Source organism: Pinus tabuliformis, chromosome 9 (genome assembly GCF_031772625.1).
Source record: "Pinus tabuliformis cultivar Carrire ecotype Pingquan chromosome 9, CPIR1, whole genome shotgun sequence".
NCBI classification, from domain to species: domain Eukaryota; kingdom Viridiplantae; phylum Streptophyta; class Pinopsida; order Pinales; family Pinaceae; genus Pinus; species Pinus tabuliformis.
The window spans coordinates 544,196,926-544,269,014 of record NC_142307.1 but is presented as its reverse complement, the minus strand read 5'-3'; the positions used below and the strand labels follow the sequence as shown (position 1 = coordinate 544,269,014).

General features: G+C 37.4%; 1 pseudogene; it reads left to right on the top strand.

The window, feature by feature from the left end:
* The first annotated feature begins 26,743 nt into the window (after window positions 1-26,743).
* LOC149149669 (calcium-transporting ATPase, endoplasmic reticulum-type pseudogene) lies at window positions 26,744-27,971 on the top strand (annotated as a pseudogene).
* The last annotated feature ends 44,118 nt before the right edge of the window (window positions 27,972-72,089 follow it).

The following is a 72,089-nucleotide window of genomic DNA, read 5'->3' as shown; positions in this document are numbered from 1 at the left end:
GTGTTATATTGTCATATGTGTCGAGTAGAGACAGTGTTTTTTGTAGGTCAGAAACACAACCCCCTCCCTTGATAAAGTTTCATTTGTATCATTCTATATCAACCAAATGGGGGCATAAAGGCAACTTTTTTCCAAACACCTACCAAAAGATAATTGAGAAGTTATATATTACTTCAAATGTGAGTAAATTATCTCTCGGAAAACATCTTTGAAGCACTTACAGCCAAATTGTGATCTTGATTAAAGCCTTGTGCTGTAAATTATTTATTGGCATGGACCAATTGACCTTAAGAAAGTGAACCTAGCCTAATTCAACTACACTAAAACATGGTGCAGAATTTGAATGTAAAAGGGAGAGTAAGTAATAGGCTCAAAATTATGGAATTGTACATTAGGCGTGTTTCTGGAGGCTGTGACATAATTCATATTCAAAGGAAGAAAATACTGGAAAAATAAATGCATACTTGGAAGGATTTGTTGGGATTGTGAGGCCTTGTGGTAGTACTAATAGGTAGAAACCATTGAAGAAACTATTTGATAATTAACTTTTCAAATATGATGAAGCATGATAGGATGCCTAGAAATGCACTTACGACGATCTAGAATCCCTCAATTCTACCTCATTTAAAAGGTCGCAAAAACTATCACTGTATAGAATCTGTCAAAACACGTTTTAGCATAAATTTTCAATAGCCAAAGCCCTAAAATATCTAAAAACCATAGGCTCTGTAATTTTTCATGTACAAGTTTCCCTAGGCTTGTGCCTTAGCTTTGCCTCCAAATGATAACCTTCCAAAGTTCAAATGTTTAACATACATCCATCTTGCTTCTCAATTTTTTAACATATGTTTTGCAATGGTCAGGGCTCCAAATCATCTTGTCCATTCCCTTGTGGCCAAGTGAGGTGCGAAGGCTTCCCGCAATAGCCCTAGCAGCTGCAATGTTGACCTTTTGAGCATTTAATCCCCTTATTTGAGTTTTACACTCCTCATAATTTTATGATAAATGGCCTCTCGAACTCATGAAATGCCAATTCCATGTAAATAGTAACAAAATGTAACAAAGATAATAATGCCTAAGTGTACAAGCTTGGCTACATAAAAACAATGGATTTTGAACCAGAGATCGGAGGTGCGTGTACTCCTATCTATTTTGAATATTGAATGTGGGGTCAAAATTCATTGAAGTTAAAAATGGAACATAACATCGTCAATGGACTAAACATATGTTGTTAGCATTCAATATTGGGTATACTACTATGGTAAAACCATAATTTTCAAGTCTCTAAAATCTTGTTTTTTCTCCCGCCCTATGAAAAAAAAATAGATACGGAATTATGGTTGGGAGGGATTTTGTAAATAAAATTAAAACTTAACTTTTTCAAAATGTCTAAATTTTCGTGGTGAAAAACAATATACAATATTTTAAACTTTCATGGTGAAAAACAATATACAATATTTTCTTTTCTTTTACATCATATTATAGCTGTATTTGAGAAACTAATGGGATCTTACATGTTTTTAGTTGTGTTTAAAGACATTTATGGTTGCCATTTATCATCATAATAATAATAATTTAGTTTTAAGGTTATGGTTTCTATGCAATAATATTGTTATTAAATTGTATGGAGGTAGTGTTTGAGATGTCGGAAGGAAGCAAGTGTTCTTAACTTGGTTGCATTGAAAACATTTAAGTGTTCTTGCATATTAAGTGGGTGCAAACAAAATATAGTATATAGTAAGTATATTTAATAGTTAAAATCAAGTGTTAGTTTCTTAAAAGTCATATGTAAAATTTGGAAGGAGTATGGTATGTATCCTTATTTAGGTTAAATATATTCAAATTGTTGCATGAATGGGGTTGTAAGACCCTATGTTTTCATCCTGATAAAATGGAATCTTTCCCTAGTCACTTGCATAGTTTAGGTTGTCATAAGCAAAATACATGCTTTGCCTCAAGATGTGAACATTTCATTTTAAGCAATGTGATAATGTGGTTTTAAAGAGGCATTAAAAGAGGGAATGCACACGCACATTTTGGATGCTAGCATTATGTTCTGCTTTAGGCATGAGTGCAAATCTAAGAAGACTCTAACAAGGGTTGAAGAGGTCAAATAGTTAGAGAGGCTTGGGGGTTGTAGTGTCACTTAGAGGCGTAGACAAGTAATTTAAGCACCATGACAAGTTGTGAAGCAAAATTAATACATTTTACAAGCTATATGAAGGAAACTTCGTAGTGGCACTAAGTGAACATTAATTGATTCAAGTTGATACCCTCTCATTGGCACTACCACATTGCAAGATGAAAAATAAATGTGGAATATATGTGTATAGATATGCATGAAAATTTAAGTATTTAACTAAAGGAAACGTGTCCTATACTAATTAACTAACACTTCTCATTATAGTTATTTTTCATAATGTATTTGACCCAGTTGTAATCCCACTCCCATTTTGGATAATTTGTTAGCCTTTGAATTGACTTGTCTATGTATGTGATCAAAGGATATAACCTTGAATATTCGAATTAACTCTATAACTCTAATCATCCACTAGTCCAATAAAGAAGTGTTTAAGGAAGTATAATCTTTCAGTCAATCTACACCAACATTTGAATCCCCTTTCACTTGTACGTTTATATTGCCAAAGTGACACAATTAAAACGACTAACATAAATGACTAATTTTTATTATTGGAGTACTGGTTATGTAGTTGTATTTTTGTTCCTAGACTAAATTAGTCATTAATGTTAGTCATTTTTAATTGTATTACTTATTTTTTAGTCATATATTTTAAACTGGGACTAAATTAGTCATTTACGTTACTCGTTTTTAGTTCAGTCACTTAATATTGCTCATTTTTGTAGTATTTCACTGGGGCAAGCTATGACAACTAACTATTTTAGTCACCTAGACACTAATTTCATCGTTTTCTCCTAGTGGATGTTGCAAATATGTCCTCTCATGGCACCATAAATCCTCTTTAGTGGTAATGAATGCACAATTTGTCACACAAATAAAGTTCTTCTTTGTTCACCATGTCCCAATTGGTATCATGCAATAGTGGTGTTGGCATCCTTTTTAAAGGTCGAGAACGACTACTGTGGTTTCACTGGAAATTTCATTATATGTTACCCCAACCTACTAGCTATGAGGTTAGGAGTAGGATTAGATGCATCCTATTTTTCCCTTTCTTTCACTCATTCTCACTCGTTCCCTCTATTATGTCTTCTTTTTCTTATTCTAGTCCTACATCATGTTTTCTTTATCCATTTCGTTCTCTTGTCTTCTGGTTATGTTTCCTTGTTGTGTTTTTTCTTTATTTTTGTCTTGTTTTCTTTCTTGTTCGATTTTTCCTTTTGTTTTCATCATGCGAATAAGTGTTGTGCCTAGATCTAGTTTGGCTTCTTAGTGTCTGTGTGGCTGAACCATAAAGAGTCTTGTGACACTTCAACATCTGGCTAGCCATCTATTTGTCTTCCTTGTGTTGGTCACATATTTTGGATGATGAAGTTCGGACGAAAAATATGATCCATCTTTAAGGAGAGTTTAGGTCCAACCGTGAACCCACGTCTAGTCCGGAAACCTCATACCTATCCTCAATTTTTCTACTTTGGTTTTCTCCAGCTTATCTAACTAGTAGAAACAGAGAAGGGGGAAAGTCTAAATGAGCAAACCTAAATCAAAGGTATTTATATGCTTCTCTAAAGGAACAACCTCTTCTTCTCTCAATAAGTTGGGATCCCTCTTCTGATAAAAAATAAATAAGTTCCAATACACAGTTCTCTTTAAATAAATAAATAAAGGCGAAAGAAGAGAAATGTTTCATGTGAAGAGAGGTGAAGCAAGCACTTTTTTGGGGTACTCTCCAGGTTCGCTAACATCAGAGCAATTTTTATGTTCCTACACGACTCCATCAGGGTACTATCCAAGCCTGTTGGCAACGGAGCAACACTAGAGATGAAAAATTATACTCCGGAAATATTAATCTCGCGAGCTACACTACCCTTCCCAACTCAAAATGTTGCGATTATGTTAAATATTATGTTATGTTCAACCAATAAGGTACAAAGGGGACCATGTCTAGTCATGGGGTAATTGGAAAAGGCCAAAGTGATCTACACAATGAATCAATACTCCCTGAAGAATGAAGGCCCTGCATGGAAGGAGTTAACCAAAACAAAGAAGTTGGATTCTACCAGTGTGTCACCAAGTGTTGAAGTGGCTGCAACACCCTCAAAAATTTTGGCCTACACTCAAATTTTGGAGCTTACTGTGGATCTTCTGATCCGTCATTCCTTAGTCACTTATGGGTCAACTAATGAATTCAATCACCCTTCTTAGATCTCAAGAGTCGCTCAAACTTTTATCTTTATATAGCAAGTGTCGTCTTCGGGCATGGAAATTATTACTTGTCATGAAAAGGGGATTTTTGGTTTTCTTCAAGGGAAAATATTTGTGAAAATGAGTTGTTCTCATCATATAGACATGTTTTGCACTCATTTCCAAAGTTTCACACACTATTACACAAGTGTCGTCATTATCCTCACAAAGTCTATTGTCAGAGCCACACTTGTCGTAAGTTGTCACAAAGGTTGTTGCATTAAGGGAAGTATTTTTTCATATGTTCTAGATGATCTACGTTGTGTCGCCAAGTGTCCAAGTGTGTGGTCACAGTCAAGTTCTATCACTATTCACATCGGTTCCATTGATCACACACTTAGCCAAATTTTGAAGGATTCCTAGCAACCTAACCTCATCCAGCCTTCCTAAATAGCGCACTTCACATATTCAACCTTCAAGCCTTTCCTTTGTCTGCTAGAACTGCATAATGCACATAAATCCCAGCCTCCCTTGGCCTCCAAAACTATGTAGATGATTCCTTCAATGCCCTTCCCTCAGCTAGAGCTCAATGCCTTCAGAAATTGCGCAGTTCTTCCCTTCAAGCCTCTCAGCTACCTAGTCCCCCTTGCCTCCTAAAATTTCACAGTTTGTCCTCCCAGAGACCCATCCTGCAACAACCACTTCCTACTTGAAATTTTCAATTATGTCCCTCAGTGGGCACTGCGCAATTTTTTCCCTCAGTGAGGACTATGCAAGAATTTCCTTCAATGTGGATGAAGTTGTGCATTGCGTAGTCTCAATGATTAGGCTTGACCCTTGGCTACTTGAACTTAGTAATTACATAGTCATTGGGCTTTCTCCCCTAACCTGTCACTCAGTCCCAACCCATTTCATGAATCCAAGTGCTCTATCTTAGGTTAGGGATTTTTAGACTAATTTTGTCTCGTCATGAGTGAGTTGTAGATGCATTTACTCTCTTTCACTATGGAAAGATGATGAAGAAGGAGATGAAGAAGGTGGACATTCTAGATAACACTTAAGGAGCTGAGGGGAGAAGATAATCAGCAGATAAGAAAACTAAGGAACCTTGGAGTATGATAGAAGATCAGAGATCAAGACCGCATGAAGACTCCATTTGATTCACAGCCCTTTGGAGGGTAGGCACAAAGAACATAGCACATATTTCAGGAACTTGAAATGCACCTCTTAGTGTAGTATGAAGGAAAAATTATCATTGTCATATCATTATGAATTCAATGACATATATGGTTGCAAACACTAAAAGTCATTCCATGTGTTTTCTCTAAGTGTTTTTCTCCCTTTCACACGATAGGCAAGATGTTGACTTTTTGCATGTTGGTTGTTGCACTTTATGTATAAGATCATTTTGGTTGTCTCAAGGACTCATCTTTGTGTTTATGAGTTCTCCTAACTATATAAACACCTGTCTCACTCCTTCACAAAGTTTTGAGCGTTGTCGCACAAGTATCGTCACAATCGTCATAAAGTTTATCTTAAGTGTCGCACTTATTGTAATTGGTCATGAGGCAAGGAAACATAAGCAAAAGTGTTTGCCGTGTCTCATGGGTGATCATTGTTTTTTATTCATCAAGTATTCTAAGTGTTAGGACATAGTCGAAGCTCCATCACTTCACCTGACAGTCTCACTGGTCCAACACTTAGCCTTTTTCAAAGAAGCTCTCGAGCCCTTCAACTTGGCTTCACCAAGCCTACCTGGACTGTGCATTGTTTAGTTCTAGTTAGCAGGTTATGGCCTTGACCCCTGGATCTGTGTAATGTGCAGTTCTTGTCCCCTAGGACTGTTGCATTGTACAATTCCTAAGCCCAAGACTAACCTTCCTTTCCATAATTGCATAATCTTTTTAGTCAGCCTTCCCTTCCATAACTACATATAAGATGCCTTCAGTGGTCTTCCCCTCATCCTAACCCATTGTGTCCCAGAATTGTGTAAAATTCAGTCATGCTTCCTCTCCAGAACTACACATAAATATTCCACAGTGGCCCCTCCTCCAGCTGGACTCACTCATCTCCAAAACTGCGCAAAAGATAGCCTCTCAGCCCAGCCTCAATTGCGCATTACACAGTTCTAGGCCTTAAGCCTTAGCCTTCGCTACTCAGACTGTGTAATGCATAATCACTGAGCCTCCCTTCCCAACTTGTAACTCGGTTCTAACTCAATCTCTGGACCAAAATGCACCATCTTAAGCTAGGGGGTTTTCGAGTAAAAACGTCATCTCGTCATGAGTGAGTTGCAGATACAGGAACCTGGAGGGATGATGAACATGGAGATGTAGGAACACATGCAAAGTACATTCTTGTAGTTGAGAATGCAAGCTAATCTATCAAGGCAAAGCAAAGGGACACCAACTCGCGACCACAACCCAAGACTTGGTATCGTTGAATATTCTTATCACCGAGCCATGAGGAAATGGAAGACAAGAGTATTCTCAAGTAGACATCATTCACAACAGTAGCAGTGGCTTGGCATTTCCATATAACTCGACCTATTCATATCATCAATGGATTGACATTGCCATATCACTCAACCAATTCATACCAGAAGTGCCATGTCATCTCTTTTCATGAGTTTTCACATGCCACATCATCATTGTGGACCATGTATATTATATTCAAATGTATTGTAAAGTGGAAGTCCAAAGGACACACATGAATATGGAGAATCATGTAAGTTGAAAAGTCATAGGAAGTTGAACGGTCATGAGGGTAGTCAAAGAGTCACACAGGGGAAGCATCACCCCTTGGTTATATATACCCCCTCATTGTATGAGCAAAGCACTTTTCACCTTGGCTCCTCCCGCAAGGCATTAGAGAGATCAGCGAGTTCTTTGAGGAGCAAGGAATGGATCCAATTTCCGACTATTGGGGCTAGTGATGTACATTGTAAACATGTGTCTTGGAAATTTTTCTTAATAATAGAAGCCTTTTAAGGCCAACACGTTATTCATGCATGGAATATGAATGTTTTTAAGACTATTCTATGGACGTTTGTATTTCATGTTTGCTTTCACATGTATTAAGATAGTTGAAATATTTTGGTTCTTTTAGTGCTTATATTATTGAGAATGTGTTGTAATGGTTGTTATTGATGTCCCATCCTTGTGGACTATTCTGCAGAATACTAGACACGTCTTTCCTTGTTTGTTGGTTGTAACAATTGTCACATCCATTGTGGACTATTCCACTAGATGTTAGATGAAGCCTTTTGGTTCATATGTGTCTCTTCCTGGGTGGTACTATGACCTCTCACATAGAGGCTCACTTTTCTCCCCCCTTTACAGTAGAGGAACCTTGACACAATTGCAACTTCACACTCACTAGGCGCACCTCCCTTACTTTTCGACGACACCATTGCATCACTCTCCTATGCTGATAGTTAGAGCCAAGGCATATCTTAGAGATATATGGCAACTGAGTTGACATTCCAGATGGAGCTTCTACACCAAACGGAGTGAGGTCTAATTGGGACTTCACATCGGGGAGACCCCCTTGGTTGACATCTTTGCAGCACCATCAACATAACCATAGATGGCTATCAAGCCATGTGAAATATAGAGCTACTAAGATAGGAAGGGGTCTCATTCTTCTCTTTTTCTTATATTTTCCATAGTTGATAAGAACAACGAGTGGTATTTTGCAGAAAAATAAAGGAAGTGGATGATCCTGTAACAACCACAGTAGCCCCATTATCTATGGAGACATCATAGTCAGCGTAAGTTTTAAATGTTTATAGTAAATCAACGTACGCACAAATTCTTTATAATTAGAAAATTAAATTAAATTGTAATATTTTTTGTTAATTAAAGCTTTTATTTCCTCAAAATAACTTCCTTACAAAATCAGAGTTCATGGTTTAACCTTAGCACTATTGCAGTCTGCCAGAAGGGAAACCTGTAATGTCCCTTTTTTACTCTTAGAAGAAAGGGAGGTAGAGTCTTAGTCGTTATATATCCCATAGGTGATTGAAAGGAAAAAAAAAAGGTTACCATAATAAAATAGATAATAATTAAATAAAAGAGGTAAAAAGTCACTTTTGAGGAAATTAAGTGACCTATGTTATTACCCATGATATTCAGAGGAGGAAATTATTATTAATAAGGGAATGAGATTGAAGGAAGACATTAGCAGAATTATTGAGGGAAACTTGACAAGGGGCTCTAGGAGTTGTAGACTAAAGGGGAAAACCCTAATATTCACTAGCTTTGATACTGGGAGACATACCCTAGTTGTAGATCATTGCTTTTAGAGTTGAAAGACACTTCGTAGAAAAATATTATATTGCAAGTTAATCTCATGGCCATGGAAGTTGGAATAGAAGAAAAAATTCTTATTTTCCTAAGGTCAAGTTGATTAAATTAGTCAAGATAAAATACATTAGTTTTGAAGGGGTCACAATTATTGAATCTAGAGGCCAAATTGAATTTTCAAGTTAGTTTCAAGCCTAAACATTGGATTACTCACTAACATTTTGCTTCTGAGTTCACCAAGGAACCATTTATATGACTGATATAATACTCCTGATAAGCTTGAGTTCCTTGGCATCAATGATGCCATGAATAAATACATATAATATATTGTTTAAATTTCATACAATGTCAAACACGATATTTTCCTTGCCTGTACATTTGACATTGATAACTGAATAACCTTTCTCAACACAGTTCTGCAAAGTCATAATAGGGTTGAGTTGATCACTCCTGAAAATTGAGATTATACCCTTAAGGAAGGTCAATTTGTTGGCAGTCCATAGCTAAGTTTATTAGTCACTTTGTATTCGTGGAGGTCGATATTTCTATACAACATGTTGCCTCTCTAAATTTGAATTGGGACTTGCAAGGGAGTCGATATTAAACTGAACAAAGTGATTCGAAGGATTCATTATACTTTATGAGAAATTTTAATCACAACAGAAGGGGGAGAGATCAATGATGTGGAGTGGGTTAAACCCATTAATTGACATGGACCAGACCTTCACATTGTAGGGTCGATATCACATTATCATAAAGATCAAATTTGTCGTAAAATATGGGGATGATTTTTATTCTATTGTCGAGGCCAAGCCTGAAAATCTATAAGATCAAAACTCAGGGGCATTCACCGAGTTGATTGTCACTTAACTTTGGTCCAAAATATCAATTGTGATATAGATCCATGAATTGAGGATTTAAATTTGATCCAAGGTGGAAAAGAGAAATTCCAAAGACCAAACATGTTGATATTGGTTAGGCCAAATCTCTCAGAATCTTTGTTCACTAATTCCAAGTGAAAAATACTCCTTCCTAATTCAGGGTTTACTTATTAGGTTGAAATTTCATGATCCATTGATGGACGAAATTGTTGGATGAGTTTATCTCCTGAATGTACAGTGCATACCCAAGTTGTGTTTCCTGTCCAAGCCATTTGTGGAAGAGGAAAATGGATTCAACAATATAAGCAAGAACTCTACCTGAAGTGTGTCATCAGGTTCCATCTAAAACAATTTAAATTGTAAAATTTCCTCCTGATATTTCTAGCAATAAAGTTTGGATTGTAATTTATTCTTCAGGTGTTTACATATTTCTAATGTTTTTTCCAATCATGAATGTTGTGTATGGATTTATCAATTTAGAATTCTCATTGTTTATATTTTCCTAAAGTAAAAAACCTCAATGCTTTCAAATTAATCAAGGGACATTATAGTGGTATTAGAAATGGTCTTCCTTCCAAATTGATATGGATTACAGTTTTTGTTCTCAGAAGATCAAGGAAACATAACCTTCAGGAAGAAGAAGAACAAGAAATATGAAGAAAAATACCAGATGGGGGATCATGAATATTAATCGTGTGAAAGCTTCAAAAACAACCTGAATGACCTAGCTAGAGGGAAACAAGAGGTACTCCAAGAATTAGAGCGTGGATAGCATGAAATGGACCAAATGGTAACAATGGATCAACCTTAGGTAGATTCAGCTCTAAAATAAGTTTCACATACCATGGTCAGTCTCTGTGATAATGAATCCAATCAAGGGGTAGAAGGATCACATAGAAATCACAATTTATAGGAGATGACAACTGCAATGGGGAGCTATTAACACCACTAATTTGGTTCCCCCGTCAGTAAAACGATCTTCATCAATAACACTTCTACCCAATTTTTTAGAAGAGAAAGAAGATAACCAATAAAGGTAGGGTGAATTTTTTTTGGATTACCTAAGAGAGTACCAAGTAATGGGATTAGAATTTCAGTCCCAAATTTCACTCCAAGACTATTGTGCCATAAAGCACAAAGTTGAGTTGAGGGACTCTAACAAATGGTGGATGAATGATGATATCCCAAGAAGGCTAGGAAAATAAATATAGCCACTTTCAATGAAACTTTATAAGGTTCAACTAGATTTTGGGTGCAAAATCTCAACACATACTTTCAGCTCAATCCCATGAGGGAATCAAAGGAAATCTAGTATGCCACTCTGCATCTGGAAGGTGAATCTCACAAGTGGTGGTACCATGGGTTAACCACACTTAGGCATCCCAGCATCAACTCCTATCTATAGTTTATAGAAAGACTAATCCATAGGATTTGTAAGAAGGACCTAAAGCTATAGTTTAGGGACCCTTATACACAACTAAAATAGACAAGGAATGGATAGGTTTATTTCAAAATTCCATATATTAGTCATGATGGTTACAAATATATCTCAAGAATGGTTGGTAATGTTGTTCACGGAGGGTTTAGTTGAACCATTGTGTGGTTGAGTCAAGGCCTTTAAGTCTAGCACACAACAGGATGCCATTTCTAAGATGAAAGATATGGAGGATGCAATGCCTAAAAATAAAACATCTCAAAAACCAGCACCTATTCAACAAGGTACAGATAAGCTACCTCTTCGAGAGGAGGAGATGAGAATAATAATGTTGGCCCTTGTAACTCAAGATGAGTTATGAAGGAAGAAACTATATTATAGTTTCAAGTATGTTATAGCATCATTCAACACTCCTATAGACCTGATGCTCTTTTATGTCCTTAGGCAGTCCCTTTCCCTATGCAGACTTGAATTTATACTAAAAAACAGTATCTCAAATTCCATACACAACTCTACCCATACTAAATCACACACATACGGAGGTCCCATAATACTATACCTAGGTCTACCTTTTAAAATATGGAAAAATAAAATAAAATGTTATTTTTTCGGGCGAGGTTTACAGGTTTTACTGAGGTCCCACCTAGAGGAGCTCGTGGCCTAATTTAAATAACCATTTTGAGGTGGTATATATACACCCCTTGGGTAGGCCTAATGGATACAGAAAGAAGAATATCTATATTATACTTAATTTCTCCTAGATCAATTATGATTTTCTCATGCCTCCTACACTCCCAGTCTCTAGGAAACTCTGGTTTCCTTTGCATAGATGCTCAACATCCTTATCTAGCATCTACTTGCACTTATTAGAGAGGTTGTCTTTGTGGCTCGAGCTGGATGAGTTTAGAGGAAGGTTGTTGGGCATGGAACCCCCCCACAGCATGGTTTGGGGCTCAAAGCCCAAGTTTTGAGTGATATTATTGTGAAAACTCCATGAATTGCGGGCGCGGAGTGCAAATTGTATGTTAGAGTCATAGGGTTGTCTGCCGTAAGTTTTGAATGTAGTGTTGGCCTACCCATGGTCCATGGACCATTGGATTGTATAAATATAGAGAGGCTCTAAGTTTTAAAGGAGTTAGGTAACCAATGGATGGAGTCAAAAGGATAGCAAGCATAGAGAAAGAGTCTAGTATCTTGGGTCGTAGTAATAGGAAGAGGCTCTGCAGCTGAGTGCACAGAGGCCTAGTAGAGTCCGTAGATGAGTGCGTAGACCCATGCAGCTGAATGCCCAAGACAGAGTCGAGTCTGTAACCAAGGAAGAAGAATAATAAAGAGAAGTTTATCTGAATTCTATGTATCTATTCTTATATTATTACATGTTTGATAACAATTGCAATTATATTATTTATTTACTGCGTGTTGTTTTATGAATGGTGAATATTGGTAAGTATAAATGAAAGCATATAGATAAGCTAATTTAATCAACTAATATCGAGTTACTAGTAAGGATTTGGGTAATAACACTATTTGACCCCCGAGTAGGGCTAAGCGAACACAGCATCACCAGCTGCGAAGTACTGATAAGTGCACTTAGAGATGTGCATGCAGGGTCAAATTGTGGACCACTTGGAACCCATCAGACATCCCTAGGGTGTGGAAACCTAGTTCTAGCACCCTCCCATACTACTTCGAGTGATACCTCAGTGTGCGCTCCGCAAACTGTTGCCGAAAGGGCCAGTAGTACCGGGATTTTTCTGGTCGTCTCTGAACCTGGGTCAGGCCCCAACAAGCCAACAAATGGTTCCATTATCAGGACCAAGATCTGCATAAGGGATGTCTGATGTCGTGTCATAGGAATCCAACGAAGAAATAAATTGAAGGGTGGTTAGACAAAAAGAATGACAAATTCGCGGCGCAGGAAAACAAGAATCGCGAGTACCAAAGGTACAGTGGTTGGAACGCTACTTATATACAGAAATCCACAAAATTTTCTTTGCATCCTTTCCCTCTGAGTTGTATGAGTGGATCGCGAAGCTAGAAGACAGTCAGGGAAGGTGTAGGCTCGACAAACCAATTGTGTGGACTCCAGAATTAGTGCGCAGACTAGAAGCATCGAAAGATAAGATCACGCATGTTGTGGACCATTGGCTCGATCGAATTATAGGGGGGTTTATCACCAAGTTCGCAGTAGATACAACAGTTAGCTACAGCGAGGCGAAACGATGCTTCCTCAAAGGACCGCGAGGTAAGTACATTAAATCTCTGAACACTTGGATTAAGATGTTATTGTGTGAAAAGCGGGTTATGTGAATAAATTGATGTTTGGGGCTACGCGAAGTGGGAGGATCTATAGAAACGAAGGTAGCACAAAAATAGAGAATAGCCCCTTGATTTCACCTCAGAGGGAAAGCGAGGAAGAGCTCGCAAAAGTTTCTCCAAGAAGCGCAGTCAGTTTGATAAGGCAGCGGATTCCGCACCTACCACCTCCACCTACACCACCACCATTCTCACCATCTTCAACTCCATCTCCGCCCACACCACCTCCGCCACCACCACAGTTCAATATGGTGAGCGCAATAAAATTGTTGGTATTCAGGGGAGTAGGGAACGAAGATCCGGACCAATTTTGGTTTGCAGTAAAGGCTGTATGGGAAGCACAAGGAGTCGTGATGACAATATAAAGAAGGAAACCTTGGTGAGTGTGTTGCAGGATCGTGCACTGACATGGTACATTAAGCATTCTAATGACCATCTGAATGCATGGATCGCAGATATCCAGGCCACGTTGAACAGGGAATTTAGCAAGACAAAGTCGGAGACACAATCGATTATTGGGTTTAAGGAGATTGTGATGCTTCCAAGCAAGACCCCATGGGATCTGGATCAAAGACTGAAGAGTATGATTTGTGAAGTCAACATGACCTTGACAGATGGGTAGCACTGCACATGGTTTGTAGCATCACTAACACCACATCTAAGGACGACGCTGTCACAGCAGAAGTTATCCACCCAAGCCAAAGCTTTGGAGATGGCAATGAGACTACATGAGACCCCAATACAAGATCCTGGCTTGGGAGTCCAACAAATCCATGCGCAACTGCAAAATTTGTGTCTAGAAATGCAAAGTTTGAAACAGGACAGGACAACTCGGCCAGAGGCGCACGAGGAGGTATGGTGCATAAAGTGCAAAGGCTAGGGGCATGACAAGGACCATTGTCTAGTTTTTGCGAATTACTTGGCCGAGGGAGGGCCAATGCCATTAAGACCTGAGGCACAAGCAGGACCGAGCATGGTGCCTACATTATGATGCACGATTTGTCAGATAAGAGGAAAACACACTACGTATAATTTTCATCTATTGCAGAAGTATACGCAGACGTCCCAGCGATTTTTTTTTAATTTCTATAGGTTGGTAGGCCATGATGAGCGCACCTACAAAAGCTATGAACTAATGATGGATCAAACTCCTGCCTACATAGTGCAGACCGAAACACGAGCCCTTGACCCAAATGTAGGAATGATGCACACTGGATTTCAGGGGCGCAGATGAGGTCAAGGTGGAATAGGACCAGCAAGGGGTCGCGGACAACTAATTTGTTAAATTGCGGAGAGCCAGGGCACTATGCCCGCGATTGTACGAATCCAAAAAGAACATCATGTTTATACTATACTTAGTTTGATCATGAGGCAGAGCACTGCCCTACACTAATAGCGAGGCTGCGCAAGAAAAGGGTACTCCAACCTCCCCTGACTCAGAATTTGCAAATGATGAGGTCTGAGTCATGCGAAGAGGACTCAAATGTAAACATAGTACTCAGAAGTGGTATCATGACAGGAGAGGACAAAGGTAAGTAGCCTAAAGAAAGTACATGGGTTCGTAAGGCTCCTACGAAGGAACCTGAATTCAATCTGGAGCGCGTGAAGGAGACATTAATGGGAGCTAAGAAGAGCTTTATGGAGGCCTCCACTTTAGGTAGTAAGGATCAACTAGAGCCTGAGATGGATCCTTCAATGATCACTACCTTTCTAGAGACATGTATGAAACTACTGCGTGACAACAAGGCTATGAAAAGGCTGTATGAACTTCTCACTAGGTGCGTTGGGTCAGGATAACCTCACGTAGTCCAGAAGCTTGGGAAACATACATCGCGAACGAGAAGGGAAATGAGATTCACTACGCAAATCAGGGAGTATGAAATGGATCAAGTAATCCTAGATCTAGGATCAGACGTAAATGTGCTACAAAAGTAGACTTGGGAGTGCATGGGTAGGCCCACGTTGCAATGGTCCCCTATTCAATTATGGATGGCGAACCAGCAGAACATCCTACCGATGGGAAGATTGCAGGGGATAACAGTAGACATCAAAGGTGCGAGTGCCCTTGTAGATTTCGAGGTGATAGAAATTGTCGATGACAACAACCCCTATCCCGCGCTACTGGGAATAGATTGGGCCACTGCTATGAACAGAGTAATAAATCTATGGAAATGCAAAATGATTTTTGAGAAAAAGTCACTACGCATAGTGGTACCTTTAGACCCTACAGAAGGAGCATGCTACATAGAGCCAGTGCGCGACAATGAGAGCGACGACGAGCTAGACTGTATCTACAAGATAACCCCCCAGGAACAGGATTGAGTGAATCCTATAGCGGATGGCTAGATTTTGTGGGAGCGCGAAAGCTCCTACACATCAGATTCAGATGAGGAAATAGAACGATGGCAGAATTAGTTACACGAGATAACCATGCTCCATTGCAACATGATGGTAAGATCATTGCACTGCATGACAACAAAGTCAAGAAATCTGCCTATCTATGACGGGTTGACAGAGGTGGATGAATTCATGAATAAATTTGAAAGCGCAGTGCCAGAACAACAAGGGTTCGATGCTCTAAAATGGGCACTGTGCACAACGCCCGCAAGGTGGTGGGGTACGCATCAGAGAAGTATTGAGAGCTAGCATGAATGTAGAAGGGGGATGCTTATAAGATATAGAAAACCTCAACTATGGATGAGAGCTGGTTATGAGGGATGAAACAGCTTGCACGCGCACCTTTCCAGATGGGTACAGGCGTATGGTACGCAGCCCGCACAAACACACATCGCTATCATGATAGGAAACATGTCCAACAAGCAAAAGTAGGCAAGACAAGTGCGTGAATGACGAAGCATGATAAAACCTAGTGCACCAAATCATACACGGGGAAGCCTTTGACAAGGTGTGCAAAGTGCTGAACAGGGTCCACCATGTGAGACGCACTAACTGGGACCTGTGTGTACTAGTGGTTGTATGGGCCTATAGGGCCATGTGAAAAACTCTGACTGCGCAAGTGCTTCCGAAGCTGAGTATGAAGCAGGGACTGTAGTCCTTATGGAGCATGCGAAGATGACTCCGTGCATAACGGCACCAGTAGATACGATGGTCCATGCCGACCGAAGCAAATAAATCATGTAGGTGTGTGAAACAAAACATATAAAACTTGAGGAAGAAATACGACGTGGAAAATTTAGACTTCATGAACTTGAAAAAGAGTGAGTACAGCTAAGGGAGAAAAGTGGTTTAATGGACACAGAGCTCAAGAAGCTGGAAAACGAAATAAAGGAAGCATTTCTTGTCAAGAAACCGAGGATGGCAAGGAAAGGTACATACAATAATACTGACAAATTGGAAAGCTATCATCATGAATTGGTTAGTTTTCTACCATGGCTGAGACCACGTCTTGCCAAATGTAGTGACCAGGGCAGCGCAGTGAAAATCGTAGAGTGCGCGATGCCGATCACTATAAGGGAAGGTGGGGAATGAAATGAGGCCCCGCACAGGTGGTGCACCCACCTAACTAGCCATAGGAAGGATAGTCTTAGCGCTCTAGGCAGTTGAAAGGGAGCAGGTGACTATAAAATATTATCCTTGGGGGCTATGCGATATAAGAGATGCGCACAGGAGCAGGACGTCACAGGGTTCACAATTATGTACGGAGGGCTGCACTGCCATGCAGGCCAGCTGGGAAGTGACTGTTGGTGTCACTGTTCATGACGAGATGTCTGAATTGAGGCCAAATGGAGCAAGCAGTGGGCATTTAAGGCAAAAGTTATGGGAAAGATTTGGGAAAATCTGCTGCCAAGGAAGAATTGATGGCCCGAAATGGGGCGGAACAGTTGAATTTGAATTCAAAAGGCACTATAAAACTCAAAGGGCTAGCCAACGGACAACACTTGGTCATTGGAGCATTGAGTGGTTGAGCAGAGCATAGAGTATTGAGAGTTGAGCGATAATAGAGACCTTGAGTTCGCGAGAGACAAAATATTGTGTAGAGATGATGACGGCTACTAAGGATGGGTTTGGAATTGAGGAAGGAACCGCCAGCGAGGCCGCGCAGACCCCCATGGTACAGGATGTTTCCAAAGGTGCTAAGGTTATGATTGAAATCCCCAAATCACCGCAGACGCCGAGGCTGAAGAAGGATAAGCATGCAATGGGACCAATATGCATGTCCCCGAGGAATCCACGACACAGCAAGTTATCAATGGAATAAAAAGGGAAGTCAATCATGATTGAAAAAGATGAGGAGGAGGAAGATTTGCAGACCCTGATTGTCACCGCAGAAGAAGAATAAGAAGACGTGGAGGATGAAATCCAACCGTTGTGCTCTGCAGAAAAAATACCTGCATATGTCCCTCCGCAGAAAGGGAAATCCAAAGTACCAAAGGATCTGGATGCAGCAAAGAGTTCGCTCTAGACCCCGCTCCTCCCCGATGGAATTGTATTTGAGGGCTCACACCTAGGCCCCGTACCCACCATGAAATTTGAAGACTGGAACCTCACGGATAGCGAGAATTTCCCGCACTTAGAGACAGCCAACCTGATGAAGCAGAATACGGAGGGGGCAGTGATAGCGTTAGAGCCATGAAAATGGTTGCGCGGTGTGGAAAAGGCTGGGTTGTTGCAGTAGTTATGGATTCCACATTTCCACCGCGCACCAATCACCATTTTCATCATCAAGCAGCTGCTCTACCTGGTGCATGATGGGTATCTATGGCTGGAGGAGCCTATTCCCATCATGGCAAACCTCATCCAACAGATTTCTCGGCTTCCTTGTAAGGGAAAGGACCCCGTAACAATAGCCAGGACAAGTAGTGATCTGGCTCTTGCAGAGGCCATGAAGGCAAAGTATAAGCTGGAGAAAAAGAAGAGGGGCTACGTCATCCCTAGCATCAAGGAAAAGGGGGTGCGCGTAGCCACCAACCTCCTGGTTGGTAAAGTGATGACAAAATGCCACACTGATGAGGTGCCAGTGCCGGTGGTTGCATTGGCCAAAAAATGCGCAGAAGGGGTCCAGTTCAACTGGGTCAAGTTCCTCTGCGAGGAGTTTCTGTTAATTTGTCGCAAAGCCCAGGAGCAGGGTAAGACCTTCCACTACATCTAGTTGCTCTTATCCATCTTGCTGGTCGAGGGACAACTGTCGAAGGATAGTCAGTTCCCAAACATTGACCGAGACATACCAGAGGCCGCGAAGTATGCTTCGCTCTAGGCCACCAAGGACATGAAATGGATTCACGATATAAAACTTTTATGGGTGCTCATGGAGGTGAGCATTCAAATGTGGATCAATGGGAGGCCATGCCTGCTACCTACTTAGCAAAATAGTCTGCAAAATTTTGCAGACTTCAAGGTGGATATGCACAACATATACATCAGCACGCAGAAGGATCCAGTGAAGTAGTGGATGAAGCTACCATACGTAGCCACTAACAACGTGATCTTTACCATATTGGAGACATGGCCTCCCAAGTGGCACACCCCAAATTTGGCAGAACTGGAAAAGGCGGCAACACAGAAAAAAAAGGATGATGCCAAGCTGCGCGTCACCCAACTGGCCATGAGAAGGCAGAAAGAAAAGGTGGTAGTTGAGGTAAGAGTAGCCTGCGAAGTGGCACAGGAAGTCATGAAGCAGAAGAAGGCCACAAAAGCAGCAGAAGTAGTGCAGACAGCAGAGGCCGCAACGGTACATGCAGAGGAGGACCAAGCAACGTCTTTAGGGTAGGAGGCAGAGGACACAAAAATAGTAGAAGGGAGCACAGACCTAGGGACTGTGTCCACACAACTCAAACGGCCACACATCATAGAGAGATCGAGTCCAAGGAAGAAGGTCAAGGCCTCGAAGCTGGCCATTGACCCGATCACCTTAACTGAAGGTGATCTCCATGACATCGGCGAGACAGTTCATGATGTCACCAACGAAGCACTCCAAAAGTTTATGACGGAGCACCAGAATGTATTGGGGGCCCTCAGGGTGCAACTGCAGGAGTTACAGGTGCAGACCCCTCAGGAAGGTACCCTCTCTACCCACGTCACAACAGGTACCTCAGCAATAGAGCAGATGTTGTGCACAAGGATGGCTAACACAATAGTGTTTTCAGAGGGAGCGTTAGTATCATCAGATGCGATGGACCGAATGATGGTTAGCGTGATGAAAGGCCTTGGCCTTAATCTAGCTTCCCTTCCCCGGGAAACGCTCTATCAGCTACATGATGGAATAACAGGAGAGTTGCGCGCTAGGGAGAACCGTGTGATCCAAGTTCCCAGTGAATAAAAGATCAATATGGAGCATCTCAGCTTACAACGCAATGAGTTGGTGTCGCAGAACCAAAGGTTGGTGCAGATGGTAGATGATGCTTTCCGACGCGTCCTAGAGCTGGCTATCGCAACAAATCTACCTGTGGAAGTATGGATCCACAGTTTGGCCAGTGGAGTCCGAGATGCAAGAGAAGAGACAACAAGGGTGTAGTTGGAGCTGAATCTCTAGATCATTGAGCTATGGTTGAAGGCGCAGCCTTCCACTCCCCCGAAAATCAAAGAACAGCGCGTGAGTGTTATTACAGCAGGGTTGGAAGAGATTGGAGGTGTAGTGCACGACTGTACCAACATGTTGGAACATGTGCTTGAGGTCCTCACGACGTTACAAGAGGACCCCAACATCTAGCGGTTGGAGACAGAGGCACGCGAACTCCAGCATTAGTACGACAACATCAGGGGGACTGCGCCGACAGTAGTCCTTACTCAACTGCTTGCAAGAATGCAACAAGCCAAGGCACTAAAGGAGAAGGTTTACACGGCGAGCCATAAGGAAGCAGTTCTCAAAGCACGCGTCCAACCATGGATTGACAAAACCTTCACAATCATGGTAGACATTGAAGGAAAGCTTGAGCAGATCCAGGGGATGCATGCATAGATGTAGCGCAACACACCGGAAACAGAGGGCTTAGAAGAGAGAATGCAGCAGGTACAACAAGCAACAGATCAATGCGCTGCAGAAATCAAGACCGTTCGGGACCAGCTAGAGGGACTCCACGCCAAGATTTCCGCACCGACAGAGTGACTCGAGGGAGAGTCACGATGTTTGTGTTGGGGGCTTGTTGGGCATGGAACCCCCCCAAAACATGGTTTGGGGCTCAAAGCCCAAGTTTTGAGTAATATTATTGTAAAAACTTTGTGAATTGCAGGCACGGAGCGCGAATTGTATGTTAGAGTCATAGGGAAATCCGCCCTAAGTTTTGGATGTAGTTGATGAGCCCCAAAAATGGATAATTATTTGGGCTCATTCAACCTCCTAATTCGAATTAATCCACCATTCTCATTAGTTTATTGCATGTTTTTTATTATATTTATGCTAATAGAGTGAATTGGGTTAGTCATTATGCCAACAAGTCTAATGGGTGCTTTGTGTAGCCTTTTTGGTCAATTTGGAGACAAAATTGAAGGTTTTAATGAGCACTTGGCGGCCAAATTCGTGGGAGAACAAGGGAGAGGATTTGTAGGAAGGTGTCCCCTTCATTTATGGGCCCTTACCTCGAATTCTCCACCATCATCTTGGAGTTCAAGGGCCACCAAATCAATTAACACAAGGGCAGCCAAGCAAGTCAAGTAGGACTGCTGTTAACTACAAGTTTTGGGCAGCCAAGTCCCTAAAGTTTAGGAGCACTGTTGGGGTCCTTAATTTGTATAAATAAGAAGGCTTAGGGCCTCATTTTGGTTGGCTAGTGGTTAGTCATTTTGTAGCTGGTAGTTAGTCATTTCATAGTCTTGTTGTAGTCATTTTGTAGTTCGATTTTTAGGCAATAGATTAGTTTTGCTGTCAGCTCATTTTCAAGTTCTCCTTGTGGACAGCTTTGATGTAACTCTTCTTTTATTGCTCAATAAAGATGAATCTAGCTTTGCACCAGCTCTAAATCTCTCTTAGGAGGCTGTAGCTCTTGGGGTTGGGCCCATCTCAAGCGCCCAGTACCTCCTTTGTTTACTTTCATGTGTCTTTGCTGCATTCTTAGAATAAAATCTGCCATTTAGATCTAAATCTTGTTGTGTTATTTAGGTTGCTTTTGATGATTAAAGTAGATTTTCATGTTCAGATTGATTTGGATAGATTAATAACATAAAGGATCCTTGGAAAAAGGGGCTCAAGCACCTCTGATCTTACCTCTCCCTCAGTGGGATCGTGAGTTGGGACAAAGGTGACCTTGCTGCCCACAAAAACGTTGTTTTGCTTCACCATGCAAGTATTAGTGTTGGATTCTTAGTTGTCAAACTTGATATCAGTTTTGACTGCATGCTTAGGGTTATGATTGCTTAGTTGCATATTTAGTTCATCTGATTTTGTGCAAATAAACTTTTGTTCCATTTCTTTTGCTATTATCTAGGTCAGATTAGGTCAAGGTAATTAGGTTCTTGATTTTCCAAGTCTTCATTTGTTAAATTCGAAAAATAACTTGCAGAGCACCTGTTATCCTTCTCTATCTACCCATAATCCATCAGATAATCTGCTCCAACCCTTAGTCCATGATTCGTACCCTTCATTTGCCATACTTTCTCCACCTTGCCCTAATTCCTACATTCTTGTGCATCATCGCTTCCTCCATCCTTGAACAAATCCAATTGCTCCTTAGCCTCATCCACCAAGTCCTAGACCTCTTCACACCCCTATTTCACCTCCATACTCATTCCTCCATCTTTTTCCCTCCATCCATTCTCCAAAATCCCATTTCGAAACATCCTGTAGAAGAATTACAGAACATCCTGTAGAAATCCTGAACATCTTGTAGAACCCCTGCAGACTTCCTGTAGAAGCTCATAAACACGGTTTCTTGGCAGCCAAACTTTGTGAGACTCTCTGGAAGGGTGTTAGGGACCCCTTAGACCCTCTTTGAACCTTCCCAACCTTTCCCAAGCATTTCTCCTCCTTGATTCACCTCTGCACAGTCAAAAATAGTTAAAAGCACATGCATGGTAATTCCAACAACTTAATCAAAAATACAAAAAGATGTTTTCTTCAAACAGAGGTAGTCTAGACACATGTATTTTACCTTCATAGAAGTAATGGCATCTCTTTCAGTAGTTTGCATGCTCTCCTTTGCGTCAGTAGGACTAGCTGGTAGAATTAGGGTTTGCTAGGGTTTGCGTTTCTTTTTGGCTTTCAGTTTCTTTTTGCAATTAGATTAGCTTCCTTCGAGTTAGCTTTCATCCATCAATTAAAAATCTTCTTCTAAGAGCTCATAGAAGTTGGCTTAAGCTCCTAGTGGACTTGTGCCAGCTGACCAAGTGACAGCTGCGGCAAGAGCTAGTACTTGTGCATACAACACCGTCGCTTCCAAGTTTGTTACGAACTACCGGGTTGATAAAATTAAAGAAGGGAGTTCCAGGAGTTGTAGCATTATTGCTACAATACTGGAGCCCACCATATTTTTGGCGCCGTTGCCGGGGAAGCGTCAGAGTATTGGTGATTGCCGCTTTTCTTCTATTTTCCACTACAATCTTCTGCTAAGTAGTTTATTTCATTTCCATTATGCAATTTCGCTTCTGCAAAAGTAGATTAGCATTTCCCACTTTCATAGATTAGCATTTCAATTCCGCAATTTCATTTATGCAAGTGTAGATTAGCATTTCAATTCTGCAAGCGTAGATTAGCATTTCAATTCCGCAAGCGTAGACTAGCATTTCATTCCTGCAATTTCATTTGAGAAAAATAGATTAGTCATTTCCTGCTTTCATTTCAATTCCGCATTTTCATTTCAGCAAGATAGTTAGTTGCAGTTCAATCTATTTTAGTTTTTGCAGGTACAAGCAGGAAAAAAGAAAAAACAACCAAAAAGATTTCCTTTCATGCCTTGTAGGAGTAGAGATAAGTTAGAAAAATGTTTGCACAACACCCCCACTGCTTCACACAGCCAACCTTCTCTCTTCTTCGATGGCTGTGATTAAAGAACCCTTAGGTGGACAGCAAGACATATTTGAAGAACCTCAAGGGAAGAAGAAGAAGAAACATTCCTCTGGAGCAAATGGCTACAAGCAGAAATGTTGGGAGCAGCACCTTGTCCAAAGACGAATTTGAAAATCAGATCGAAGATTTCAAGAGTGATATGAGGCAGTTTCTTGCCATGCAACTGGATACCTTGCAGATCCAAAAGAAGCAAGAAGAAGCCAAGAGGGCTTTGGCCATTTTTTGTCCTAGGTGCACTAGAAAGCATCCTAGGAACGAATGTCCATTGTACTCCATAGAAGTGTGTTTTGTATGTGAAGAATACCATCCTACAGATCAGTGCCCTTCCTTACCCAAAATCAAAGCCGCATATCAGAGAGCCAAAGGAGCCACTGAATCACTCTATTATATGAACCAAAGGAGGCCACATGAACCTAGATCTTACCAGCAGGAACTGCAAGGGACACACGAGACCTATTATGACCCCTATCAAGCCACTTTCATGCCTTCTTGGGGTCCCCCTGCTCATCCTTCCTGGTTCACACCTCCTCCTTGTTCCTTCATAGATCCATATTATGCCCAACTAGTTGCTCATTCGTTTCACTCTTATGCTCAGCCACAGCCTCAGTGGAATGCACCTCATCAGGGGTGGAGGCCCCAGTACAACACTCCTCCCACTTCTTTTCCTCCACCACCTGCTCAACCGCAACCATCACCTCCTCCTCCACCAAGGCAACCCCAAATGCCTACCCAACCACAACCCCATCCGCATCCATCTCAAATGCACACCTCCACTCAACTACTTGTACCACCATTTCCAAAACCATACCATGGAGCAGCTCAACCCAATTGCAAAGCTGAGGCACAACATGTCCAAACAACTGCTCTTGAGCTCAATGATCTTCACCATAGCTCAAGAAGAGTATTGCAAAAAAGAGACTATATTGAAAGCATTGAAGGACCACATCAGGCAAAAGAAGATTCAGAAGAGGGAATCAAAGAACCATGGGCTTTACTTGATGAAGAGAAGACATCAAAAGCAGAGATAAAGAAATATCCCTCATGGTTACCATCAAATCTTCCATGTATTCAAGAGAAAGATCAGCCAAAAGAGGAAGATGAGAAAGTCATGATAGAAGGTGACATGATACATGATCCAGATTAGCAAAAGGACCAAGGATATCAGAGTTATATTGAGATATGGTTTCAGAAGGTTACTAAGTTGCAGCGGTACTCTCTTCCTCAGCTATGTTTGATCCCTTCAAAGTCAGATCATTTGGTCTCTAAAATCCGGATAGCTATCCAAGCATGAATTTCGAGCCTCCACATCATTTTGTCTCTAATCTCGATGTGCACATGGCTCCATTGGAAGTATTCTTACACTTGAAAATGATTTTGTTTTTCAAGTAGGGTAGGGTAGAGAAAAAAAAAAAAAAAAAAAGAGAGAGAAAAATGAAAATAAGAAGAGAATAAAAATCTAAGGTGAAAACCTCCTCGGAGGCGCCTTAGATTGGCTCATTGATTGAAAACCTCCATGGGGCGGTCAATGGGTTGGGAAAAAAGAGAAAAGAGAATAAGATCTCTGGGTGAAAACCTCCCTTGGAGGTGCCCAGGGCAGGCAATTAGGGTGAAAACCTCCATGAGGCGCCCTAGTTGTTTTTCAAAAAAAAAAAAAAAAAGAGAAAAAAAAAGAAAAAGAAAAATAAATCTAATTCCCATTGAATAATTTTAGGTTGCAGCAATGACATTGCAGGTCAGGAGGATCACTCAAAACAAAGACAAAGGAGTTTTTGTGCCTTCTAGAGGAGGTTCTATATTTCTACAGGAAACATCCTGTAGAACCTTCAAGCGAGCCAGATTCGATTTTGGAAGGGGATATAAAGCTTGGAATCCATTGGTTATGCCTGCAAGCATCCATGTTCCCATTCCTCACCCTTTTTCATCATCTTTTCCACCTCATTGTGCTTCTTCATTGTGCTTCTACAGGAAGTTCCTATAGAAATTGTAGGAAGCTAGAAATGGATTTCAAAAAGGTGGTTTGGCGAACATGGTAGCTTCCTCAAGGGTTCAGATGTCCTCCTGCAATCTTCAAACTCCTCCTCCATCATCTCCATACCTGCATCACAGCCCAAGCTCAGCTTTTCTTTCCATGCAAAAACTTGCAAAATGCTTCGAAGAGAAAATACATAGAACAAAATTTGTTTTTGCCATAACTTGAAAACCATGCATCCATTTGAAAAACCGTTTTATGGAGAATTGTATAGGGATGATGGAAACATGCTCGAGCAGTTTCAGGCCATTCTGGTGCACAGTTTCCAAGAAATCAGCCTCCATCACCATCAGCCATTTTTGCATTTTCTCCATATCCGTGCATCCGTTTCAAAACCTGTTTCATGGGGATATGCATATGGGTGATAGTAACCTACCCAAGCAGTTTCAGCCGATTCCGATGCACGGTTTCCGAGAAATTGATCTCTGAAATCTTTAGCCATTTTCCATTTTTCTCGAAATCTGTGCATCCATTGATCACAATTTTGCTATGGGAGGTGCATAATGATGATAGGAATGCACTCAGCAAGTTTCAGATCAATCCGGTTTACCGTTTGGGAGCAATGGCGAAAACAAGTTCTGGTCCTGTGAAAATTCAGCAGCAGCAGCTTGAAGGTGCAGATCTGAGCGTGGAAATGAACTCCTACAGCATGCATCCGGCCAGAGGACACCTGCATAAGGAAAACAACTAAAAATTAGCAGCCAAGCCACATGCAACCACAAAAACCAGTGCATGCAGCAAATGACAGGTCACAACAACCATCTGACTTCAGGTACGTGACTAAACCTTGTTCCTCTATTGCATGAATCTAATCTAAGCACTGCATGAACGAATGAGATGGGGGGATTCAGCCAGGAAGCTAGCCATATCCGATTGCACTCATCCAGGCAAAAATCACGCAGCATGCATGGGTAAGTCACTCACGTGAAAATTGAAAATAAAAAAACAGACAGTGGTAGAGGCTTTAACTCCAGTGCAACTGATTAACAAGAAGAGGACATGCAGCTCATTATAGCACTGCCGTCTGCATGTGGCCACGTACACCTGGCCACCTCACTCCTTCACCACAAATCACGCAGCAATTAACGAACGCTCAGCTGAAACTCACAGACTGTTGTTAACTTGCACTTGCAACATTTTCAACTGAAGTATGCATCCTCTGCTTCCACAAAATGATTAACCCATCGTCCTCCATTGAGCTTTGTGGCCTGGTTCACAATTCTCCAGCGTATCGGGCTCACTTAGAGGTGCAGGGGCACTCTACAGGCGTTTCTACAGGAAGTCGTCTACAGGAAACGCAGAAAACAGCTCTGCAGAAGGAAAACCCGAGATTTTTGTCAAAATTCAAGCTTGAAATGAGAAAAGTAGTTAAAGCTCGTGTCCAAGGTTACCAGGGTTCTTGAAAGTATTGATTTTGGAGTTTTTCAAACACATTATAGATCTGTTAATGGTGGAGCAATCTGTTTGAATTCAAAATCTGATCATCTATTTCATAGTCCATGGAGGACAAGATATTCCCTGCTTGGTCTAAAACTGTTGAAGAATGCTTAGAAGAATATGATGTGAGCTTAGAGAATGGTTTAAATTCTCATGAAGTGGAAAAACGCCGTCAAATATATGGATGGAATGAGCTCCAGAATAAAAATGGTACACCTTTGTGGAAGTTGGTAGTGGAGAAATTTGATGATACAGTTGTTAAAATACTTCTGTTGGCAGCTGGCATTTCATTTCTTCTCGCCTACTTTCGTGATAATGTGTCTTCTGAGGAGGGCATAACAGCCTATGTAGAGCCCCTGGTCATTCTCCTGATTCTCATCCTCAATGCCATTGTTGGAGTATGGCAGGAGAATAATTCTGAGAAGGCTTTGGAAGCTCTCAAAGAAATGCAATCTGATCATGCAAAGGTCTTGAGAGATGGACATTATGTTGTAGATCTTCCCTCCAGAGAACTTGTTCCAGGAGATATAGTGGAACTGAAGGTGGGAGACAAGGTTCCTGCAGACATGAGAATTGTGTCCCTCAAGACATCCACCTTTAGGATGGAGCAGAGCTCCCTGACTAGAGAGAGCATGCCTGTGGTCAAAAGAACATATCCAGCCACCTTGTGTGACTGTGAGTTGCAGTCAAAAGAATGCATGGTGTTTGCAGGAACTACAGTTACCAATGGCTGCTGCACATGCATTGTTGTGAGCACTGGCATGTTTACAGAAATAGGTAAAATTCAGGCACAAATTCAGGAAGCTTCAATGGAATGTCATGATACCCCTTTGAAAAGAAAGTTAGATGAATTTGGTGAAAGACTGACAACAGTGATTGGTGCCATTTGTATTCTTGTCTGGATCATGAACTACAAATATTTTCTTTCATGGGAAGTCATAGATGGGTGGCCAAAAAAATATCAGGTTTTCCTTTGAGAAATGTACGTACTACTTTAAGATTGTTGTTGCTCTGGCAGTTGCTGCTATACCAGAGGGATTGCCTGCTGTGATTACTACATGTTTGGCTCTTGGCACTTGTAAGATGGCACAAAAGAATGCTATTGTGCATAAGTTACCGAGCGTGGAGACTTTGGGTTGCACCACAGTGATTTGCTCTGATAAGACAGGTACTCTTACAACCAATCAAATGTCTGTCAGTGAGTTTATAGCCATAGGGCACAGTGTTGGTTCACTTAGAGAGTTTACTGTTGAAGGAACAACATATAATCCTGAGGATGGAAAGGACTGAAAAAGTCCACGTCAGTGAGGGCACCTCTAAGGCAGCCACAGCCAAGCTGAAAGGAAAAGCACCCACAGCCAAGCAGGATACAGTGGTGCTGTCTATTCCTACAGGAAGTATAAAAATGGCTTCTACAGGAAGCCAGAACTCAGCTACAGGACTTTCTACAGGAAGTTCTGTATTTGTACCAGAAACATCCTGTAGAAGCCTTTGGGCAGGCCAGAATCAATTATGGAGAGGGATTGGAAGCTTGAAGTCTATTGAGGAGGCATGAAACCACTCTTCTCTTCCATCCTCCATGGGTTTTATCTCCTTTCACCACCATTTCAACCATCATATTGAATATACTTACACAATCATACCAAGGATGAGAATACTCTAGAAAAAGAAGCACAGGCAGTGGGAAGAAGCAAAGAGAAAAGCATGGTTTCATGACAGAGAAGAGGACATCACTTCAGAAGCTTGGCATGACAAGGAGGCCACCAAGGCCATCAAAGATGAGGAGATAGATTGGTTGCTCAGAGGATGAGCAACACTTTCAGTAGGGGGGTGATGATGAGCCCCAAAAATGGATAATTATTTGGGCTCATTCAACCTCCTAATTCGACTTAATCCACCATTCTCATTAGTTTATTGCATGTTTTTTATTATATTTATGCTAATAGAGTGAATTGGGTTAGTCATTATGCCAACAAGTCTAATGGGTGCTTTGTGTAGCCTTTTTGGTCAATTTGGAGACAAAATTGAAGGTTTTAATGAGCACTTGGCAGCCAAATTCGTGGGAGAACAAGGGAGAGGATTTGTAGGAAGGTGTCCCCTTCATTTATGGGCCCTTACCTCGAATTCTCCACCATCAGCTTGGAGTTCAAGGGCCACCAAATCAATTAACACAAGGGCAGCCAAGCAAGTCAAGTAGGACTGTTGTTAACTACAAGTTTTGGGCAGCCAAGTCCCTAAAGTTTAGGAGGACTGTTGGGGTCCTCAATTTGTATAAATAAGAAGGCTTAGGGCCTCATTTTGGTTAGCTAGTGGTTAGTCATTTTGTAGCTGGTAGTTAGTCATTTCATAGTCTTGTTGTAGTCATTTTGTAGTTCGATTTTTAGGCAATAGATTAGTTTTGCTGTCAGCTCATTTTCAAGTTCTCCTTGTGGATAGTTTTGATGTAACTCTTCTTTTCTTGCTCAATAAAGATGAATCCAGCTTTGCACCAGCTCTAAATCTCTCTTAGGAGGCTGTAGCTCTTGGGGTTGGGCCCATCTCAAGCGCCCAGTACCTCCTTTGTTTACTTTCATGTGTCTTTGTTGCATTCTTAGAATAAAATTTGCCATTTAGATCTAAATCTTGTTGTGTTATTTAGGTTGCTTTTGATGATTAAAGTAGATTTTCATGTTCAGATTGATTTGGATAGATTAATAACATAAAGGATCCTTGGAAAAAGGGGCTCAAGCACCTCTAATCTTACCTCTCCCTCAGTGGGATCGTGAGTTGGGACAAAGGTGACCTTGCTGCCCACAAAAACGTTGTTTTGCTTCACCATGCAAGTATTAGTGTTGGATTCTTAGTTGTCAAACTTGATATCAGTTTTGACTGCATGCTTAGGGTTATGATTGCTTAGTTGCATAGTTAGTTCATCTGATTTTGTGCAAATAAACTTTTGTTCCATTTCTTTTGCTATTATCTAGGTCAGATTAGGTCAAGGTAATTAGGTTCTTGATTTTCCAAGTCTTCATTTGTTAAATTCGAAAAATAACTTGCAGAGTACCTATTATCCTTCTTTATCTACCCATAATCCATCAGATAATCTGCTCCAACCCTTAGTCCATGATTCGTACCCTTCATTTGCCATACTTTCTCCTCCTTGCCCTAATTCCTACATTCTTGTGCATCATCGCTTCCTCCATCCTTGAACAAATCCAATCGCTCCTTAGCCTCATCCACCAAGTCCTAGACCTCTTCACACCCCTATTTCACCTCCATACTCATTCCTCCATCTTTTTCCTGTTGGCATTATGATTCAAGTGTTGTCCTTGATGGCAACTCACTCAGAGGTTGGTACAGATGCTCAGAAGTTGGTACAGGAGATGGCAACTTAATCAGAAGACAGATCCTAGTACAGCTTGCCAAGGAAGTTCATACACGCAGGTTTGTTAAGACCAAGTCGCGTGTACACGCAGGTTGGCTTCAGAAAAAGCGCGTGTATGTGGAAAAGTACCTTTGGTCCATGGCGGTTAGTCCTTGGAAGTTGTGCCTATGGTTTCGGACCATTGTGTCTCGACGGGCGTGTCGATCCCTAGTTTTGAAGTTGATGGTATTGTGTTTCTATGGTTTTGGCTCTTGGTATTGAACAAGGCCTAAGGCTATATAAGGAGAAGATCACTAGGCAAAGATGTATGGATTGTGGGTGTCTGACGCAGTGAGAAGATCTGGTATTGTTGGTTATCTGTTCGGGACGCTTGGCAAGGGTCGGATCTGACAGCAAAGGCAGAAGTAATCATTTCTAGATCTGCACGCGGGTTGCCTTTGGAGAAAGCGCGTATACACGCGGTTTTGGTACAGTGAAGTAGCGTATGCATGATAAGGGTTGATATTTCAGGTTGTTGCTGATTCTGGTGGTTGTTGCAGAGTTCTAGATTCTGGTTTGGGTTCTGTGTTCTTGATGACAGGGTTTCAGTGATTCGGTATTGGGTTGTTTAATGAATTATGATGCAAGTATAAGTTGATGATTGTATTGCGGTAATGTTTACTTTGTACTCTTGGATCCAGTCTGAAAATTGATGAAACGTGGTCCCTGAAGGTTGTAGGGTCAGCACCTACGTACTAGTAAATGGATCAGCTAGTACAAGAGCTGAGGGAGTTGTAGCTCCCTTCCAGAAGTAGTTGGAAAACGAAAGAGAGGGTTGTAGCCCTCTGCAGGTTGTAGCCTGCATACTGGTAAAGGACTGCACCAGTATATTGTAAAAGAAGTTTCTCATTAAAGAAGAAAGAAACGAATTGCAGCAGGTGGTTTTCACCCACATTGGGTTTCCACCTTATATCATGGTGTTCATGTGTGTGGCTCTTGTGTGATGTTCTGTTCTGTTATACTGCACCTGTTTACTGTTAAATTGCTTAATAATGTTCTGATGCATTTACTGAAGATAAGATTAACTGAATCATAAGATATCTGCATATACGCTAGTTGCTTTAGACACAGTCGCGTGTACACGCGGATTCACTTAACTGAAGTCGCGTATATGTTTCTGAGTATGAAATTGAAAAGGTTTTATTGATCTGATAATACTGATTCACCCCCCCTCTCAGTATTATCTCCAACAATTGGTATCGGAGCAGGTCCTTCAGAGGAAGCTTGATCGCTTGAAGGAAAAGATCCATCAAAATGGCTAATCCAGAAAGAGAGGCACACATCAGGCCACCAGTCTTTGACGGGAACAATTTTACTCACTGGAAGATAAGAACCACTGCATATCTACAGTCTCTTGGAGCAGAAGTTTGGGGACTCGTAGAAGGAGGATACAAATTCCCATCAGCAACTCCTACAGATCCAGCAGAGAAAAAGCAATATGAGCTCAATGCCAAAGTAGTTAATGTCCTATTGAGTACTTTGACTCAATCAGAATTTATGAAGATCATGCATCTCAAATCAGCTAAGGAAATATGGGACAAAATCGTTATAAGCTACGAAGGAGATGATCAGGTAAAAATAGCGAAGCTTCAAACTCTCAGAATCCGGTATGAAACTCTTAAGATGCGAAGTAATGAAAGCGTAGCTAATTATTTCCTGCGTATGGATGAGATTGTGAATTGTATGAGGGATCTGGGTGAAGAATTTGAGGAAGTTGTCTTAGTTCAAAAGGTTTTGAGATCTCTGTCTACTAAATTTGATTCTAAAGTATCTGCCATAGAAGAAAAGGAGAATGTGCGGAAAATTACCATGTCACAGCTTCACGGGATCTTAACTGCTTTTGAAATGCGACAAGAGGTACCACCAGAGGCCGCATTCGAAGTGTCAGAGGAAGAAGATGAGGTAAATTTTGTCAAGAATCTTGAACGGGGAACTGGACGGTTCAAAGATAAGCTGCCTTTCAAATGTTTTCTATGTGGTAGAGTTGGTCACTATGCTGCTAGATGTCCTCATAACAAAGAAAGGATATATGAAGAAGATGGTAGAAGCTATTATTCCCATATTAAAAGTTCATTAAATGATAGTGAAGATATTAGAAGTCTCATGGCGCACAAGAAAAAGAATGCTTCATCCAATAATAGCGAGGATATTAAAAGTCTCATGGCACATGAAGAGAAGAATGCAGAAACTGAAGAAGCTGCCAAATTAAAAGAACTATTGGAAACAGAAACCAGGGTAAGGGAGAGATTGCAGGATATAGCAAAAGATCAAAGCACAACTATTCAGAGACTTGAATCAAAGATCCTCTCTCTAAAAGAAGATCTTGAAGATCAAGAACATGAAGTGATCAAACTAAAGCGACAAGTGGAAGAAGGGAGAAAAGTTGAAGAAGACCTAAGGAAGCAGTATCTGAAAAAGGAAGAACAACATCAGGTTGAGGTAAATATCTTGAAAGGTAAACTAGAAGAAAAGGATAAGCTCTTACGATTTCAAGATAGTTCTAAAGTCTTGGATGATATTCTTAATAGTCAAAGATCTCCTGCTATCAAGACTGGTCTTGGTTTTCATGAATATGGTGAAGGTGAATCTAGTTCACAAGGTGAGGCAAGAAACTCTAATGAGAAATCTGAAATGCTCAAGGAACAACCAAGGAAAGAAATTCCTCAAGGAAGATCCTTTACTCCTAACTATGGACGTGATAGACGATTATTTCCTCCGCTGAATAATGTTGAATGTTATGTATGTCATAATCTTGGACATGTTGCAGCCAGATGCAGAAGTAGAATGGTTCAAGAAAGATCATCGCATCCCAAGTATTTCAGAGGGTATTGCTTTGCCTGCAATGCATATGGACACAAAGCAATTGATTGTGATAGAAGGAACATGAAAAATATAAGGTGTTATACATGCAACAACTATGGGCATAAAGCAAGGGAATGCAGGAGCAGATTTCAAAATTCAAGACAAGGGGACCATACATCATCACAGTTGCAGGAATTGAAGAAGACAGAGACAGAAAGGTGTGGGACAACTCAGTCAGCTGACATAACAGACACAGGGGAATCTGAAAGTGATGAGATTCAGTATTCCATCCTGCATACGCTGAAATAATGAAGACAAGTAGCGTATATACGCGAGTTACAGGCTGCAAAGTCGCGTATATGGAGAAAGGGCAGCAGAACAGACCCAGGTTCAGTCATGGTTGGCTCAGGCTCAGGGGGAGCAGAACAGACTCAGGAAATGGTTCAGACATGGTTGGCTCACACTCAGGGGGAGAATATTCTTCAAATAATGCATTGTTGGCATTATGGTTAGAAGTTGTTGATAAAGTCTATGAAGCTAAATGATACATCTTACTGTTTAGGAATGGGATTGCAGGCTGATGCTTATGGTACAGATCATGATGCTGTTGGTGGCTTTCATAAGTCTTGGTCTAGATATTTCGTCTCTATGTCATGTATCTCTTGTGATATCTCTTTTTATGGTGTCAAGGTCATGTAACGGCCTATGTTGGTTTCCCCACTATGCCTGGGATGAATGCTGTAATATAATTGGTTGTTTCTGATATGTCCCCTCTTGGTAGGGAGTATGGATGTATGTATTGAGTCTTTTGGTGATAGGAAGGTCTTCTATGATGTATAAGTCCTTGTTCTTCTTGAAGAACATCTTTTGCAGATCTTGCCTACAGTCAAGGGGAGCATGAACAGCACAATTCAGCAAGAGCAGGATGGATAGATTGGTACACTTTGGCATACACAAAGGGGGAGCACAGTTGGAAATTTCAGCAAGTACTCAGGGGGAGTATGGACAGCAGAAGGTATACCAAAGAAGAGAATATCTTGGTCCGCCCTTTGCCCTTGATGTCAAAGGGGGAGAGTGACTTGGTGTAGTGGTTGCCATCAAGTCCAAAGGGGGAGATTGTTGGCATTATGATTCAAGTGTTGTCCTTGATGGCAACTCACTCAGAGGTTGGTACAGATGCAAAGAAGTTGGTACAGGAGATGGCAACTTAATCAGAAGACAGATCCTAGTACAGCTTGCCAAGGAAGTTCATACACGCAGGTTTGTTAAGACCAAGTCGCGTGTACACGCAAGTTGGCTTCAGAAAAAGCGCGTGTATGTGGAAAAGTACCTTTGGTCCATGGCGGTTAGTCCTTGGAAGTTGTGCCTATGGTTTCGGACCATTGTGTCTCGACGGGCGTGTCGATCCCTAGTTTTGAAGTTGATGGTATTGTGTTTCTATGGTTTTGGCTCTTGGTATTGAACAAGGCCTAAGGCTATATAAGGAGAAGATCACTAGGCAAAGATGTATGGATTGTGGGTGTCTGACGCAGTGAGAAGATCTGGTATTGTTGGTTATCTGTTCGGGACGCTTGGCAAGGATTGGATCTGACAGCAAAGGCAGAAGTAATCATTTCTAGATCTGCACGCGGGTTGCCTTTGGAGAAAGCGCGTATACACGCGGTTTTGGTACAGTGAAGTAGCGTATGCATGATAAGGGTTGATATTTCAGGTTGTTGCTGATTCTGGTGGTTGTTGCAGAGTTCTAGATTCTGGTTTGGGTTCTGTGTTCTTGATGACAGGGTTTCAGTGATTCGGTATTGGGTTGTTTAATGAATTATGATGCAAGTATAAGTTGATGATTGTATTGCGGTAATGTTTACTTTGTACTCTTGGATCCAGTCTGAAAATTGATGAAACGTGGTCCCTGAAGGTTGTAGGGTCAGCACCTACATACTAGTAAATGGATCAGCTAGTACAAGAGCTGAGGGAGTTGTAGCTCCCTTCCAGAAGTAGTTGGAAAACGAAAGAGAGGGTTGTAGCCCTCTGCAGGTTGTAGCCTGCATACTGGTAAAGGACTGCACCAGTATATTGTAAAAGAAGTTTCTCATTAAAGAAGAAAGAAACGAATTGCAGCAGGTGGTTTTCACCCACATTGGGTTTCCACCTTATATCATGGTGTTCATGTGTGTGGCTCTTGTGTGATGTTCTGTTCTGTTATACTGCACCTGTTTACTGTTAAATTGCTTAATAATGTTCTGATGCATTTACTGAAGATAAGATTAACTGAATCATAAGATATCTGCATATACGCTAGTTGCTTTAGACACAGTCGCGTGTACACGCGGATTCACTTAACTGAAGTCGCGTATATGTTTCTGAGTATGAAATTGAAAAGGTTTTATTGATCTGATAATACTGATTCACCCCCCCTCTCAGTATTATCTCCAACATTTCCCTCCATCCATGCTCCAAAATCCCATTTCGAAACATCCTGTAGAAGAATTACAGAACATCCTGTAGAAATCCTGAACATCTTGTAGAACCCGTGCAGACTTCTTGTAGAAACTCATAAACACGGTTTCTTGGCAGCCAAACTTTGTGAGACTCTCTGGAAGGGTGTTAGGGACCCCTTAGACCCTCTTTGAACCTTCCCAACCTTTCCCAAGCATTTCTCCTCCTTGATTCACCTCTGCACAGTAAAAAATAGTTAAAAGCACATGCATGGTAATTCCAACAACTTAATCAAAAATACAAAAAGATGTTTTCTTCAGACAGAGGTAGTCTAGACACATGTATTTTACCTTCATAGAAGTAATGGCATCTCTTTCAGTAGTTTGCATGCTCTCCTTTGCGTCAGTAGGACTAGCTGGTAGAATTAGGGTTTGCTAGGGTTTGCGTTTCTTTTTGGCTTTCAGTTTCTTTTTGCAATTAGATTAGCTTCCTTCGAGTTATCTTTCATCCATCAATTAAAAAGCTTCTTCTAAGAGCTCATAGAAGTTGGCTTAAGCTCCTAGTGGACTTGTGCCAGCTGACCAAGTGACAACTGCGGCAAGAGCTAGTACTTGTGCATACAGCACCGTCGCTTCCAAGTTTGTTACGAACTACCGGGTTGATAAAATTAAAGAAGGGAGTTCCAGGAGTTGTAGCATTATTGCTACAATACTGGAGCCCACCAGTAGTGTCAGCCTACCCATGGTCTGCGGACCATGGGATTGTATAAATAGAGCAAGGATTTAAGTTGTAAAGGAGTTAGGTAACCAACAGATGGAGTCAAAAGGATAGCAAGCATAGAGCAAGAGTCTAGTATCTTGGGTCGTAGTAGTAGGAAGAGGCTTTGCAGCTGAGTGCGCAGGGCAGAGTTGAATCTGTAACCAAGGAAGAAGAATAATAAAGAGAATTTTATCTGAATTCTGTGTATCTGTTCTTATGTTATTACATGTTTGATATCAATTGAAATTATTCTGTTTATTTACTGTGCATTATTGTCTGAATGGTGAATATTTGTAAGTATAAATAAAAGCATACAGATAAGTTAAGTTAATCAACTAATATCAGATTACTAGTAAGGATTTTGGTAATAACACTATTTGGCCCCCGAGTAGGGTTGCGCGAAGGTAGCATCACCGGCTGCAAAGTATTGATAAGTGCATGTAGCAACGTGCATGCAGGGTCAAATCGCAGACCACTTGGGACCCATCAGACATCCCCAGGGTGCGGAAACTTGGTTCTAACACCCTCCCATACTACTTCAGGTGAGACCTCAGTCCACGCTCTGCAGAATGTTGCCGAAAGGGCCAGTAGTACTAGGATTTGTTTGGCTAAATCATCTCTGAACCTGGGTCAGGCCCCAACAAGCCAACAAAGGCTTTGTTAGTGCCTTTTGCTTGGATCAAGTTGTATATTTCATGTATTTACTATTGTTAATCAATAAAGGAGCTCATGTCTTGTTCCTAGTATATGTTCTCTTCTTATGAATGATAGTTTATATGTTTATATATGATGGTCTAATATATTATTATGTATGCACATTGAATTATATATTATGTATATGCTTATGTGATTGATTTGCATGTCTGCACATCTTGGAGGAAGTAGAGGGTTTGGATCCTGCAGGAACATCTTCAAATGTAGGACCTCCAGGTATGTCTCCAAATCCTAATTCGATAATTTGTATGTTTTACATGCTTTTCTAAGTTCTCTTTGTTGATTACCTAATCTTACTTTGTTGAGGCTTTCAACCCTTTCCTTAGGGAAATTTTCCTTCCAACAATGGAGTCTTGGGAGCTAGGAAATAGATGCAAGGGAAAGGGAAAAATGCACCACATTGAGGGGTTCTCCGAAGGTGAGGGAGAAGAGGAAACATGACTAGTGCAAAATGATGGAAATTCTAGTTCAGAGGAGTAGCCAAGGGAAAAAGTAGTAAATGGAACCATAGCCACACTTTTAGGAACCCCTAGCTACAACACCTTCATAGCCAAAGGTTCCATACAGGGGCATCATGTCATAGTCCCAATCGATGGTGGGTCAACCCACAATTTTATTGACTAAACATTCATAGCAAAAAGATGCATCCAAATGAAGGATTTTGGAGACTTTAATGTGGAGATGTTTGATGATTTCATCATGGTATGCAATTAGATGATCCCAAAGTCAAAGTTAAAGATGGGAAACTACAATATGGTTGATGATTTCTAAGTGGTGAAGTTGTCAAATTATAACACATTATTGGGCATACAATGTCTTATCACCATAGGGAAGCATTGGAAAAACTATTAGATCATAGAAATGGGACTCAAAATGAAAGGAGGTCAAAGGGTAGTCTTGAGAGGCATGACTTAGGACCCTCCAAATATTACTATATTCAAAAAAATGGTGGGTAAAAGTGGGCAGAAGCACATGGAGTCATCATAAGGGACTCGATATATTAGCCCCTAGTCTAATTAAGATGAAGGAGGAAATCCACAGCCAAGGCCAGGAGTTATCAATCAAAAAATGCCTAATCATGTTGAGAGACTTGTAGCAACTAATCAAGAACACTCGGGACGAAGGTGCAAGACTAAACTTGAAGGCAATCTGTAGTTAAGAGTAGTTAAATAGCAATAGGAGATCCAACTAAAATATATAAAAATCATGACATAGATGGGTCATAATGAAGAGTTAAACTCTTCAACCTTACCAGGAGTTCTCATGGGAGTTGTCTAATAGGGGTTTTGTTGTGGCATGATGACAGATAACAACACTATTGGATGGGGAAACCTTGAGATGATGCAACAAACTATTGCAAAAGTCTTTAGTTGGCTTGTTCGGGGTTTTGGTACTAGATGGAGTTTTCTTGAGGACAAGCAAAATTTGGGAATGGGAAACTGTAATGTTCCTTTCTAACTCTTAGAACCAAGGGAGGTTGAGTCTTAGCCTATCTAGGTCCAATAGGCTATTGAAAGGAAAAAATAAAAGTGCCACCATGATAAAATAGATAATAATTAAATAAATGGGATAAAAAGTCACTTTCGGGGAAATTAAGCGACACATGGTATTTAGAGGAGGAAATTATTAATAGGGGAAGGATATTGCAGGAACACATGAGAAAAATTATTGAGGAAAACTTGAAAAGGGGCTCTAGGAGTTGTCAAGTAAAGGGGAAACCCTAATAATCACTAGCTTAAATATTGAGATACATGCCCCAGCTATATATTTTTTGGTTTCAGAGTTGAAAGACACTCCCTAGCCAACTCTTGTATCACAGGTTAATTAATTGGCCACGGAAGCTAGTCCAAAAGAACAAATTCCCATTTTCTTAAGCACAAGTTAATTAAATTAGCCAAGATTGAATTCAATGGTTTTGAAGGGGTTGAGATTACTGAATCCAAAGGTTGAATTGAATATTGCAAGGGGTTTAGTTTCAAGCCGATAATAATATATTACTATCCATTGTTCTACTTCTGAGTTCATTAGGAAACCATCTATATGTCTGATGTAATACATCCGATAAGCATCAGGTCCTTCGACAACAATGGTGCCATGAATCACTACATATTACATATAGGTAAAATTTCATATAGTTTCAAACATGAGCTTCGGTCGATCTTTGCAGTTGACATTAATAACTCAATAAACTTTCTCAACACATTTTTGCAAAGTCACAATAGGCTTGAGTTCATCACTCCTAAAAATTGAGATTATTCTGAGGGAAGGTTTATTTTTTGGCATTCTAGAGATGACTTTATCATTCACTTTGTATTCCTGGAGGTTGTTATTTCTATCTAACATGTTGTATCTTTAAGGCCGAATTGGGACTCAAAAGGGAGCTAATCTTAAACTGAAGTGATTAATTCAAAGGATTCATTTTTCCCAGTGATAAAGTTGAATCATAGTAGTAGGGGATGAGTTGAGTGAAGCAAAGTGGACCAAACCCTTTAATTGACATGGACAAAATACTTCACATCGTGGGGCTAAAAACGCAATGTCATAAATATGAAATTTATCTTAATATATATGAACTGAATTTACTGTGTTGTTGAGGCCGAGCTCAAAAATATGTAAGATCAAAACTCATGAGCATTCACTGGATCGATTATCACTTAATGTTGATATGAACTATCAACTGTGATACATATCCATATATCAAGGAATTGAAGTTGATCCAACGTGGAAAGGGGAAATTATAAAGACTAAACACATTATTATCCGCTAGGCCGAATCTCTAGAAACTTAATTCACTAATTCTAGGGGAAAAAATACTCCTTCCTAAGGGTCCACTTAGCAGGACAAAGTTTCCTAAGCTACTGGTTGAAAAAATTGTTGTAGAAATTCCTTGTAGATTCAAACTGCAGATTGTAATATGCTAAAACAATTGAATTGAATATACTCTACTCTACTCATTAGTAAAAATAATAAATGATTGATGAAATCACAAAGCATAAAAGAGAAAGAATTCAATCACACATAACACAATAATTTTTTGGGGAAAGCCATAGCTAAAAACCCCTATTATCTGTATATTGCATTAATAAAAAAATATGAGAATATTACAATGCTTTGCTCAAGCCCAAGAAATCTCTACACTATCTCAATCTATCTCACTACTTCACAAACAAGATCCACAATACTTAGCCAAATCTGTTGCCTGCCAAGCTCCTATTTCCTTGCGTAGTTTCCTAGGGAATTAGCCCATATTTAATTGGGAAATTCCTCAATAATGAACTTTGAAATCCATCATAAGCCTTCCTCTTATTGCATGCACCATCAGTTTAATTTAGATGATTTTACAACTGATAGTACACTGTCCCTAAACTCTAATTTCAACTGGGTCTTTCTCTGATCTAACATGCATGAGTTAATTGTGAGTGAATCTTCATTTTACTAGTTGAGCAGTGCTAGTTACAGACCACTATTGCAGGTTACACCCCACTATTGGATCTCCCGCTAATTCCTCCATTAGTTGGAACTAGTTTAACTGCATTTAACTCAGCTAAACAGAATTAAATAATTACAACTCAAAAGAACTCAACCTGGGCCCCTAAAATTTAGGAACCACTCTACATGAATCTAGATAGACTCCCAACTCAAATTAACTGAGTCAACTACATCAAATTAACTTAGTTAACTATTACAATTTGCTATGATAATTAGAATTACAATTTAATTCCTAATTTAATTCAAGGAAAAAATTAAATTAGGATTTTCTTGTTGCATTTTTCAATACTCCCTCTCAACAAGAAAGGGATTATTTTCTACCCCGATCTTTCCTCTTTGAAACTTGAATTTGCCTCTTGACAATTCCTTTGTCAAAATATTTTCATCCTACTCCTTTGTAGGAATGTACTCCAGCAACACGATTCTCCTCTGCACACATTCTCGTAGATGGTGATACCGGATGTCGATATGCTTGGACTGATCATGAAAAAATGGATTCTCAGAGAGTTTGATACAACTCTGATTGCCATAGTAAATCATTGTAGGATCCATCTTCTCACCAAATAACCCAACAAGGATCTACCTCGTCCAGATAGCCTCACAAGCTTCTTGACTAGCAGCCATGTACTTTGCTTCTGTTGAATTGAGTGCACCTAGTCTCTACTTCTTGTTGTACCAAGAAACTACTACTAACCCAATACTGAAGATTCCCCCTAATGTGCTCTTCCTGTCAGATGGACTCCCTATCTAATCTGCATCTGTGAAGCCTTGAAGCTTCACTCTCTCTGTCTGTCCGTACCAAATACCAAACTAAATGGTGCCTCTGAGGTATCTCAACACATGTTTAGTTTCCTTCCAATAAATTTTGGTTGGCTTAACCATGGATTGACTAAGTTGGTTAACTATAAAACACATGTCTGGTCATGTGTTCACCAAATATATAATTGAACCCATAAGTTATCTATAAAGAGTAGCCTCCACTACTTCACATGAAGTAGCATCCTCCTTCCTCCAGTTACCTGCTAGAGGGATCTCCATGGGGTTGATGCTCTCCATGTGGAACTTCTTTAGTATCTCGTTGGCATACTCCCTGAGAGACAAACAATTCCTCATCTCCTTGCCATATTTCCATACCAAGAAAGAAATGCATGAGCCCCAAGTCCCTCATCTCGGATGCTCTTCAAGATCCTCTTTGCAATATTTTATCATTTTCTCATCACCTGTTAGAATCAAATCATCGACGTATAATTCTATTATCAACAATTTACCTTCAACCACAACATGGTAAAGGTTTTCATCTACTTCACTTTTGGTGAAGCCTAACACGGTGAAATAGTTATCAATCCTGGTGTACTAAACATAGGGTTCTTGTTTTAATCCATATGATGCTCGCTTGAGTCTGCACACATGTGACTCTCTGTTGAAGGTCTCAAATCCTTCTAACTACTCAATATACACCTCTTCCTCAATCATTTCATTGAGGAATGTTGTCTTCACATCCATCTGATGTATTTTCCATCCCATCTATGCTAACAGTGCTAGAATAGATCTGATTGATGAGTACCTTGCTACTGGAGAAAAAATCTCATCATAATAAATTCCCTCCACCTGAGAGAACCCTCTATCCACAAATTTGGCCTTATGTTTTTCCAGACTCCCATCTGCTGCTTTATTTTCCTTGTAAATCCATCTAGAATTCACCACTAAATTATCTGTTGGTCTTGGGACCACTTCCCAAATGTTGTTTCTGATAATGGTGTCATACACCTCAACCATGGCATCAATCCATACTAGTTGTTGCAATTCTTCGTCAAATGAGGATGGATCTACCTCTACATTCTCGCTCATCAAATCCATGTAGCCAGTGTACCGATATGGTGACCTCCTCTGCCTGTGTTGTGATGTGTGTGCTCCCACATTCTCTCTAGCATCATGCATCAATCAGTTAGCCTCTATGGTGCACTTCCTTTCATCTCTGGAAGTCTCTACATGAGTGGGTGATTCCACTCTCTGCTCCTTTGCATGTGGTTGCTCCACATCATCATGAGGTTCCTCCTTTGGAGCTAAAATCCCCTCTTATGCATGTAAATGAATCTCCCCTTCAAAGGAACATATCATGGCCTTCTCTTCGTCAAACTTCACATCTCTACGAACCGTTGTCATCCTGTTAGATGGAAGGTACACCCGATAGTTGTGAGGTGTATCAGTGTACCCCACAAATATTCCCAACTCAGTTGTTGGCTCTAGCTTTTTATGTGAATCCTTGATAACATGACAGCAGACTGATGAACCAAAGATCCTTAAGTGTGCCACATCTTGTTTCTTACCTAAAAAATATTCTTCTGGTGTGTTCATCCCGAGAATTCGATGAGGGTTTTTATTCTGCAAATAAACCATTGTGTGGCATTCTTTATCCCACAAGTGAAACGGTAGGCCTTGATCATGTAACATCGCTCATGTCGCTCCCACAATACTTTTGTTCTTCCTTTCAACCACCCCATTTTGTTGTGGGTTATGAGGTGCTATTAATTCCCGTCGAACGCGTTCTGATGCACAAAATTTCTTGAATTCATTCGACACATATTCTCCCCCATTATCGCTTATGAAAGATTTACCTTTCCTTCCAATATATTTCTCGACAAGTGCTTTAAATTCACAAAATTTAGCGAACATCTGATATTTCTTCTACATGAAGAAAATCTAGCACTAACGAGAAAATTCATCAACAAATATTGCATAATACCTATTATTGGTTGTGGATGTTGTCAAGAACAATTTACACACATATGAGTGAACTCTATCAATAATCACCTGCGCTTGACTATCTTTATCATGAAAGGAAGCTTTGGTGTACTTCCCCAATGTACAACCTTTGCATGTGCCTCTCTACTCTAGTGTACCCTTGGGAAGTCCTATATAGATTTGTTGCATGATCTTCAAAGCTCCGCTGTGCAAGTGACCCAATCTTCTATGCCACAACTCACTGATGTTTCAGCTCTGCACCTTCTATACTTTATTGCTCAAAGAAACACAGTCTTCTACATCCAATTTGTAGAGGTTCTTCACCCAAACCCCGATCCGCTTCACCTGTCCTGAGGCTATGTGATGAAGGAAATCCTTTCCCTTGCTAAATATCACATCGTAGCCACAGTCCTCCAACATGGCAACTAAAACCAAATTCTTCTTCAAACCTGAAACATACATGACATCTTTTAATGTGAGAGAGAACCAAAAGTCCTCTGAAAGGTAACAGTACCAATGTTAGTCACGCTATACCTCCCATCATCTCCCATCTTGATGTGCATCTGGAGATCCTTCTCCTCCAAGTCACTAAAGAACTTTTTGTTGTTAGTCATAAGTAATGAGGCTCCATTATCTAGGTACCACACACTACCCATCATCAATGTCACCATGCAAGCGATGAGGGTGAAATCTAGTTCCAATTTTGAAGCAAGAGCTTCACCAACCACTCCTTCGAAGGGATTCTTACCGGCCTTCTTATGTGGACACTTTGTGGCATAGTGTCCCAGCTCATGATAGTGAAAACATTTAATCTTCGACATGTCCTTCTTCTTGCTATCCTAACTGGAATCTAATTTAGAATGGGATGTCTTTCCCTTCCCTTTCTTCGCCTTCCCAACTAAGGCACAATTCTCCTCATCATCATGATTGGATGAGGATCCATCTCTAGTGTTCCGCTGAATCTCTTCTTATACTAAGTCAGACCACAATTGCTACCACTCTGGTAGCTTCTCCCTCCCATCAACTGAGTCCTGGTAGTTGTGCCAGCTCTTGGGAAGTCCTAGAAGTGCTAGGCTCACCAAATCAACTTCAGAAACTATAAAACCAACACTTCCAAGCTTATCCCAACATTGGGTGAACTTGGTCAAGTACTTCGGTATTGTGTCGCCCTTCTCCATCTTGATCTTTTTGAGCTTGTCCTTCGGTGCCACCTGTGGTCACTAATGTTTTGATATAGGTATGTTAAGGCCTTCCACATTGCAAATGGATTTTCCTTACTGTGGAGGTTCGAGACAATATAAAGTCAAACTCCTTTTAGGATAATCCTTCTCGCCTTTGCCACACACTTTCTCCACTCTCCCAGATCCTGAGTATCAGCTGGCTTAGGAATATCTTTGTCTATGAATTCCTTAAGCTCATTTTCTTCCAACACTACCTCCATCGTGTCCTTCCAAGCAATATATTTCGAACTAACCTCAAGGGCATATTCTAATCTCAATTCGTAGAACAACATCCTACTGGCTATGAAGTATGATATTGAAAATTTGATTTCTCTTGCAAAAGAAAAACTCGTATTCTCCTCTTCTATAATGATTTCCGCTCTAATACCATGTAGAAATTATTTGTAGATTCAAACTGCATATTGTAATATGCTAAAACAAATGACTTGAATCTACTCTACTCATCAGCAGAGACAATAAACAATCGATGAAATCACGAAGCATAAAAGAGAAAGAATTCAATCACACATAACACAATAATTTTCTAGGGAAAGCCATAACTAAAAACCCCTACTATATGTATATTTCATTAATCAGAAAATATGATAAGATTACAATGTTTTTCTCACACCTGAGAAATATCTGCACTATCTCAATCTATCTAACTGCTTCACAAACAAGCTCCAGCAAATACTTAGCCAAATATGTTGCCTATGAAGCTCCTATTTCCTTGCACAGTTTCCTAGGGAATTAACCCATATTTAATTGCATCATAGGCCTTCCTCTGATTTCATGCACCACCAATTTAATTTAGATGATCTAACAACCAATAGTATATTGTCTCTAAACTCTAATCTCAAATGGGTCTTTCTCCGATCTAACACGCATGAGTTAATTATGAGTGAATCTTCAGTTTACTAGTTGAGCAGTGTTGGTTACACCCCACTACTAGATCTCCCACTAATTCCTCCATTAGTTGGAACTAGTTTAACTGAATTTAACTCAATTAAATTGAATTAAATAATTACAACTCAAAAGAACTCAACCCGCACCCCTAAAATTTAGGAACCACTCTACATGACTCTAGATAGACTCCCAACTCGAATTAATTGGGTCAACTAAATCAAATTAACTTAGTTAACTATTACAAGTTGCTATGAGAATTAGAATTACAATTTAATTCAACGACAAAATTAAATTAAGATTTTCTTATTGTATTTTTCAACAATTGCTAGCCAAACCACTCTTTTAAACATATAGTGAATACCCAAGTCACATTTACTAGCCAAGCCATTTGTGGAAGAGGAGAATGGAATCAATATCCTAAGCAAACAATCTATCTAATATGTCTCATTGGGTTCCTTTTCTTAAGATTCATTTATAATAATTTTATCGCTCAATTTATTTTATGTTAGTTTATTTTATTTCTTATTTTATTTTTATTTTTACTTTTATTTTATGATTTTACTTACTTTAGTTTATTTTATTATTCTATTTGTTTTGGTTTTAATGTTTTTATTGTTTGGTTATATTTTATTTATTATATTTTTTATTGATTGTTTTTTGTTTTTATTATTTATTATTTTTTGTTTTTATTATTTATTATGTGATTATATTTTATTTTATTGTTTTATTGTTTTATTATTTTCTTTTCTTTTATTTTATGCTTTTTTTTCCTATCTCCTTACACTTCTATTATTTTTTCTCTCTTTTTTTTTCCTTTTTCCTTTTTTTTTTTTAATGTATTTATCCATCTTCTACTTCTTTTGACAAATATGTCTTGATGATGAGTCATGTTTGTGACTGCAAACGTCTACCTTAAAATGACCACTGTGGATTTTCCGAATAAAAAACCTGCAAACCCTAACCACAGAGATCTCCAAACAATAGTGATAATTCTCCTTTTCAAAAGGGATATGGAATGAAATTCGTTTACTCAAAAACACTGAAATCAAAATCAAGAATAAATCAACGAACTTATCATTTCTAAAACATTGTCATGATTGTTATTTATTTTAGCTTATTTTATTTTATTTCTTATTTTAATTTTATGAATTTAATTTATTTTATTTTATTAATTTATTTGTTTTGGTTTATTATCCATGATTGTATTATTCTTTTTCCTTTCTCCTTTATTTTCCTTTCCTCCTTTCATTATTTTCTAATGTTTTTGGTTCCTTTCCCTTCTTTATTCTCATAATTTCTTTTATTTTATTTTTTTGCTTATTTTTTCCTATCTACCAACACTTTCATTCTTTTTTCTTTCTCTTTTTATTTTACTTTTCTATTTATTTATCCATCTTCCACTTTATTCTCTTGACAAATCTGATGATGATTCTTGTTTGTGACTCGAAATGTCGACTTGAAAATGACAACTGTGGATTTTCTGAATAAATAATATGTAGACCTGAACAACAGAAATCTCCAAACAATAGTGCAAAATTAGATTTGCTTTCAGAGCTGATTTTATTGATGAAGTATATTTCATTAGGGGAATTTTTGGGGTCTCCTAAGGAAATTATAAAATAATAGTAGAAATAATAAAATAAGATTACATTACATCATCAAATTTTAGAGGGAAAAAAGAAAAAACTATTTTTAAACTCGTTTTTTGAACTTATCTCCCTATGGGTTTAGTCAAATTTCAAGCAGAAACACTCATTGGATACAAAATTTTATTCCTCATCCAAGGAGTACCCATGTTGCATACTTTTGATGGACCCTTCCACACAAAAAGTGAGAAATACATGAAAAATGTGATTGCAATCACGTTTTTTTCATGTATTTCTCATTTTTCGTGTAGCAGGGTCTATCAAAAGTATGCAACGTGGGTACTCCTTGGATGAGGAATTAAATTTTTCATCCAACAAGTACTCCTACTCGAAATTTGAGTAAAACCTTAGGGTGATAAGTTGAAAATACGAGTTGAAAAAATAGCTTTATTATTTTATTATTTTTTAATTTTTTTACTTTTTTACTCCAAAAATGGTGAATCATCCCCCATGGTTGACATCATCACCTTGAATCCTATTGGTTCTTATAAAGTTTATTTTGGTTGTAAATTTTTCCTATGAGGCTCATTTTAGACCTCAAAATTCCCCTAATGAGATGTGGTTCCCTTTGATGTATGTGGAGTCGTGTTTGGGAGTCAATACATGTACATGTGAGATGAAATATTCATGAGGAGAGCCAACCAATATTGGCTCGTCAAGGATGGAAAATCGTTCATCATCAACACGCACAAAGGAAAGTCAAAAAATTCACTGGTAAGTGCCAGCCAAGTCAAGAAATTGATTAGTTCCAGCAAGAAGTATGTTTTATTGCTTTTAAGAGGAATTTAGTCCAAAGAGGAGTCAATAAGAGGTAAGGCATCCCTAGAGGGGTGTTCTAAGAAACAAAAATGACAATTAGAGGAGTTTTTATAGGCATACAGGGATGTGTTCCGAGAGCTTAAATGGTTACCACCTAAGAGAGAAGTGGAGCATGAGATCTAGCTATTGCCAGACTCCCCATTACCAAATATTGGGTTTTAGATAGAGGAATGACTTATTATAGAGTTTTGTGAACCTAACGTTTCGTACTACCAAGTGAGTCCATCATCAAGGGATGCGTCAATAGATATTCTTCAGATCTTAATGATGTATCCATGAGCTAATTTTAGGGTATATATATAGGTTATTAAGGAAGGATATGAGAAATTAGGTCGGCCAATTTTTATTTATTTTTTTTTATTTTTTTAATAACAATATCATATATTATTATTTATATTATTATTATTAAATTTATTTATTTGTTATTTTTAATTTATTATTTAATTTATTTATTATTGTATTTAATTAGCTAATTAATAAGTTAGATAGGTGGATTAATTAATTAATTTATTAAATAGGTTAGAGGGATAAATAAATTAATTAATTAATTTTATAGATTTAGAGATTTAATTATTATGTTTACTAATTTTATTTATATATAAAAAAAATAAAATTAATTATTTTAAATAATGATTTGCTTGATTTATTAATTTGTTTAAATTATTTATTTATTTATTTATTTGTTTATTTATTTATTAATATTATTATTATTATTTAATTTATTTATTTATTTAATTAAAAGAGTTGATTAATTAATATTTTTTATTTATTCTTATATTAAATGTTTATTAATTTATTAAATTATTAATTTATAAATTTATTAATTTGATTAAATAAATAATTAATTGATAAGTTATAAATTAATTACTTAACTATTTTATTTGATTTAATTAATTAAAAAAATAATTTTATTATTTATTATTTATTAATATGTCTATTAATTTATTTCTTTTTTACTAACTAAATTATTTATATTTGATTAGTTTAATTAATTGAATAAATAAGTTTAATAAAACTAAACTTATTTATTCAATTAATTAAACTAATCAAATATAAATAATTTAGTTAGTAAAAAAGAAATAAATTAATAGACATATTAATAAATAATAAATAATAAAATTATTTTTTTAATTAATTAAATCAAATAAAATAATTAAGTAATTAATTTATAACTTATCAATTAATTATTTATTTAATCAAATTAATAAATTAATAAACATATTAATAAATAAATAATATTAATTAATCAACTCTTTTAATTAAAAATAATAATAATAAAAAATTGAATAATATTAATAAATAAATAAAACAAATAATTAATTAATTAATTAATTTAAACAAATTAATAATTCAAGCAAACCATTATTTAAAATAATTAATTTTATATATAAATAAAATGATTAAACCTAATAATTAAATCTATATATTATAAAATTTATTTATTTATTTATTTATCCCTTTAACCTATTTAATAAATTAATTAATTAATGTACCTATCTCACTTATTAATTAGCTAATTAAATACAATAATAAATTAATTAATTTAATAATAATAATATAAATAATAATATATGATATTATTATTAAAAAAAATGGCCGACCTAATTTCTCGTATCCTTCCTTAATAACCTATATATATACCCTAAAATTAGCTCATGGATACATCATTAAGATCTGAAGAATATCTATTGACGCATCCCCTGATGATGGACTTACTTGGTAGCCCGAAACGTTGGGTTCACAAAACTCTATAGCAGGTCATTCCTCCTCTATCTAAAACTATCCTCACCTGTATGGATTCATTATTTAAAAATATTGGGTTGTCAATGTGGTCTGTTATAGAAGCAAGCGAGGTAACGAAACAGTTGCATCAACTGCTAGAACATAGTGTCATTCAACCGGTTATGTCACAATGTGGGTCACCCATCATCATTGTACCAAAGAAGGATGAGACTTGGCGGATATGTATAGATTACAAGGCATTAAACAAAATCATGCTCAAGAACATATACCCTCTGCCCAAGATAAATGATTTGTTGGATCAGTTGCAGTAAGAAAAATACTTCACCAAGATGGACTTGAAGTCTGGATATCACCAGGTTCGAGTCAAAGAATAAGATACCTGGAATATTATCGTCAAAAGCAGGCAAGGTTTGTATGAGTGGTTAGTCATGCCATTTGGCCTATGTAATGCACTAGCTACATGTATGAGATTAATGAATGATGTATTGTGCCCTTTTATAGATTCATTTGTTATTGTCTATTTAGATGATATATTGGTATATAGTGCTACCTGGGGGGTCATATTTCAAATTTGACGTAGGTTCTGGAAACATTGAAGAAGCACTAGCTGGTAGAAAACATCAAGAAGTGCGAGTTTGCGCAACAGTTCTTGGTGTATTTGGGGTATGTGATCGGTGAAGGAGAACTAAAGATAAATCCTTCCAAGATGGAGGCCATCATGAAATGTCGGTGCCTACTAATTTTTCTGAGGTCAAGAGTTTCATTGGGGCAGCACAGTACCTGAGGAAATTCATAGCATCATTTTTAGTGGTAGCAGCACCGCTCCATGCCATTACAGCAAGTGGGAAGAGTTTCTATTAGGGAAAAGTTCTGCAAGAGGCTTTCGAGGAGCTAAAAAAGAATATCAACCAAGCACTAGTTCTGGCATTACCAAACTTTCAACAACACTTTGAAGTGGAGACAGATGCGAGTGGATATGCAATGGGAGTTGTCGTGATGCAGGGAGGAAGGTTTATATGCTACCATTATGAAGTATTTCATGGGACGGTTCTTAACTACCCTACCTACGATAAGGAGCTCTCTGCCATGGCGCAGGTTGTGAAGAAGTGGAAGCACTATCTGATGGGAAAGGAGAAATTAATCCACACAGATCACTAATCGTTACAGTACTTGTAGGCATAGAGTAAGCTACAACAGACTAGGAATTACAAGTGGACGGGGTTTTTACAACAATTTCATTTGGTGATCAAGTATAAGAACGGAAGCACCAGAAAGTTGGCTGACATGCTTTCAAGGCCACCCACATTGAATATTACATCTTTCGGGACTCTTGTGCACATGGATACATTCACACATTATGCATACAGAGAGGCATATTTAGAGGATGAGGACTTTAAGGAGGTGTATCAACAGTTGCAGAATCAAAGTCATGTGCACGATGGCGACAACATTGTTGGCTACCATGTCCAGGATGATTTACTCTATAGGATGGATAAGGTATGTGTTCGTAAAGGTGAGCAATTACAGATGACTAGAGAGGATCACACCTCCAAGGTTGGAGGGCAGTTTGGTGTAGGGAAGATTGTGGCTAACTTGCAAAGGTATGTGTATTGGCCCAAGATGCAAGAGCAGGTAGCTAGTTTCATAAGAGGATGCATGCTTTGTTGTACCGACAAGCCTAGAAATATTAAACAAGGTCTATATAATCCCTTATCTTTACCTACTCATCCTTGGGAAAACATTTCCATGGACTTTGTGGGAGGTTTACCGACAACCAGGAAGGGACATGACTACTTGTTCATGGTAGTTGACAGGTTCAACAAGATGTGTGTTCTGATGCCCTGTACAAAACCCATAATTAGGAAGGAAGAAATGAACTTGTTCTTTGGATAGGTCTGGGTGCACTTTGGGATTCCAAGGAGCATCATTTCAGACAGGGATACAAGATTTCTCAGTGTATTTTGGACTACATTGTGGGAGAAGATGGACACAAAGTTGAAGATATCTACAATATTCGAGCCATAAACATATGGGTAGACAAAAGTAGTCAACAAGACTTTGGTGAAGCTTATACAACAAGAAGCATCTCAAGGCCTGGGATGAAAATCTGATGTATATACAACATTCTTATAACAAAGCAGTCCAAACTTCTACAGGAAAGTCCCGATTTGAGACTTGTTTTGGATATTTTCCACCTTCACCTTTGCATATTGCATATGGGCAAAAAGGATGATTAAGGGAAGATATTACAAGAGATTCTTTAAGAGATGAAAAAATTATAGAGAATATCAGGCAGATCCATCTATAGGTACAATAAACACTCTATAAGTCATAGGAGAAGTTTAAGTCCAGGCATGATCAACATATTATAGAGAAATCATTTAAGGTGGGAGACAGAGTATGGTTATAGTTGAACAAGGAGAGGTTGCAGGGTCCTAGTAAGAAAATCAAGGCTCTGAGGTATGGTTCCCTTGAGATACTGGAAAAAGTGGGTGATAATGCCTATCGACTCATTTTACGACCATATATGCGCATTTAATCAGTTGAGAATGTAGACAGTTTGAAACTCTATGAGCCTTCTATGTTAGATCAGGAACAGGAACAAGTCCTACCTTATGTGGAGGATTTGGCACAATATGCGTAGGTAGAGTTGGAAGAAGATACAATTTTACAGAAGAGGTCCAGAACTACAAGGCAGGGGCAGCATGACCTTTGGTAGATTGTGTTGAAGGGACAACTTCTAGGCAAAGCTAATGGTACACCAAAGATAAGTTGGAGGAAAATTTTCCTCAGTTCATTCAGTAGAAGCTTTTGGGGCACAAAAGCCTCCCAAAATGGGGAGATGTGATCTAGATTGGATCACTATATTGATTTTCATCCATCTCGATGCATTTAGAGTGGAAAAAGTGGAGGAATCATCTCACGGGACAATTTTTACTGGCGGGACCTAGTTTGGTGAAATGGGGTCTGAAACCTTCCGAGAGAATTTTGAGGCATCAAATGATGTTTTTTTGGGATAAAATTTGGCGCTTTAGCGGCACACCATTTCATGTTATTATACACATAAAGATATTTCCAATGGCACAAGACATGCATCAATCATAGTTTGTATGCAAAATCTATGCCACTCAAAAGTTGACCGTCCTGTTTCCACACCTACAGTTTGGGAGGATGTCACATCAACCCCCATTATTCATTGAAAAGGGGCTAGCCACGGGTTTGTGATGTAAAAGACTCTAGAAGAGTCGATATTTTAACTCTAGTTAAGAGTTGATGTAGTCAAAATTAACCACTATTAGGCTATCGGTCTTTGTTATAACCAAACCACTAGGAGGAAGAGGCATTCCATTCTTTCAAGAGCATTTTGTTCCATAGCTAAGTAGAAATAGATAGGAGAGATAGGAGGTAGAGAACACATAGAGGATTTGTTCATTGTACTAGCCCACAAGCCACATACATTACTTCTTTGTAATTGTAACCATATTTTCCAGACAAAGAAAGATAGTGAAGCAGCCTCACCTTCCAACTAGGTTTTCTCCCGAAAGGGTTTCCCAGGCATATTTGTGTCTTATGTGTGTGTGTGAGCTTATTTTTTCATTCTCTACTTTTCTGCATAATTTCCATTCACATGCATGCACTAATTACAGTAAAATATATAGATCTAGAAATTAAATAAAATTGTAATATTGTAGAACTTCGTATTTTTAATATAATATTGTTAGATCTATTATGACGAACTGTCCAATGGAATATCCACGAAAATTAACAAATCAAAGCAACTATCTCTTAACTCCATGCTTGAAATGCAAACATAAGGGGTGTGCAATGAAGGCTAGCCTCTAGGGGACCAGGGCCTTCTTATGACAAGAGTTTCCACAAATATAGCGTCATGGGGAAAATATCCCACCTTCGACTAGGAGTCACCATAGAGATTGTAAAATAACATGGAGCTGTGACAGACGAGCCAATAACTCACAACAAGAATGAGAGCTGCCATCTTAAATCTAAAGGATGTAAGATTATTAACATGTGAGATTGCATGGGGCGGGATAACCATTCCATGTCCCACTCTTAAATGAGATAGGAGGTGGTGGCTTCCCCCCCTCCCCCCCATCACCCTCCTTTGGTGTTGTTTCTAACACCCTAATCAAGGATGTTTTATCTTAATCTATGATGAGTTGTAATTGGTCCCTCCATTTTGACCATGCCTCATATGACCACGTGGTTGCCAAATTGATGTTTTGGTCCTATTAAGCCAAATTGGCTAAGAAATTAGCTACATTGTTTATAAATCATCAAGAATGGGAGATGATTATAGAAGGAATGATTTGGATCAGGGATTGGATGTGAGATTAAAATATATATATATATATATATATATATATATATATATATATATATAGATATATATATATAGATATATATATATATATATAGATATATAGATATATATATATATATATATATATATATATATCTATCTAATCACTAACTCTTGCATAATTTCTCAAGGGGAACCCTGTTTGGAATTCTCCTTATTGTAATGATTACCAATTGGGAATCACCATCCACTTGTATTTTTCAGTACCCCTCATTCTTAGAAAGAAACAAACATGTCTCTAATGCAAAGAATTCGACTGTGTTGTTTATATTTATCCAATCATTTCATTTATAGAGAAATATTTCTTTTTCCTTTTTGCCACGAAATATCCCCCCATATCCAGATTGGACAGGGTTCCCTTTAGAAGCACCATCAAAATTCAAATACAAATTCTATTATTGGGGGCGGGGGGAGTGAAGGTGATAGGGGATCCATTTCTTCTACATGAGGATGGGGTATTTAGTTGACTGGCCATTGTTGGTGAAAGCTCCAACTTATTTAAAATCCTTAAATCATGTTTATTAGTTTCCCAATCTTCCTATGTCCAGTCATTAGTTAGAATAGTTTCACTAACACTACACTTTATAAGCTTCCACACCTTCCCCTCCTCTATCTCTATTTGTTTGAATATCCTCCTATCTATTTCCTTCGAAATCAACCACATCAAGAATCCCGAAATCAAGATCCTAACTCGATTAAGGATTTGATTTTTAAAATTCCTTGCCTCCATTGAACCATTATTTCTATGAGGCTATTGTATTTTTTATTCGAGTGCCCAAATAAGAATAGGATATGATCCCATATTCTATTTGAGAAGGGGCATACATTAAATAAATGTTCCATGTCCTCCTCTTAATTCTTGCATAGAGGGAAAATCGAGGGACCCTCGAACTCTTTTTCTAAATTTGATCCATTGAGAGTACCTTCCTTCTACCAATCAACCACAAGAAGTGGGCGACTTTGGGCTAGTGTCCCTGTGTCCAAATTTTATGCCAAAGAGGGCCTTTTGATAGGTCTCTATGACAGTCTAGCAAAGTATAGGCTTCCCTTAAGGTGAAGATCCCCTTGATTTCATATCGCCATTAAAGTTTATCCTGGCCTTGCTTTATTGGAATTTTACAGTGTTGCAACTCCTGAGCTAATTTGGGCATTATATCTGGGTGTTCGGACCAATCCTTGATGGTCTTCCGCTTTATCCATACAATAGATCTAGGGGGTGGTTCCTAGAAATTGGAAACTATGCTACATTGTTGTGTCATTGTGTAATTTTCTCTCTCAGAACTTCTCATGTTCTCCCAAACAAGGCATTTGTCTCCATGCATCTTTCAAGAATGGAGTCATGTGACCTTCCTTGATTTCCTAGAAGGCACAATTTTGGATTAAACTCTGGTTCTCTTATCGCAAATTTCATATTGAGGATCCTTAGGGATATTCGAAAGTTCATAACTTAGTGAACTAAGAGGAGTGTTGATTGTACTTCCTATTCCAGATCTATTTCCACACCTATGTCCCTCCTTGAAGCCATCTCCACCAAAGTTTAGTTCCCATTTCTTTGTTGAGTGTGTCAAGGTCTTGGATTCGCAAGCCCTCTACCATTTTTGTACTGTAGATTTTCTCTTAGGAAACTAGTGACCATTTTCTTTCCTTCTTTACCACTTTTCAAAGGAAAATTCTATATAGAGTTTTGATGGCTCAGAAGTTTACTTTAGGAGACACCATTACCAATAATTGGTACATCGAGAGTGCTTGAAGAATGGATTATAAAAGGACCTGGTGTCCTGCCAAGCTAAGCGTTCTTAATGCCCAATTATCCAACTTTTGAGAAACCTTTTGCAATGTATCCTGCCAATATGCTACACGCAAAGAGTTCTCAACCCTAGTTGCTCTTGGGTACTTAGCAGGAAGCTTCTCGATTTGGAAATACATCAAACGAGCAAGGTGCTTCTATACAACCACATTAGTATTGAAAAATATGTGTGTTCTCTTTTCATAAATCACCGTACATGAAAATTCACCGAGGATTGTTCTCATAGTATTAATCTCAGTCACTATTGGTATTCCAAATAACAATATAGCATTCACAAATTTCCGATAAATAATAGAGAAATGTCCACCAAACATATTCAAATTTTTACCACACAAGATAACATATCTCCGAAAAATAAACTTAAAATAAAAAGAAAATTAAACCCGCTAAACTACCAATCAAACTATTATCCTTTAACAAAAATAAATAATATTTAGTTTAAGATATCAAACGTGATAACTTCAAAACACACATCGAAGCTTTAAAATTAAATCGTTGTGGAACATGATTCTAGTAAGACCCTATGATTGAGGATGTACATGTGGAAATTTATAATGTGACATGTGGGTATTTTATATTTATAAATGTTAATAAACTAATATTTAACGATGTAAATCATCGTTATTAAGTGAAATAGTATTTAATATATTAATAATAAGTGGACTTAAGGAGAAGTGACTTTTGGAATAGAATGTGGAATTTTTAAAGTTTTTTGCTTCACAAATTCCAAGAGTGCAAATAACTGTAAAAAGAATTCAATGACAAGTCATAACCATTGTGAATTAAAAAATTAATAAAAATTATTGTTATTTTATGGAAACATTGTCGTGTATAAATCATGCCAAGAATATCCACCGACAATTTTTCATCGTTTAGTTTAATATTAATTTTACAAATAATTAAAAGAAAATTAATATAATTAAAATACCATTGTTGCTATATTTTTAATGAAATTATTTTTAAAGGCAGTTTAAATGATAAGGTAAATGATGAGATCAGTTAAGGATAACATTGATCATCAACAGCTCACGGGTGTGTGCAAGATTGATTGCTCTTGTGGCAAGAGTTATATTGGGGAAACAGGTTGGTCTCTAAGAATAAGACTTAAAGAGCACGGAGCTAATATAAAGAATAGGAGATCTCGTACATCAGCCCTTGTGGAACACTCATCCAAAACCAAACATTATGTGTGTCTAGAAGACGCTAAAATAATTGCTAGAGAGGATAATTATCAAAAAAGGAAAATCAGAGAGGCCATCGAAATTATGAAATTTCCTCAGAACCTCAACAGGGACAATGGGAGTGAGATTAGTGGAAATTGGCTTCCCCTGATTAGACAAATAAATCCCTTGAAACCTTTAGAAGCATAGTATCATAGGTTTTCGAAATTAATAAGATTAATAAAATTAATTAAATTTTAATTAAATTAAACTAATTAAATTACATTAATCAATTAAAATAGTTAAATTAAATTAAATTAATTAAAATTAATTTATTTATTTTTAAATTTTTAAATTTTAATTAATTTAATTAAATTAATTTTAAATAAAATTAAAAATTAAAACTGAAAGTTAAATAAAATTAACATTTGATAAAATAAGATAAATTAAAAATTAATTAATTAATTGATGAATTGATCAAAATAAAAATTTACTTATTTATCAATTAGACAATTAGGGTTAAATAAAATTGACAACGAAAAATTGGAAAACGATAATAATAAAACAAAAGAAAATTATGAATTAAATTAATTAATCAAATAAAATAAAATTAATTAACTAATTAATTGAATTAATTAAACAAGAATGTTTCTTTATTTGATACTTAGGATTAATTAACTAAAATAAAAATAATAATAAAAACAATAGATAGAATTATAATTAATTATATTAATTAAAAGATATTTTTTAGATTCTTAGGTTTAATAAGATAAAAATAAAAATAAGAAAATTAATAGAAAGGAAAATAAAAATTAATTAAAACAATAAAACTAACCTATAATCAAGGGAATAAATAGGATTAATAATCTATATATTAAAATCAATTAAGTGAAACAATTAAAATCAAAATCAAAATTAATTAATTAAACTAAATTTATTATAATATTCATATGTATATATAAGGGTCGACTTCTTTATAAAATTTATTAAGATTATTCTTCTCTCAAGGAACTATCAATCATATTCTAAAAATTAGTCTTGATGTGGACCCCCTTTGAGGTTTGAAACGTCGAAAGAATAAACATGATACTGTGGATAATCCGGATCACGCTACTCCAACAATATTTAAATAAAATGAGGAATTTAATCAGTGATTTAACATTTAAAAGTGCTTTAACAATACACTCAATCATCATATATATACAATTTTTAATAATTTTAAAACAATTTAAAGTTTATAATTGTTTTTAAAAATAAAATATACATATTAACATTATTAAAATAATATATTTTATTATTAATATTCTTTTAATAAAATGTATTCATTATCGATGGTCAAATCATAATAAGAATATCTACTTCATGTCGAAATTTTCAATGAATAAATAAATATATTTAATTGTCAAATCATGGTTAAAATATTACTTTAATATGTTTTTGATGGTGAGTATTCACCTTTTATTTTCCACAGCACCCACACATCGAGTCTTTTCTCGAGAAAATACCACTAAATTTTACTTGTTTCCTTATTGAAAGATTGTAATTGCTTTAATGGATTTAAAGCATGCCCGTGATTTAATGGATTCTATTTAATATATTTATTAATACGAAGTGAGTGGGTTTTTTAATAAAAGATTTTTGTTTTTATCGATAAATACTGGTTTAATTTATTTCCATAGATTAGGATTATTATTTTATCAATTTGGGAGTTTGTAAATTTAAAAACACACCAATATATATGCAAAATTAATTTTAGATTTTCTTTATTGCGACTTAAAAAATGAAATTGCTTGTAATAAGTTTTAAATGAAATTGAATGTTAGGGTTATCATTAATAAAAAAAATTGAAAAAAATAAATAAATAATCAATAATAATCAGTCATTGAAGTGGTAGTTATGAAAATTTTAATTTGTAAAGAAAAATAAGATTCTAATTTATCAACTCAAGTTTTAAGTGAAATCTAAAGTTACCACTATTATTACTTAACTAAAAATTCAATTTGAAAATGAAATGAAATTAATATAAAATAAAAATGTTAGTATTGACAATTATTGTAACAGTAAAATTAATATAAAATAAAAATGTTAATATTGACGATGAGTGTAATAAAAGTAATGAAACTTTTAACTTGTAGAGCAAATCAAGATTATAATCTAAATAAAAACCAAAATTATGACTATCATTACTTAACTAAAAATTCAATTTGAAAATGAAATTTAAGTTAACATTAAATAAAATTGTCAATATTCATTAAGTCACTGAGTGATAGAAATGAAACTTCTAACTTGCAAAGCAAAACAACATTCTAATTTATCAACTCAAGTTTTAAATGAAATCTAAAGTTATGATTATCATTACTTAACTAAAAATTCAATTTGAAAATGAAATTTAAACTAACATAAAATGAAAATGTCAGTAATAATGAAAATTGTAATTATAAAGAAAAACAAAATTCTAATTCATCAATTCAATCATTTAAAGGCAGAATGGAGTTAATCTTCTTCAATCTATGATACAAAAGTTTATATAGGTAGAAAATCAGGTTGTGGGATTTATGCCTTGAGAAAGGCCCACACAATAGTGCTCTTTTCACTTATCTAGATTGTTCACTAAAAGAAAAAAATTTAACCACATATGGTTTGAATGAAAAAATATTCTAAAACAAATTGAAGAACACAACTAACTCAAGTATAATTGGATAATTAAGCATACAATAGGGTCTCTACTGGTAGCAACTCCAATTGTAGTGTTTTTATCCTACTCCTTTCGATAGATTAAAGACTTCCAATAATACTCTATTGAATCCTCAATATTTACTCAATCAAGTAAGGCTAAAGTTGGCTTCAAAATCAAATATCAATTCTATTCAAAAGAAACCAATGTTGCATATGAACAATGAGCAATTTATACATATCTAGCAGAGATTGAAAAGAAATTAAAAAGGTATTTACCAACAAATGTAAAGTATAACAAACCACAATATGCACATGAAAGAAATGGTGCACATTGCAAGGTATTGGGGGCCTCCATGCCTCAACCTGAACACTAAAACATCTATATGTTGTAGAAAGTCAAAGATGTTGCATATATTAATTAAAACAAGTCAATTGAAATGTCTTTTATTAAAATCTCAAATGTAAATGAAAATCTCTCACACCTCCCTCATGCTTTCACTTCTAAAGTTATTTATACAATACAAAACAAAATGAAACAAAGTTCAAAACAAAATAAAACAAAGTTGTTAATAATCTTCACCTAGCCAATTGATCTCATAATTTAGGAATATTCTAAAGTAAATCAAACATCAATGGTGACCCAAAATCATGACAAATCGGAACTATGTGCAGTGATATGGATTTGTTGTCCAAAATTGTGTTTTCTTCTTACTGAGTGGCCACATTAGCCACACATTTACCAGATCCCTGCAATTGTTTTTTCATAGATCCATAAGGACACCATCCATTTTGTAGAATTTCCCATTGTAGATCAATAGATTATGCAATATACTAAAGCAAAATACAAGATCTACTTCTACAACAAACTTTGTAGAAGCTTAATCGAATATGAGCAAGATCAATAAGAACACATATAACTGAGAAAAAGAAAGCAATCACACATGAACACAAAAGAATAATCACGGGGAAAGCCTCAGCCTAAAACCCCAATCTCTGTAATATCATACAAGTGGAAAATAGTCTGGATTACAAAAAGAATCAACTCACAAGCTATCCTGCTCCCTCTGCAATCCCTTTGTTGCTCATAGACAGTTAAAGGCTTCTCACAAACCTTCTCCTCTACCCTCCAAGCCTCCTATTTCCTTGCGCAGTTTTTCTTAGGGTCCAATGCTTCCACTTGTGTGAATTCCCACCTCACACTGCTCACTTGGCTCATAAATAACTACACAAACCTGAAGGATATAATTCCTTCTGCATGGATGAGTTTCCTATATAGGAAAAATCCTCCAACTGATAGTACAATGTCCCTTACTCTGATCTCAACTAGGTCTCTGACTGAAATGACATGCATGAGTTATTTATGAGAGAATATTCATTTATCTGGAGAGTAGCAGTTACATGCATGCAAACATTAACTAACTGAACTCACAATTAATTCTACAAATTGTTAGAACTAATCTAACTGGACTTGACTCAGTTAATTGAGCCAACTAATTACAACTCATCCTTGTCTCTTTAACTAATGGATAAATTCCTTAATTAATGGAGAAACTGTTGCATGTCCTCACATAGACTTCATGTTTGATTTTCCACAACTAATTAACTCATGGTGAATTAATTAATTATTTTACAAACAGCTGCTAAGATCAAATTCGAATTTTACTTCTAAATTTTAGTCTAGGGACTGACTAAAATTGGAATCCATCCCGAAATGCTATTTATAGCAATGCTATTTTTGGCACTTCCATTTTTCATTCCTTGTTGCTATGTCCAACACTGGTACCCGAATTGTTATTTATAGCATTTCTATTTTAGCACTTCTATTTTTAGCATTTCTTGTTGCTATTTTCAACACATTTCAAGAAACCTAACAACAAAACTCATGTCTTTGATTTCACCCAAAATGCCTGCACATATCTAAACAAACAAATAATTACCAAAATGCATTATTTTTGGTAAAATCTAGTAAAAATGATTGCCCAGTGCTATTAAAATCATAAATTAAAATGTAATAATAAATACCTTTTTAGTGTTTTTATTGGTTAAGATGAATATTAAATGAGACAAAAGTGATGAGTAATGAGTTTATTATGGCCAAGATGACATTTACTTAGATGGTTATCCTTAATAAAAAAGAGTACCGACAATAATAATCATCTAATTTTAAGGTTAGAAGTCTAATATTAAATTGATGTATGAGATTCCTTTTATTTGACAACTAAAATTAACAAATTGGTTTATGAGATTCCCTTGATTTTACTACTAGAAACAACAAAAGTGTACATACTCTATCCCCTTCAAAATTGAACTTGAAACCTAAATCTTTGACCTCTTACAAGAATGCATATGTTCTTAACCATTAACCTTACCCAAGCTATATAAAAAAAATTGGAGATAAAATAATTAAGTTTGATTATTGGTTGATTCAATTCTAATTCATTTGAACATGTTTTATAGCGAATAGACATATTAGTTAAACTAGCGTAGATTCATCTTAACTCCATATCTACCAAGTGTCGAGAATAAGAATGCCATTGGAAAAACCATGAGTTGAGCCCAAAAATTGCCAAAGTTTAATTGACTGTTTTATCTCAATTTTATTTTAATTATTAATTTTCTTATTTTATTTAATTTTATTGTATTTTTCTTTTATGTAAATTGATCAAGTCAAAATGTTTGCATAACAAGATAGGACATTACAACATTTCTTCTATACTAAGTTGGAGACTATCTCTCGGTGCAACAAAAAAAAACAACAACAACAACAAACAAACAATTAAAGAAAAAATAAAATTGATGCATTCTAGGAAAAAGGAAGTTGATGCATTTTTATTTCTATTTTCATATTAATAGTGAGAAATAATAATTTCTACATATACTTGTTTTGTTTTTAAGAGGATTTGATATTAAGGGGTTTGAAGGATGACATGACTTGTGTATTGGTTGGCATGGTTCTATCTAAACACTATGTTGCTATTTCATTTTCTCTTAAGAAGCAAAATAAGATAGATAACTTATATTCATGAAAAGGTTTAGAGATTCAATGAATAAATTGATGAACAAATTTTATATCCATTGATTTCATACTCATGTGATCCATATTACTAGCAATTTCACCAAATGTTGCAAAGGAAATGTCGTAAGGCATAAATTCGAGAATAATCCTACTATATAAAACATCATTGATAATAAAAATTAGTAAACAACATGTCATTCAGAGCTAGAAGATAAAGAGAAATCACTTACCTTTGCCTCTTAATCTTCAAAGATGGTGTTTCAAGTTGCAAATAGCAAATATTTGCTAGATTTTGAAAAAATACTAGTAGATGACATTAGATAAGCTAAAAAAAACTTACCTTTCCAACATAGATTGCCTCTTAATCTTCAAAAATGGTGTTTCAAGTTGCAAATAGCGAATATTTGCTAGATTTGAAAAAATACTAGTAGATGACATTAGATAAGATAAATAAAATAATATTAATTCATGAAAAATATGATAGCTAACAATATGATGCCTATCTTTCCAAATATAAATTTGCATAAAAAATCACAAATTTTAGACATCACCATGTATTAGATGAAAATGAGCTAGACATGAGCTCGCAATTATTCATAACTTTTGGTATAAAATCTGCAACTTTGACGATTCTAATCTCGTGGTGGCCAAAATTCTAATCTGTGTTATATCATCGTTTTATATTGACAATTGGAACATGCCATTCCAAGAGTTTACATGGTGAAAAACCTTCTACTTGGTTGAAGGAATTCATTATTCATACAATCCAATAAACCAACATTAAAGAAAATTATTTTTCATTACAAGGAAAATCGTTATTTTGAAAGAATCTAAATCGGATGGCACCATGAGAGAGTTCATGTTAGATTTGTGCTAAGCTAGATCTATACTTGTTCTAACCAATCCCTTTTTAACTACTTAATATATAAGCTAAGATCCCTAAATACATTGATATCTAGTGAGAGTCTTTGTTCATTTTCTTTATATATATATAAATGAGTCTTTGTTCATTTTCTTTATATATATATATATATAGATAGATTTCAGAATTATTTATTGAGGATTTTTTTTAATTAAATATATTTTAGGTTATTGTATGTCTATTTATATTGAAAAATATAAATTTAGAATATATAAAGAGTAAAGGCAACAACAACCATAATTTTTTTTAATTTATGTGAACTATTTTCAAGAGATGAGTTTATTTAGGTTATTGTATTTCTATGTATATTGAAAATATAAATTTAGAATATATTAAATTAACGGCAACATCAGCCATATTTTTTTTTTCAATTTATGTGAACTATTTTCGAGAGATGAATTTATGTGAACTTAATATACTATAAGTTCATTATGTGTATATATTTGAATAGCATAATTTTTTTTTTTAATTTATGTGAACTATTTTCGAGAGATGAATTTATGTGAAGTTAATATACTATAAGTTCATTATGTGTATATATTTGAATGGCATCGTTTCTCAACCGAAAAATAAACAATCAAAGTTAACCATTACTCGAAAGATCTAATAATTGCATATTCTTTTCCACAAAAATCAACACAATGCGTCACTTTTCAATTACTTTCACTGTGACCTTGAATATGTTCATCTTTGACATTGCTAGACCAAAAGTATGCATTAATTGTATTCAATGACCAGTTAAATTGTTCCATCATAAATTGAATTAAAATCTTATTGATATATTAATTTTAAAAGTTTAAACCAGAAAAATCATCATAAAAAAAAAATATAAAAGTGAGCTCATGATTTCATTTGGCAAGGGCTATAGTCATTTTTGTTTTAATTGCATACACATTAAATCACTTTAATCTCACATAACTTGCATATAAAATTTAAATCTTATATTATATCCTTGCGGAATGTTAACTGCAATATTCAGTACGAGGTTTTTAATTCTCGGCATGATTAACTTAAGGCATTAAGAAATGAATTTAATGTATGCTGAGGACATCACGCATGCTGTTCACTTGGCCTTTGAACCTTCTCGATGCTAAATCTGCTCCATCCACTTGTCATCTCTCGCTCCAGGATTCACCAACACATCGACGATTCTCCGTGATCCTATCCGATGGACGATGTAGATTACAGAGGAGGGTTACAAGGAAACTAACTCACTCACCCCTCCCACAATTCGGCCTCATTCCTTCGCTACATGATTCAGTTTTCTTGCTTGCGACGATCTGTAAGGGTTTGCTTGCAACGATCTGCAAGGCTTTGCTTTCTCAGAGTCTGGTTTTGAGATATCATCAGCAATTTTGTTACTCGGGTAAGTTCATTGTTTTATACATCCTCTTCTGGGTTTTTAACTGATTACTCTAGATTTTCCTCAATTAATCTGACTTGACCTATTGAATGCTCAAGAATGGTTCTCGTTTATGCTCAGTTCAAAAGCTGGAGCAGGTTTAGTGCCCAGAGCCTCAACACTGGTGGGCATCTTAACCCTGCTTGGAGTAAACCCTCCAGCGTTGTTCTTAATCTGAGCATGAGTATCAACTTGGGGTTTTTTTATACAGGTTTTCTTTCTTCCGAGGCATGAGTATCAACTTGGGGTTTTGTACACAAATTTTCTTCCGTTCGGTGTTTCGTTCTGCACACAGGTTATTTGTTATAGGTGATGTTCACAGTCCTCTCTGTCGAACAGTTGCTTTATATATTTTCCTGATCTGTCTTCAATACCCTGCTTACATTTCTTTGTTAATGGTGTACACGTACGGATGCACGAAGGTTGTCAGGGTTATTTCAAGTTTCCTCCCACTACCCAGCTAATACATATGCTCTTTTGATATGCCAGGTGTGGTTATTTCTCTGTGGTCTTTGATTGAGAAGGAAATTCTCCAGATCCACCGTGCCCTGTTATTTGAGGAAAAACCCCAATAGGGTTGAGAGGAAAACCCTTTGTTACTTGTGCACGGAGTCAACCCTCCTGCATTTTTCTTAATCCGAACATGAGTACCAACTTGGGGTTTTGTACACATGTTTTCTTTCAGGGTTTCATTTTGCACACAGGTTATTTATTAGAGGTGAGGTTCACAGTCTTCTCTGCTGTACAGTCGCTTTATATATTTTCCTGATGCATCCTCAATACCCTGCTACATTTCTTTGTTAATGGTGTACAAGTACGCATGCACGAAGGTTATCCAGGTTATTTCAGGCTTCCTCCCACTACCCAGCGAATACATATGCTCTTTTGATATGCCAAGTGTGGTTATTTCTCTGTGGTCTCCGATTGAGAAGGAAATTCTCCAGATTCACTGTGTCCTGTTATTTGAGGAAAAACCCCAACAGGTTTGAGAGGAAAACCCTTTGTTACTTGTGCATGGAGTCAACCCTCCCACATTTTTCTTAATCCGAACATGAGTACCAACTTGGGGTTTTGTACCCAGGTTTTCTGTCACCTGGGGTTTCATTTTGCACACATGTTATTTATTACAGGTGAGGTTCATAGTCTTCTCTGCTCGACAACCACTTTATATATTTTCCTGATGCGTCCTCAATACCCCACTTAAATTTATATGTTAATGGTGTATAGGTATGCATGCATGAAGGTTATCTGGGTTATTTCAAGCTTTCTCTGACTACCTAGATAATACAGTTTTTCTTCTGATATGATAGGTGTGGTTATTTCTCTTTTGGCCTCTGATTGAGAAGGAAATTTTCCAGATTCAACATGTCCTATTATTAGAGTCATCGTATCCTGTTATTAGAGGAAAAACCCCAACAGGTTTGAGAGGAAAACCCTCTGTTACTTGTCTTTCCTTTTTAAGATTCATTTGTTAGCATTTTTCTTTAAATGGTTAAGCGACCTTTGAGGCCTCGAACTAATTGTTAAGGATCTTCATTTGAGAAATATACTCTGTATCTCTGATATTTTTATTACTGTGGGAGTATGCTTCTTGCTACTATGGTCAAGACATGTTAAGAGAGGGTTTCTGTTGTAGTTTTATTTTGAACATGTACAACTACAGACATCAATTACTATTCATGTTAATAATCAATAGTCTTGGATATCGATCGATGGAAAGACTTACGAGAATGGCGTAGAACATCACAGTGGTGGGGAGGTTCATAGTATGCGACTCTCTCCTCTGCATCCTTCTCTTCTCTTCCACGTGATTGGCGGCTGCAATGACATTGTTTACGTGTAGCTTCAATGTCCATGAAGGGGTTCTCCATGTCTCAGTGTCTCTCTCATGGTTGTTCTGACCCGATATATCATAGCGTGGTGGAAGAGAGATTCATAGGGTTTAGAAAGTTAGTTATTTGGTAGGGTTTAGAAATTTAGTTATTTGGTAGTTATTTGTGTAAATGAGGGAGGTTACAGATCTAATGGCCTAAAACATTTCAATCGTCTAACATTTGATCTAATGGTGCAGACAGAGACCCAGTGGTAGCCAGGGGAGTCGTTTTCAAAGGGGAATGCCTTACGGCGTAATTATTGTAAATATCTTTCGGATAAATCATGTCATTATCAAAATACTCTTTGAAGAAGGGCGATCAATTCTTTTTCAAAGGTTAATGATTAACCTAGAAGTTGAATCAATTGATCTAGAAATTGAAGTAGGGTATTAATAGGTGTCTAGATCTAAACTAAATGATTGAGATGAAGTTGTTTATCCAACACTAGTAGCATAGGAAAATGTAGAAGCCAAAACAATTTACTAAGTAGTAGACTAATTTGTATTGGATCATTATATTGGTTCTCATCCATCTCGATGCCTTCACAGTGGAAAAGGTGGAGGAATTAACTCTCAAGACCATTTTTACTACTGGGACCCAGTTTGGCAAATTAGGGTCTGAAACCTTCTAGGAGCTTTTTGAGGCATCAAATGATGTTTTTTGGAGGGTAAAACTTTGTTGCTTTAGCATTGCACCATTTTTTCCATATTCTACACAGATAACTTTCCAATGGCACAAGAATCGGGTAAATCAGTGTCTGTATGTGAAATTTATGCCACTCAGAAGTTAACCTTCCTGTTTTCCTTTTCATAATTCGAGAGGATGCCACGTCAGCCGCATTATTCATGAAAAAGGAGCTAGCCACATGATTATGATGTAGAAGACTCTAGAAGAGTATATATTGTAACTTTGGTTAAGAGTTGAGGTAGTCAAACCTAACAACTGGTAGGCTATCAAGTTGTGTTATAACCAGGCCACTAGGAGGAAAAGGGGTTTCATTCTTTCAAGTACATTTATTCCATAGATGAGAAAAAAATAGCCAAGATGGATAGGATATAGAGCACACATAGATTATTTGTACACTGGAATATCTTTATACTCATATTTGTCGAAAACGTGACGAAGCTCATTAACCAGTTTTTTAAAATATGAGATAGAAGTAGTGGGTAGAGAATAGCACCATTTCTTTGCATGACCATCCAATTTAAGGTTAAATGACCATGTGAGGATTTCTTCATAATAAACACCACTTGAAAAACAAAATTAAACAAACTCAATTACGTAATCAAGGATGGTTGTTTTACCCTTGCCATCAAATTTCAAATGTGATAAGTAATGTAAAAATTATGTAGGGATTGAAATATCTAAAGATTTGGAAAAGCACCTCAGAATTTTGATTTGGAATGAGGCCATTAAAGGTAAGAGATTCAAATAGACTTCATAGGTTGAGATTTTCATCTCGCTGTCCTTCTAGTGCCAACATGTTGATGGTGCTAGATGTTGCCAACATGTGAGGGAATCCCCCCGATGTGAAGTCCCAACTAGACCTCACACCATTTGGTGTAGGAGTCCCATCTGGCTATATGGTCTGGCCACCTTTGGAAAGGTTTCAAAGATATGCCTTGGTTACAATCACACGCAATAGATCGCAACACCTCTTTGGGCAACAAGTATGTAGGCTATGTGAGGCAACCAATGTAAGGTGCACGAGGGAAATTCCACGGATGGTAAGAGAAAACAAGCATCTGGTTAGAAAAGTAATAGTACCATCCTAAAGGGTGACCCATTAAGGAGGAGAAAGACTTGTTGATTACCTACAGATTAGTCCACATAATAAACAATAATCATGAAAGTATAACAACATTTATTCAATGATAACCATAGTTAAGCAACGAATTAGTTCATTAAACTTCGTATGTAATTAAAGCAACAAATACCACAAACATAACAAGAATAGTCCTACTATATCTACAATACATGTATGAAGAAGTATCGTCTCATAGAGCTTCTGATTATGAATGAAATATCCCAAGTAAAATGATACATAGATGAAACACTATATCCAGTAGTGGAACATGAAGCCACAACTTTCTTCTCCAAAGAATGATCTATCTCCTATGCACTATAAGAGAAGCCAAGGAAAGACTTTAAGAATCCAAGCACTTAGCTTGAGTTATGAGGATCTATTTATAACAATTGACCATGACCTTTGAGCTTCCTCTTGACTCTTCAACTCCTATGACTCTTGATATTCTCTACATGAGTTATTACATTCCATATGTGGCTTTTCACATTCAACATGTGTCCCTTGGACTTCATTACATACAAATTATTCCAAAAGACAAATTACATATGAGGCAGTGACTATATGAGACAAAAATGATAATAGGACAAAGTTTTATCAACTTATGAAATCTTTTGCTTCCTCATGGAGCTCATTGGGGTTGTATGCGTGTCATGCTCTTAACTTCATAGAGATTACTCTGACCCAAACTTGCAATTATGTAGCATATCAAATCTTCACCTCTAATGCCTCTATCAATATGAATAATGTAAACTTTCAATTTCCTAATAACTTCATACCTCAATATCTCAAGGAACTTAGTCGTGTACTCTTCACCTATCATCCATCCCATCTTTAGCTCATAGAATTCTTTGAGCCTACAATCATAGTGCCTTTTTGAAAAATACTTCTTCCTGAAAAGCCTCTTGAACCCATTCCAACTCAAGTCCTTTGTCCTGATGTATCTAACTCGCTTCACATTTTCCCACTAGATATCTTCTTTACCTCTTAGGCTTAAGATAGCTACTCTAGCCTTCATATTATCTGTGTAATTATGCAACTCAAAGAACTTCTTCATCCCAAGTATCCAAGCCTCTACATCTTCCGGCTTTTTCAAATATCCATCAAAAGTAGGTGCCTTTGCTTTCTTAAATTCATATAGAAAGTATTCCTTATCATTCCTCCTGTAAGAATGATAACGATGATAATCATAATGCCTATTAGAAGCTGAACTAAAGTAGTACTTGTGTCCATCACATCTCCTATCTGGAGTATCCAACAACCTCCCACCTCTCACTGTGTCATCTTTGCCCGACCTATGACCACCATGAGACCTACTACCATATGTCCCATTAGTTTTTTCCTCCTTCCCATGGTTGATCCGAAGTGGCACTTGTAACTGAAATTTTGATAAACTTTGAAGAAGTATTGCATTAACCTCTACTTGTTTCTCTTGCGCCTGCATGATTTTGTCATTGTTCGCCTTACAACTCCTTATTTCTTCCTTCAATATTCTCAATGTGTCCACTAAGTTAGAAGAGTGCCCAACACCATGCTACTCATTTGACTCATAGGGAGAATCTTTGCAGCCTACCATCTTGCTAGTCATTTTTTATCTCTTTCCAGCAAAGTGTACTATGTCAGCTAAACCAAATCACAATAAACCAACATGCCTTAGAAAAATCTGGGGAGGAGATCTCATATGCAAGTTCAACCAAATCAACATAATACATGCACAAACATAATAATTACAACATATATACATATAATACATAAGCATATAATCATATAACCATCATTCAAGCTAGAGTCCAGTCATCAATGCATGACCATATCAACTACACATACCCTCACCTCATGCATGACAACAAAAACTGTACCAATGTGCACTGAAAATACGCAAGCATGAACAACATGTAACCAATAATACACTCTTAAAAACACACTTCACAACAACAAAATCCTCTTTCACATGGCCACATCACTACAACCATGACCGACACCATGCATATGAAACAAGCATATATACCACAGGATGACTAACATGCATGCACCCGACATGAATGCATGACCAATGCACATCGCTCATCCAGTTGAAGGGGTGAACCATGCTCTGATACCACTCTGTAACACCCTCATCCCACAACTACCCAAGTAACCAGCCAACTAGGGTAAACATGCGATGAGAGACCACTATGATGGGATCCAACCTCCTAGGTGACCTTAAGGAAGTGGAATCAATGGAAACACATCACACATACCTTCCACATTAGCAACAGAACTCTCAGGCTCCATCTCAACCACTCAGGTAACCAACCTCTGAGTCGCACTCAGTTTTTAAACCTTTAATCTGCCATACGCTCCCTTGATATGGATAAGCATGCATCCAGGGGGCTCTAGACTCTCCCAAATCATGGGTATGAATGTATTAGGGGACTTTTCTCCTCAGAACTATGCCTGTGACTCTAGGATTTGTGCCACTTTTTGGGGCCCAAATCCCAGGTCACTACACAGAAATTAATGACACTTTTATAACTGAAATATAACAACATAATAACGATACAATGCAATTACTTGAATAAGGACTTGACTGGACCCCTACTAGCCATGACATTTATTTTGTCAAACATGTCACAAATATGTAATTTATAGCTTTAAACAACAGATTCAAGGATAGGGGCCTCATACTTATATGAGAATCAAAAAGAAGCATTGTTCCATTATATCATTAGTTGCATTATCATCTATTAGGTCATAGATACATTATTGATTCGTTTACAAATCAAAACATGAGGAGAGCCATACATCATCATTATCATAATACACGCTTATAACCAACATATTAACAACATAAATATCAAAGATACATCAGTCATAGAATCCACATATAAAGCAGTAAATTTACACATAAGATATCAAGGAGAGAACCTATTATTAATTAATGCAAAAGCCAACCCGAAATGGGACTATTGCATTCCAACCAACCATAAATTGGTTGAGCCAAGTCTCTCTTAAACCAATCACCCTCATTCCATATTCCAAGCATGAATGTGGGACTCAAACCAAAAGAAACAACCAGGGCATCCTGAGGCTAAACCACCTCACCCTCATCAATAGAAACTAGGCTTTATAGTAATCCACATTGGATGACTAGGCCAAAACAATAAACATGTAATAACATGCTTTACCATGACCTCCACCAGATCACTAGGCCAAAGCAAGGATGGATTCCACCAGATTTCTCCACCCACGTTGTGAGGAATTTTCCTATCTCCTAGTTTCTCAGGCTTTACTACAATCCACACTAGATTGCTAGGCCCTAAACCGAGACCCACTCTCCAAGATTTACCGCATATCCCATCCTGAGATTACTCAACCTAATGGAGAGAACCCACCTTTAGGTTTTACCATATTCATTGGTCGAGGATTCATAGGCCCATCGAGGCAACACAAAATTTGGCTTTACCACAACCCACCATTCGGTTCAGGGCTTTCTAGCCCATGTGTTCTAGTATTCAGAGATCCACCTCACTCATCTTTGAATGCATCTGGAAATCTAGCTCAACCAAAATTTGAGAACCCCATCACACCATAGCTATCCAAAAATGGCAATGCTAGGATGAAAACACTATCACACATGGAAAAACCCATGCCATAACAGCAAAAAACCACATGCAATACCATGCATGCCAAATTTAGCAAGGAAAACAC